We start from the raw sequence: 72089 nt of genomic DNA, 5'->3' as shown, positions 1-72089 counted from the left end.
TTTTAACTCTTAAAACATATCAACTAGAAATCTCTATTTCCATGATCAAGACAAATCATCTTAGTTGATATGTTATAGTCTTCGCAGATAAAATGCCCAATTTCATCACCAACTACGAACTAAAATTTTGAGTTTATAAAGAACTTGTGATTTATATCTTTTGTCACTTTTCACATAAATCACATACTATGCATCTCATGGACTATATGACATTGTTCCAATATTCATGTTACCATTATTTTAGATAATAGCAAAACAACTTTATTAAACACAACATTAAGTCATACATAATAACATTCATATAATCATACAATAGGATTTAAGGGTACTAATCCTAATACCTTTGTATCTAACTAATTATCTAATTGGGCTGGCCTTTTGAACATTTTCAATTGGGCTTAAGGGTGTGGTTTGGAGTGGGACCAATAGGACACTAGCTCCAATGGGCCTTGGGCTTTTCTATGAACTCTTGACAAGTTCAAAGTTACCATTAACTATATTTAATACCACTATATAAATATAGTTGCACTCTAGGCCTTATTAATAAATTATATCCCAAGGCTTTATTGTATATGCAACCCCTCCATCAAATATTCGTAGTAACACAAAGTCAAGAATGTAGACTGCCATTTTGTAAATTACTACATCTTATCCTTGAGTACCCGATTTAATACTTTAAGTTATTCATCATATATTTATGAAATCCAATAAATATATACTCTAGCAACAATTTACTAGAGTAGTTAGGCCTAACATTCTGAATAACAAACTCATTAAACTTATTTCAAGGGAATATTTTGCATCTCCGTTAAGAGACTATGAATTCCATCTTGAGAATATATGTTCCATTAACATTAAATGTGGTTGCTTAACATACTGAGGTTTTGACTGTAACTCTAGATCTCACTCCTGATATATCAAAGCAACCTACATCTCATAATCAAGTCCATTATTCTCTCAAGATTAAGAGTTCATGCAAATACAAGTCGTGATTTTATTATTCATTTGACAGTCATTAGGAGAATAATAAATCTCACACCGGTCCAGTTCAATATGTTTTAACTCTTAAAACTTATCAACATATCAACTAGAAATCTCAATTTTCATGATCAAGACAAATCATCTTAGTTGATATGTTATAGTCTTTGCAGATGAAATGCCCAATTTCATCACCGACTACGAACTAAAATTTTGAGATTACAAAGAACTTGTGATTTATATCTTCTGTGACTTTTCACATAAATCACATACTATGCATCTCATGGACTATATGACAATGTTTCAATATTCATGTTACCATTATTTTAGATAATAGTAAAACAACTTTATTAAACACAACATTAAGTCATACATAATAACATTCATAGAATCATACAATAGGATTTAAGGGCACTAATCCTAATACCTTTGTATCTAACTAATTATCTAATTGGAAAGGGCTGGCCTTTTGAACCTTTCCAATTGGGCTTAAGTGTGTGGCTTGGAGTGGGACCAAAAGGGACCAATAAGACACTAGCTCCAATAGGCCTTGGGCTTTTTTGTCAATTCTTGACAAGTCCAAAGTTATCATTAACTATATTTAATACCACTATATAAATATAGTTGCACTCTATGCCTTATTAATAAATTATATCCCAAGACTTTATTGTACATGCTGTTAGGATTAATGCCCTTAAATCCTATTGTATGATACTATGTATGATATTATTTATGACATTATGTATGACTTAATGTTGTGTTTAATAAAGTAGGTTTATTATTATTATCTAAAAATAATGGTAACATGAATATTGAGACATTATCATATAGTCCATGAGATGCATTGTATGTGATTTATATGATTTAGTCACAGAAGATGTAAATCACCAGTTCCTTGTAAACTCAAAATGTAGTTCGTAGTCGGTGATAAAAATTGGGCATTTCATCTGTGAAGACTATAACATATCAATTAAGATGATTTGTCTTGATCATGGAAATGGAGATTTCTAGTTAGTATGTTGATATGTTTTAATAGTTAATACATATTGAACTAGACCGTGTGAGATTTATTATACTTCCAACAACTGTCATATGAATAATAAACTTACGACTTATATTTGCATAAACTCTTAATCCTAAGAGAATAATGGACTTGATCATAAGGTGTAGGTTCCTTTGATATATCAAGAGTGAGATCTAGAGTAACGGTCAAAATCTCAATATGTTGGGCAACCACATTTAATGTTGATGGAACATATATTTTTAAGATGGAATTCATAGTCTCTTAACGAAGATACAAAATATTCCCTTGAGATAAGTTTAATGAGATTGTTATTCAGAGAGTTAGGCCTAACCACTTTAGTAAGGAATTACTAAAGTGTATATATATATATATATATATATATATATAATGAATAACTTTAAATGATTAAACCAGGTACTTAAGGAATTAAGATGTAGTAATCTACAAAGTAACAGTCTTCTTTCATGACTTTGTATTATTACGAATATTTTATGAAGGGGTTACATGTACAATATTTAATGGTAACTTTGGACTTGTCAAGAGTTGACAGAAAAGCTCAACGCCTATTGGAACTAGTGTCTTATTGGTCCCTTTTGGCTCCACTCTAAGCCACACACTTAAGCCCAATTGGAAAGGCCCAAAACGCCAGCCCAATTAGATAATCGGTTAGACACAAAAGGAGAAACATACAGAATTTTCTGTAGAGATTTTTGTAAGAACTATTGTGAAGTGTTGCACGTAAGTGTTAGACACTTTGACATTCTCCCTTTGGAATTGATTGAGAGACCACACATCTTGGGCGTTAGTGGAATTGGAGTGAAGATTGAAAGTGTTCCCAAGTGATTTTGATCTTCGGTTTTGAAATCCACTGCTCCTAGGTACACTCTCTTGTTCTCAAATTCTGAAACTTACATAATGCATGTTAACTTTTATGAATGAAGTAGATCCGTTATTTTTGTGCTGTGCACTTGTATGTTTCCTTCAAATGGTATCAGAGCGGTCTTCATTTCGTATCTGTTTAACCTGTTTATAGTTTTGGAATTATAGACAATAGTTTCATATTGTTAGAAATTTGTTTTCTGCATGGTTATTGAAATTATTGTTTGATAAAAATTGATTTTGATGTTATGATGTTGTTTAATTTTTAGATACACCACAAAATATTACTCATGAGATGTCTAGTACACAAGTGCCTCGTCATAGTGGGAGAATTGTTTGGCCTTCTGTGAGATTCATAGGTTTGGGAGAAACTTATGAAGCTATCTCTGAAGAGGCTAAATCGGATCCTTACACTTATGATGAAGCAATGAATGATATAGATGCACATCATTGGGTCCAAGCTATGAAATCTGAATTAGATTCAATGTATTCCAATCAAGTTTGGGATCTTGTAAAGGCGCTTAACGGCATTAAACCTGTTGGTTGCAAATGGGTTTACAAGTGGAAGAGGGGGATAGATGAAAAGGTTGAAACCTTTAAAGCAAGACTAGTGGTGAAAGGGTATACACAAAAAGAAAGTATTGATTATGATGCAACTTTTTCGCTAGTAGCCATGCTTAAGTCTATCAGAATTCTCTTATCGATTGCTGCTTATTATGATTTTGAGATTTGGCAAATGGATATCAAGATTGCATTTCTTAATGGCAATCTTGATGAAGAAATATACATGTTGCAACCGGAAGGTTTCATAGCAAAGACCCAAGAGCATATGGTATGCAAGTTGAAAAGGTCAATTTATGGACTTAAACAAGCATCTAGGTCATAGAACATCAGATTTGATCAGGCAATCAAATCATTTGGTTTTGAACAAAATCTTGATGAACTATATGTGTATAAAAGACATCAATTTAAAGTAGTAATGTTCCTAGTGCTTTATGTAGATGACATTCTACTCATTGGAAATGATATAGGGGTGATGTCATTAGTTAAAAATTGGTTATCAAGCCAATTTGATATGAAGGACTTGGGTGAAGCTAACTATATTCTAGGGATCGAGCTTTGGCGAGATCGAAAGAATAGAATGTTGGGTTTGTCACAAGCTGGATATATAGATAAGGTTCTAGAACGGTTTAGCATGCAAAACTCCAAGAAAGGATTACTTCCTTTTAGACATGGAGTTCCTCTGTTTGATGACCAAAGGCCTTAGACTCAAGACGAAGAAAACATGATGAGACAAGTTCCTTATGCTTCTGCTGTGGGAAGTCTCATGTATGCCATGCTTTGTACTAGACTAAATATTTGTTATTCAGTTGGCATGGTCAGCCAATATCAATCAAATCCAGAACCAAAATATTGGCAAGCCGTAAAGCATATTCTTAAGTATCTACGGAGAACGAGAGATTATATGTTTGTTTATCGTTGTGAGAATTTGATTCCCATTGGTTATATAGATTCGGATTTTTAGTCGGATCTAGATTTCAAAAAATCCATGTCGGGATGTGTTTTCACCTTGGGAGGTAGAACCATAAGTTGGAGGAGTGTTAAGCAATCTTGTATTGCGAACTCTATGATGGAAGCCGAATATGTTGCTGCTTGTGAAGTAGTAAAAGAGGTTGTTTGGCTCAAGAAATTCTTTTCTGATCTTGGTGTTGTGAGAATTGAGCAACTTCCCATTACATTGTTCTGTGACAATAGTGGAGTGATTGCACAATCCAAGGATCCAAGGAATCACAAGAAAGGAAAGCACATCGAGAGAAAGTATCACATCATTCGAGACACTGTTGCTCATGGAGATGTGGTTGTAGCAAAGATTGATGGTGCAAAGAATCTAGTGGATTCCTTTACCAAAGCCTTGCCCCAAAGGACTTTCGAGTCACATTTGGAGGAGATGGGAGTTAGATTAGTGCACAATAGTCTTTAGGGCAAGTAGGAGATTATTAGGATTAGTGCCCTTAAATCCTATTGTATGATGCTATGTATGTTATTATTTATGACATTATATATGACTTAATGTTGTGTTAAATAAAGTGGTTTTATTATTATTATCTAAAAATAATGGTAACATGAATATTGGGACATTATCATATAGTCCATGAGATGCATTGTATGTGATTTATGTGATTTAGTCACAGAAGATGTAAATCACAAGTTCCTTATAAACTCAAAATGTAGTTTGTAGTCAGTAATGAAAATTGGGCATTTCATCTGCGAAGACTATAACATATCAACTAAGATGATTTGTCTTGATCATGGAAATGGAGATTTCTAGTTCGTATGTTGATATGTTTTAAGAGTTAAAACATATTGAACTGGACCATGTGAGATTTATTATTCTTCCAACGACTGTCATATGAATAATAAACTCACGACTTATATTTGCATAAACTCTTAATCCTAAGAGAACAATGGACTTGATCATGAAGTGTAGATTGCTTTGATATATTAGGAGTGAGATCTAGAGTAACGGTCAAAATCTCAGTATGCTGGGCAACCACATTTAGTGTTGATGAAACATATATTTTCAAGATGAAATTCATAGTCTCTTAACGGAGATACAAAATATTTCCTTGAGATAAGTTTAATGGAATTGTTATTCAGAAAGTTAGGTCTAACCACTTTAGTAAGGAGTTATTAAAGTGTATATATATATATATATATATATATATATATATATATATATATATATATATATATTTATGGAATTGGATTTCATAAATATATATATAATGAATAATTTTAAATGATTAAACCGGGTACTCAAGGAATTAAGATGTAGTAATCTACAAAGTGACAGTCATCTTTCATGACTTTGTATTACTACGAATATTTTATGAATGGGTTGCATGTACAATAAAGTCTTGGGATATAATTTATAGATAAGGCCTAGAATGCAACTATATTTATATAGTGGTATTAAATATAGTTAATGGTAACTTTGGACTTGTCAAGAGTTAACAAAAAAGCCCAAAGCCCATTGGAGCTATTGTGTTATTAGTCCCACTCCAAGCCACACACTTTAGCCCAATTGGAAAGGTCCAAAACGCCAGCCCAATTAGATAATCGATTAGACACAAAAGGAGAAACATACCAAATTTTCTGTAGAGATTTTTGTAAGAACTATTGTGAAGTGTTGCATGTAAGTGTTAGACACTATGACATTCTCCCTTTGGAATTGATTGAGAGACCACACATCTTGGGCGTTAGTGGAATTGAAGTGAAGATTGAAAGTGTTCTAAAGTGATTTTAATCTTCGGTTTTGAAATCCACTGCTCCAAGGTACACTCTCTTGTTCTCAAATTCTGAAACTTACATAGTGCATGTTAACTTTTATGAATGAAGTAGATCCATTATTTTTCTGCTATGCACTTGCATATTTCCTTCACATGCAACCCCTTTATAAAATATTCGTAGTAACACAAAATCATGAAAGTAGACTGCCACTTTGTAGATTACTACATCTTAATTCCTTGACTACTCAGTTTAATCCTTTAAGTTATTCATCATATATTTATGAAATCCAATTCTATAAATATATACTTTAGCAACTACTTACTAAAGTAGTTAGGCCTAATTCTTTAAATAACCAAACTCATTAAACTTATCTCAAGGGAATATTTTGTATCTCACTTAAGAGACTATGAATTCCATCTTGAGAATATATGTTCCATCAACACTAAATGTGGTTACCCAACATACTGAGGTGTTGACCGTAACTATAAATCTCACTCCTGATATATCAAAGCAACCTACACTTCATGAGCAGGTCCATTATCCTCTCAGGATTAAGAGTTCATGTAAATATAAGTCGTGAGTTTATTATTCATTTGACAGTCGTTAGGAGAATAATAAATCTCACACCGGTCCAGTTCAATATGTTTTAACTCTTAAAACATATCAACATACCAACTAGAAATCTCCATTTTCATGATCAAGACAAATCATATTAGTTGACATGTTATAGTCTTCACAAATGAAATGCCCAATTTCATCACCGACTACGAACTAAAATTCAGAGTTTACAGAGAACTTGTAATTTATATCTTCTGTGACTAAATCACATAAATCATATACTATGCATCTCATGAACTATATAATAATGTCTCAATATTCATGTTACCATTATTTTAGATAATAATAATAAAACAACTTTATTATTCACAACATTAAGTCATACATAATAACATACATAGCATCATACAATAGGATTTAAGGGCACTAATCCTAACAATCTCCCACATGTCCTAAATACTATTGTGCATTAATCTAACTCCCATCTCTTCCAAATGTGACTCGAAAGTCCTTTGGGGCAAGGCTTTGGTAAAGGGATCCGCTAAATTCTTTGCACTATCAATCTTTGCTACTACCACATCTCCACGAGCAATAATGTCTCAAATGATGTGGTACTTTCTCTTAATATTCTTTCCTTTCTTGTGATTTCTTGGATCTTTGGATTGTGCAACCGCTCCACAATTGTCGCAAAACAATGTAATAGGAACTTGCTCAATTCTCACAACACCAAGATCAGAAAAGAATTTCTTGAGCCAAACGGCCTCCTTTGCTGCTTCATAAGCAGCAACATATTCAGCTTCCATGGTGGAGTCAGCAATACAAGATTGCTTAACACTACTCCAACTTATGGCTCCATCTCCCAAGGTGAATACACAACCCGAAGTAGATTTTCTGAAATCTAGATCCGATTGAAAATCTGAATCTTTATAGCCAACGAGAATCAAATCTTCACACCGGTGAACAAGCATATAATTTCTCGTTCTTTTAAGATACTTGAGAAAATGCTTTACAGCTTGCCAATGTTTTGGTCCTGGATTTGATTGATATCGGCTGACCATGCCAACAGAATAACAAATATCCGGTCTAGTATAAAGTATGGCATACATGAGACTTCCTACTGCAGAAGCATAAGGAACTTGTCTTATCAAGTTTTCTTCCTCTTGAGTCTTAGGCCTTTGGTCATCAGACAGAAGAACTCCATGTCTGAAAGGAAGTAATCCTTTTTTGGAGTTTTGCATGCTAAACCGTTCTAGAACCTTATCTATATATCCAGTTTGTGACAAATCAAACATCCTATTCTTTCGATCTCCCCAAAGCTTGATACCTAGAATATAGTTAGCTTCGCCCAAGTCCTTCATATCAAATTGGCTTGACAACCAAACTTTAACCGATAACATTACCCCTACATCATTTCCAATAAGTAGAATATCATCAACATAAAGCACTAGAAACATTATTACTTTATCTAGATGTCTTTTGCACACACATGGTTCATCAAGATTTTGTTCAAAACCAAATGACTTGATTGCTTGATCAAATCTGATGTTCCATGACCTAGATGCTTGCTTAAGTCCATAAATAGACCTTTTCAACTTGCATACCATATGCTCTTGGTTCTTTGCTATGAAACCTTCTGATTGCATCATGTAGATTTCCTCTTCAAGATTGCCATTGAGAAATGCAGTCTTGACATCCATTTGCCAAATCTCATAATCATAATGAGCAGCAATGGATAAGAGAATTCTGATAGATTTAAGCATGGATACTGGCGAAAAGGTTTCATCATAGTCAATGCCTTCTTTTTTTGTATACCCTTTCGCCACTAGTCTTGCTTTAAAGGTTTCAACATTTCCATCTATCCCTCTCTTCCTCTTGTAAACCCATTTGCAACCAATATGTTTAATGACGTTAGGCGCCTCTACAAGATCCCAAACTTGATTGGAATACATAGAATCTAATTCAGATTTCATAGCTTGGACCCAATGATGTGCATCTATATCATTTATTGCTTCATCATAAGTGTAAGGATCCGATTCAGCCTATTCTGAGATAGCTTCATAAGTTTCTCCTAAACCTATAAATCTCACAGGAGGCCGAACAATTCTCCCACTACGAGGCATCTGTGTACTAGACATCTCATGAGTAGTATCTTGTGGTATATCCAATACAGCCACATCATCCCTAGTTTAATCCAATGGTTGTTGATTTACAAATTCATTCACTTCAGCCAATACAACTCTACTTCTAGGAGTGAAATTATTCATATAGTCATTTTTCAAAAATTTAGCATTTGTACTAACAAAAACTTTGTTATCATTTCGATTATAGAATAAATAACCCCTAGTTTCTTTTGGATAACCCACTAGCAAATATACTTCTGATTTTGGTTCCAATTTATCAGGCTTCCCCTTTAGCACATGTGCTGGACAACCCCAAATGTGGAGATATCTCATACTAGGCTTACGCCCACTCCACAATTCCATGGGTGTTTTTGGGAATAGATTTTGATGGAATTAAATTCAAAAGATGTATTAATGTATCTAAGGCATACCCCCAAAAAGAAATTGGTAAAGTTGAGTAACTCATCATAGACCTAACCATTTCCAAAAGAGTCCTATTCCTTCTCTCCGCTACAGCATTTTGTTGAGGTGTTTCTGGTGCAGTCAATTGGGATACAATTCCATTCTAAATTAGGTAATCCTTGAAATCCCCAAGAAGGTATTCGCCACCTCGATCAGATCAAATGGCATTTATGCGTTTACCCAATTAATTCTTAACTTCAACCTTAAACTCTTTGAACTTTTCAAAAGCTTCGGACTTTCGTCTCATTAGGTACACATAACCATATCTTGAGTAATCATCAGTGAAAGTGATGAAGTACTCAACCTCCTTTTGCTTGGATTGACATAGGACTACATACATCTATATGAACTAATTCAAGCAACTCTTGGACTCTTCTACCTTTTGCATTAAAAGGTCATTAGATCATTTTACCTTCCAAACAAGATTCGTAAACAGGAAATTCATCAAATTCCATGGGCTGTAAAAGTCCATCTTTGACTAGTCTTTAAATCCTATTTGAATTAATATGATCCAGACGCAAGTGCCAAATATATGCATCATTAGAAGGAAACTTTCTCTTTAATGATTTTACATGAGAGTTACTATCTAATTTAGAATTATGTAATTCATGCTTATCAGGAGTTAAAATATAAAGACCATCCACAATATTGCCAGAACAGATAAACATTTTATCCTTTTTTATTACATCATTGTGTTTAAGGATAACACAATATCCATGTTTACCCAAATAAGTTATAGAAATTAAATTCCTACGAACATTAGGTACAAACAGACAGTCTTGCAATATTAAAACCCTAGACTCGAAACATAAATTAACAACACCAACAGCTACAACCAGAATCCTGCTCCCATCAGCCAAAGTAAGAAAAAATTCCCCTTCATTCAGCTTTCTGGTCTCCTGAAACCCCTGCAAAGAATCCATGGGATTCTATACCAAACATATTTCAAGAAGAAAAGAACTTTTCATACCCTTGTTCTTAGCAACTTTAAACTTTGGACAATTCCTCTTCCAATGTCCTTTCTCACCACAATAGAAACACTTTCCTTTGAGCTTCTTTCCTTTGTCGGCAACTCCCAAGGCAATTTGCTTACCATCCTGTTGGAAAATCACGTGTTTGTATCGCATACAAAACATACGCAGTGGAAATTTAACGGATCTACTTCATACACAATCGATAACATGCGCTATGTAAGTTTTAGAATTAGAGAACAAGAGAGCATACCTTGGAGCGGTGAAATTCAAAACCGAAGATCAAAAGCACTTGGGAACACTTTTAATCTTCACTCCAATTCCACTTAATGCCCAAGATGTGTGGTCTCTCAATCAGTTTCCAAGGAGAGAAGAAAAGAGTGTCCAACACCCACACACAAACCATTTCATTCCAAGTCTGATCTTAATGAAAACACTTATGAAAAAGACTTATATAATTCTATATGTTTCTCTTCTTATATAACTGATTATCTAATTGGGCTAGCCTTTTAGGCCAATCCAATTGGGCTCTAGTATGTGGCTCAGAGTGGGACCAAAAGGGACTAATAAGACACTAGCTCCAATGGGCCTTGGGCTTTTCTATCAACTCTTGACAAGTCCAAAGTTACCATTAACTATATTTAATACTACTATATAAATATAGTTGCACTCTAGGCCTTATCTATGAATTATATCTCAAGACTTTATTATACATGCAACCCCTTCATTAAAATATTCGTAGTAATACAAAGTCATGAATATAGATTGCCACTTTGAAGATTACTACATCTTAATCCTTGAGTAGTTGGTTTAATCCTTTATGTTATTCATCATATATTTATGAAATCCAATTTCATAAATATATACTTTAGTAACTCCTTACTAAAGTGGTTGGGTCCAACTCTCTAAATAACTAAACCCACTAAACTTATCTCAAGTGAATATTTTATATCTCCGTTCAGAGATTATGAATTCCATCTTGAGAATATATGTTCCATCAACACTAAATGCAGCTGCCCAACATACTGAGGTTTTGACTGTGATTTAAAAATCTCACTCCTGATATATCAAAGCAACCCACATCTCATGATTAGGTCCATTATTCTCTCAGGATTTAGAGTTGATGTAAATAGAAGTCGTGAGATTTATTATTTATTTGACAATCGTTAGGAGAATAATAAATATCACAGTGGTCCAGTTCAATATATCTTAACTCTTAAAACATATCAACATACCAACTAGATGTCTCAACTTTCATAATCAAGACAAATCATCTTAGTTGATATGTTATAGTTTTCGCAGATGAAACGCCCAATCTCATCACCGACTATGAACTACATTTTGAGTTTACAAGGAACTTGTGATTTACATCTTCTGTGACTAAATCACATACAATGCATCTCTTGGACTATGATAATTTCTCATTAGTTCATTTATAGATAGTTTCATATAATTAAACAATTTAATTATTTATGACATGCCAATAAATTGGATTTTAGGGCATAAACCCCAACACATTCTGCTTAGCGAAGTCCTTCTTCTTTTTCTTTTTACCCTTGCCTTTGGACTTAGGTTGAGAAGTAGAAGCTTCACCTACATTGGCTTCAACACTAGAGGTACCAAGGATGCCTTCCGCTGCTACCAATTCATTCATCAATTCAAACAAAGAATAAACCTTTTTTGTTCATATTATAATTCAGTCTGAATTCCTTGAATGATTCCAGTAGTGACTGGAATATCATATCCACTTGGAATTCTCCATCAATATTGGCACCTAAAACCTCCAATGTATTTAGATTAGAGATCATTGTGAGACAATGCTCCCTAACTGAAGTACCTTCAGCCATTTTGGTATTATAAATTTGATTCATGGTTTCTTGCCTTGCTGAACGGCCTTACTTACCAAACATCTCCTTCAGACTTTGCATAATGTCTGAAGCTAATTCTACATCATGGATTGATGCTGTAGAACATTTGAGATAGATGCTAGGATATAGCACTTGGCCATCTCATTAGATTTCTGCCAACGATCATATTGTTGTTTTTCCTCAAGAGGAGCATCTAATGAAGGAAAGCTAGGACATGGTTGATTAAGCACGTATTTGTTCTCTTCAACAGTTAAAACAATGTACAAATTTCTTTTCTAGTCAACATAATTGGATCCAATCAGTTTGTTTTGATTAAGAATAGCAACAAGTGGGCTAAATGATGCCATGATAGAATTTGAAAACAATAAACATGAATATAATAAGTAAACTGGACATTATCAATTTAGCATATAGCATATAATATGGAACCTTAATAAAACCATAAAATAATATATGCAACGGCAACCCAATCCCATGTTTAAAATTCCTTGGAAGCAAGTAAATTATAAACACTATGATTGATTGAGAACTATTCTCATTATTAGTGCTATCATGATAACTCTTATCAAACACTAATAATATGCCATTTTTCATTTAGCCTCTAAGTAATAATGACATAGCTCCGAAGAGAGGTTAACATTAAATTTAGTCTAGTGTACACCATTAACTGAATTCTATGTGAGTCATTAAGTAACTCCACGATAGTGGGATCGTTCTTAATGTAAAAAACACATATTATCCATCATTAAGAGGTTTAATCTGTAGTACCATGACTTAAACACCTTCCAAAGGGAGCAAGGCATATATGCCAAGACGAGGTGCTTAATCACACTACTATAAACCGACAATGGAGGTCATGAGATCCAACCATTGTATCTCTCTTCCACTAGATGTTTTAAAATAAAGGTTTTTAAATATAAAACATACTTAATCTAATTACACACAGCCTTGCTCTTTATATATGTAAAAAACACTTTAAGAAAATTCTAGATTCCCAGTCCTCGATCGATCGAGAATGTACCTCGATCGATCGAGAAAAGTTCTGGATGCTCGATTAATCCTCGACAGATCCTCGATCGATCGAGAAACATTCCATGAAGCTCGATCGATGCTCAACAGATCCTAGATCGATCGAGAAAACTTCTGTCAGCTCGATCGATGCTCGACAAATTCTTGATCGATCGAGCGTCGCGAAATTCGAATTTTCCAGAATTTTTTAAAGACAGTTTTTTTAACATTTTCATGAACAAAACAACCATCATATGATACTAATGGATAAAAATTGATATCAAAACTAAATTTCATTGATGGTATAACCTTAAAGTTCAGTTTAACATACTTAAACTCAAAATTAAACAACATCATAACATCAATATCAGTTTTTATCAAACAATAATTTCAACAACCATGCAAAAAACTAATTTCTAACAACATGAAACTATTGTCGCCAATTCCAAAACTCAAAAAATGTTAAACAAATATGAAAATGAAGACCACTCTGATACCATTTGATGGAAAATATCATGTTTGTATCGCATACAAAACATACGCAGCGGAAAAATAACGGATCTACTTCATTCATAAAAGTTAACATGTATTATGTAAGTTTCAGAATTTGAGAACAAGAGAGTGTACCTTGGAGTGGTGAATTTCAAAACCGAAGATCAGAAGCACTTGTGAACACTTTCAATCTTCACTCTAATTCCACTAACGCCTAAGATGTGTGGTCTCTCAATCAGTTTTCCAAAGGGAGAATGTTAAAGTGTCTAACACTTCTTACACCACTTCACAATAGTGTTCTTGTTGTTCACTATAGAAAATTCTGTATGTTGCTCCCTTTGTATCTAACTGATTATCTAATTGGGCTGGCCTTTTGGGCCTTTCCAATTGGGCTTAAGTGTGTGGCTTGGAGTGGGACCAATAAGACACTAGCTCCAATAGGCCTTGGGCTTTTCTGTCAACTCTTGACAAGTCCAAAGTTACCATTAACTATATTTAGTACCCCTATATAAATATAGTTGCACTCTACGCCTTATTAATAAATTATATCCCAAGACTTTATTGTACATGCAACCACTTCATAAAATATTCTTAGTAACACAAAGTCATGAAAGTAGATTGCCATTTTGTAGATTACTACATCTTAATTCCTTGAGTACCCGGTTTAATCCTTTAAGTTATTCATCATATATTTATGAAATCCAATTCCATAAATATATACTTTAGTAACTCCTTACTAAAGTGGTTAGGCCTAACTCTCTGAATAACCAAACCCATTAAACTTATCTCAAGAGAATATTTTGTATCTCAATTAAGAGACTATGAATTCCATCTTGAGAATATATGTTCCATCAATACTAAATGTGGTTGCCCAACATACTGAGGTTTTGGCCGTAACTAAAAATGTCACTCTTGATATATCAAAGCAACCTACACTTCATGATCAGGTCCATTATCCTCTTAGGATTACAAGTTCAAGTAAATATAAGTCGTGAGTTTATTATTCATTTGATAGTTGTTAGGAGAATAATAAATCTCACACCGGTCCAGTTCAATATGTTTTAACTCTTAAAACATATCAACATACCAACTAGAAATCTCCATTTCCATGATTAAGACAAATCATCTTAATTAATATGTTATAATCTTCGCAAATGAAATGCCCAATTTCATCACCGACTACGAACTAAAATTCTGAGTTTATGAAGAACTTGTAATTTATATCTGTGACTAAATCACATAAATCACATACTATGCATCTCATGTACTATATAATAATGTCCCAATATTCATATTACCATTATTTTAGATAATAATAAAACAACTTTATTAAACACAACATTAAGTCATACATAATGTCATACATAATAACATACATAGCATCATACAATAGGATTTAAGGGCAGTAATCATAACAATAAAAATATTCAAAGCCAGCAAATAAGCAGAATTAGAAATCATATTAAAAGGAAAAGAGTTCTCAACAAACTCAATAGACTTAACTAAATCAGACTCAACTAGAAATCTATCAAAAACAGACTTAACAAGAATAAAAATATTAGCAAAAATAGACTCAATAGGGATAGAAACAATGTTCTTGGCAAGGGCGATTGGCTCGGAGGTCTTGATCTTCTTGAAAAATGTGATTGACTTGACAGTCTTGATCTTCCTCACGGAGTCCTTCATGGGGTGGCTCCCTCCCATGCCCAGTTCTTCAACTCAGTCGTGGCTTCAACAATGGCAAGTGGTTCCTAGTAAGTTCCTTCTTCTCTCAGTATCAGTACTGTGGAATCTTCATCCGTATAATCTATAGCCTCTTCATCAACCTCCATGTCTGTAGGCTTATCGGTCATAAAAGCATCCAGGCGCTCTATGCTATCCATCCACTCATCAAACAGATCATGCTTGCCCCTGTTGCCCAAGTATGTGTATTGAGGGAGATGCTCTGACTCACCCCCTTCCATCCTCTCATTGCCATGTTGAACATTCTTAAGTGTCATGATTTTGAGGCTGTGGACCGTTAGTTTTGGTTCTAAAGCGACCAACCTAGCATCTATATCATCCTCCTCTTCAGTATGTGGGGTTGGTGAGCTTGGTTCTGAATCATAACCCCAATTTTGGAATCTCTCTTCCATGCTTATCATATTGAGGGCCAGACCTTGAATTGACATCAGTGATATCGCTCCAATCTAAAAGATTCCCATAGGGGTATTAGTCATAGTACATTTCATTGGCTTGTCTACTCTCCTCTTTTGCATTCTTTAACACATTTATCAGCCTGTATTTATCACTATCAGTGTCGCCCCACCGGTTAGCTTCGGCATCAACTTCAATGTCTTCATCATAATAGTCCACATCATCATCATATTCTTCATAGAACAGGTTCGTGTTAGGACATATGTGATTGGATGTTAGGAACATATGTCAACATTTTATGAATTGGCTAATCCTTTGACAAAACGCACTTTACTTGAAATGTGGTAGATCTAGAATGTGTTTAATGCTTCAAGAAACAAGACTTCAAGTTCAAGTGTTAAAGCCATGTAAGTCTGTCCAAGAAACAAATGAAGAAGTGATGTTCATTAAAAATCGATAACTAGCATCTATCAAGGTTTAAAAGAGCTGTTTAAGCCCGAGGCTTGACAGCTGCTCGACAGATAAGGTATCTGTCGAGGTTTATAAAAAACAGATTTTTAGTTCTGATTTTCATCTAATCAGTGAATATATGTTTGAGCTTTCTTTTCTCACAACCCTAAACATATATAAGGATTATTTTAAGGGTCGTATCAGGTTGCACAACCAAGAGCACAATTGCACAAGAGCATAATTCCTCAAGTGTGACTGGAAACCTAGTTTGCCCTAGTTTTTGAAGAAGCTGCTGTGTTTGTAAACCGTAGGGTTTTGTGATCAAAAAACTTCGTGATCTTCATCAATTGATGAACAAAAGAACTTTAAAGCCAACATCCTTCTTAAGTTGGTGAAAAAGTAGTGTACTAGGATCCGCGCATTTATTGGTTAGTCACGTACGGGAAGCCGTGCAATAAAAGGAGAGATTGTCACTACAAAAAAAGTCCAATTAGGTATTAGGGTAAGGGTTCAACTGTAGGTTGGTATAAGGTACTACAATTTCTTTACTTGTAACCGCTTGTTTTGATAATAGTGAATTCTCAAGAATGGTGACCTCAAAATCACCCAATAGAGTTTTTTGCCGTGTAGGTTTTCCCCATTCATAAATAAATCACTGTGTCATTTAATTTTCACTGCATATTTAGTTAATTGGTGATTTTTTTGTGTTGTCACGCTTGTTACATATAATTGAACCTAATTAATTCACTTGACTAATTAATTGGTTAATTTATCACAAGGGGTTAATACATTTTTGGCCTATCAAATGGTATCACAGCAGGCACACTCTAATTAGGGTTTAATCTTTACAGTGAGATCCATTGACCCCTGTTTGTCATGGATAGAGGACAGTCACTTATTGTACCTTCTTTATTTGATGGAACTAACCATGCATACTAGAAAGTACGTATGAGAGCTTTCTTACAATCCTTAGATGAGATGGTGTGGCAAGCTGTGGAGATAGGCTGGACCAAGCCGAAGGAAGCGCCGACTGATTGGGATGATGCAAAGATCAAGGCGGCTAACTTCAACAGTAGGGTATTAAATGCTTTATTCAGTGCGATCACAAATGAGTTCAAGAAGATCTCCTCCACTGAAACTACAAAGGTAGCGTGGACCATTCTCCAAACAACCTATAAAGGAACCAAGACTGTCAAGGATTCGAAGCTTCAGAGGCTCACTACTAGCTTCAAAGAAATCAAGATGGAGGAGGATAAGTCATTTGATGAGTTCTATGCCAAGCTCAAGGACCTAGTGAACTTAGCATTTAATCTTGGGGAAACCATTCTCGAACCCAAGATTGTGAGAAAAGTGCTCAGATCTTTGCCCGAAAGATTCCATGATAAGATCACTGCGATTGAGGAGTCAAAGGATATTGATAAAATTCCTTTGACAGAGCTTGTTGGAAATCTGTAAACCTATAAGTTGGGTTTGTCTAAGCTCGGGAAGTCAAGCAAGAGCATGGCACTGAAGGCCAAGAGCAGTGACACTAATGAGTCTTCCGATGATGAAGATTCTAAAATGAAGTCCTACATCACCTGGCAGTTTAAGAGGTCATGAAGAATGTCAATGCAAAGGGCTTAGATAGGGACCGTATGCAATCAAGTTCTTTACAGTCTAGGAGCTAAGACAAAGGGAAGAAGGATGCTAGGAATGGCGGTCAGTACACTATTCCTTCAGGGCCCAAGTGTTTCGAGTGTTAAGGATTCGGTAATATGAAACAAGAGTGCCCCACTTATCTCAAGTCTATTAGGAAAAGTAAGACACTTGCTGCTACCTTGAGTGACACTAAACTTGAGGATGATTCCGAAAATGAGGATGATTCCGAAAATGAGGATGATGGAATCCTGAAGGCCTTCACCGCTACTGTCAATCCCACTGAAGGGATTGTAGAAGACGTGGATGAGGAAGAAAACTTGGTAGAGTCAAAATTTGAGAAGATGGATGAGCAAGATGACATCCACACAGCCTATGCAAAGTTGTACAAGGTTTCGAAGAAATATGAGTAGCTGTATAGGTTGGCCACCAAGAAGCTCAGTAATGTGGAGCTTGAACGAGAACAAATCTCCACAAAGTTTAATGAAGCAAATCAGACTATTGGAGCACTGAGGTTTGAGAACAATTTCTTAGTTGAGAAGACCAAGAAGCTTGAGGTGAAACTGTTCCAAGTGAGAGCTCAATTGGAGAAGACCTCAAGTGCAAAGCTTGACGAGATGCTCAACATGCAAAAATCTGCCTCTGATCAAACCAGCTTAGGGTATGATTTTTCTTCTCCTAATATTGCTTCTTCTAGTACTACTGTTTTTGTTTCTCTTGCTAACAATATTGAGAATAATAATGCTAAAACTATGATAGATAGTGAGAACATAGACAAGGGTAATCGATCTTAGGAGCATCCCCTAAGCTTGCTAAGAAAGAAATAAAAAACCCTAGGGCTAAGAAGAGTAATACTCAAAAGTCCAAAGAGAAGAAGCAGCATCTCTAACATCACTATGGCACAGATGGACATACTTGACCCAATTGCTATAAGTGGTTAGCCACTCAACAGAGCAACATCATGATTTCGTCAGGAAGTTAGAATCAGCTTTCGTCCTCTCTTGCTCCTCTTGGAGATCTCCTCAATGCCCTTATGTTCCTTTCAAACTTGAATGGTTTCAATTCTTCCTCCTCACCGCTGGCTCAAGGGTTTGCTCAAAGGAAAGGTTCTTCCAGTGTGTGGAAGGAAAAAGGCTTTAAGTGATTTAGTCACTTTTTTTCTCTCTCTCTCTCTCTCCCTCTTTTTGTTATGTTTGCATTACTTGTGTGTGTGTTTTTTTTTTTTTGACAGTCTAGTTTTTATGCATTACTTTATTTGACATGTTTTTGTTTGGTTGCTTTTCAGTTTTGTTTTTATATTTCATTCATAAAAATAAAATAAAAAATTGAAAAATTAGAAAAATACAAAAAAAATGTGTGTTTGTGTACATTGGTACTTATGTACCTTGAATGGCCAATGAAACAAACTTTTCTAAATTTGTATCTTTTGTACCTTAGATGAGCATCTCTATGCACAACTAAGCAAGTGAGCTTTGTGCCTCGTGTTTGTGATGAGTACGGTTGAGTGATCTCTTGTACTTGACACTTGTATCACTCTTTTTGACGAGAAGGACTAAAAAATCCTAAGAGAAAGGCATAAATAACCATCTCACCACTGTTGCTCGACAATTATGAAATGACATCTGTATGCTTTGGCATAGCAAAAATGCAATGTCAAAAAGCTTAACATAATTGGGTATTTCTTTTCTCTCTCTTATATGCCCATTCATGTTTGCTTAAAAGAAAAATATGCAAAGAAAAATAAAAGCAAAAAGATTAAAATGCTTTATATATGATTGCAAGCGTGTATTCTAGGAGATGTGGGAGTTATAGGATGTACCTCGAAGGTGGTAGTCCCCATCAAACAGTTATGATCGTGTGTGAGTTAAATTGATTTACTTATATCTCAAATCGTTATAACATAGAGACACTTATGCAATCTTGTGATGTTTTCACACAACACGCAATATTCTTTGCTACTTTTGATACATGTGCAGGTACAATGTGATTTGGCCATCACAAAGTTTACATCCGCTAATGTATGCTCACTAAACTGTCTAAACTTATTTTTGAAATATAAAATTGGTTAGACTTGTTTAGTGTGTATGTGTGTGTGTTTTGGATCTAAATGCATGACATTTTTCTTGTTGAGAGATGTTTTTGAGAGGTTAAAATGTTATTTGGATCCTTGGTTGAGTTGCATGTTTAATTGCAATCATGTCTATGTTTTTCTCTTCTTGAAAAACTGTTTTTAAGCAATCTCGACACCTCTTGACAGCTAGGCTATCTATCGAGCTCTTCAGCTGTTTCTTATCATAATCTCGATAGCTTCTCGATAGCTCCTCGATCCATCAAGAAAGTTTCTGTCTTCTCGATAGATGCTCGACAGCTCCTCAATCCATCGAGCTCATTCTTGCCGTGGACACCTCTGGATAGCTGCTCAATAGCTGGATCCTTTCAAGCTTTTAAAGTTCGACACCTCTCAACACCTCTCGATCTGTCGAGAATAATGAGACTTCTATATATACGCGCTTCACGATTTCTATCTCATTTCTCTTTGATCTCTCTTAATAGACAGACTTCTCTCACACTCCCAAACTCTTCTCACTCAACCTTTTCATCGTCCCTACACTTTCTTTGGTCTTTTCATTGCATATTTCACAAGTATGATCACTTTTCTAGCCTTTAATCATACATATCATGCATTCTAACCTAGTTTTTGGGATTTGTTGAAAATTTTGGGGTTTTTCAAAATCAAAGAGGTTTTTGCAAAACTTTTGGGATGGGTTTTGTATATTTGATCTTAAAACATCATGCATTGCATCACATGTGCATTATAACACTGCTTTAGGCATTTTAGATGTGTTTTTCCATTGTGGAACTAATTATGTGCTGGTAGATTTGGATTGGGTTGAGCCCATGATGTTTTTACTATTGCATTTCACATGCTCATGCATTATCATGCATACGTACCTTACATTCTCTATATTCTTATATATTGATTGTAATTGGTGCTTTTCTGTGTGTTTCTCTTTCTTCCTCTCTCTCTTGTTTACGTTAGTGGCGTCATGGCACCTAAACATAAGTTTACTTCATCCCGAAACCCTCTTCGTTCTGGGGCATCCACTTCTTCTGATCCCACTCCGTTTCATGTCTGGTTTCGTGATGAGAAGGCTAAATCAGACTACTTTGAGAACTTTTCTAGATAAGGCATTCATTTGGAACGCCAAATCATTTTGTCAGACTTTTACGACACTGACCTACCCACTATCATTCACAGTAGGGGTTGGGAGTCACTATGTGACGTCCCAGCTACTTTTCCATTCGTGCTTATCCAGGAGTTCTACTCCAACAGGCATGGATTTGATTATTCAATACCTTAGTTTTCCACTCGCGTTTGAGGTACGCGTATCGTGGTCACTCCAGATATCGTATCCGACGTGCTCCATGTCCCTAGGGTAGCGGATCCTAACTACCCTGGTTTTGAGCGTCTTAAGACTGTGTCTAAAGACGAGCTTATGTCCTCTTTTTGTGAGTGTCCTATTAGGTTGTGTGCCCTTAAATCCTATTGTATGATGCTATGTATGACATTATGTATGACTTAATGTTATGATAAATAAAGTTGTTTATTTTTATCTAAAATAATGGTAACATGAATATTAGGACATTATCATATAGTCCATGAGATGCATAGTATGTGATTTATATGATTTAGTTACAGAAGATATAAGTCACAAGTTCTTTGTAAACTCATAATTTATAGTTCATAATCGGTGATGAAATTGGGCATTTCATCTGCGAAGACTATAACGTATCAACTAAGATGATTTGTCTTGATCATGGAAGTGGAGACTTCTAGTTGATATGTTGATATGTTTTAAGAGTTAAGACATATTGAACTGGACCGCTGTGAGATTTATTATTCTCCTAACGACTGTCAAATGAATAATAAATCTCACGACTTCTATTTGCATGAACTCTTAATCCTGGGAGAATAATGGACCTGATCATGACGTGTAGGTTACTTTGATATATCAAGAGTGAGATCTAAAGTAACGGTCAAAACCTCAGTATGTTAGGCAGCCACATTTAGTGTTGATGGAACATATATTCTCAAGATGAAATTCATAATCTTTTAACGAAGATATAAAATATTCCCTTGAGATAAGTTTAATGGGTTTAGTTATTCAGAGAGTTAGGCCTAACCACTTTGGTAAGAAATTACTAAAGTATATATTTATGAAATTGGATTTCATAAATATATAATAAATAACTTTAAAGGATTAAACCAGGTACTCAAGGATTAAGATGTAGTAATTTTCAAAGTGGTAGTCTATGTTTATGACTTTGTATTACTACTAATATTTTATGAAGGGGTTGCATGTATAATAAAGTCTTGGTATATAATTTATTAACAAGGCTTAGAGTGCAATTATATTTATATAATGGTATTAAATATAATTAATGGTAACTTTGGACTTGTCAAGAGTTGACGGAAAAGCCCAAGGCCCATTGGAGCTAGTGTCTTATTGGTCCCTTTTGGACCCACTCCAAGCCACACACTAAAACCCAATTAGAAAGGCCCAATAGGCCAGCCCAATTAGATAATCAGTTAGTTATAAATAGAGAAACATACAGAATTTTTATAAGTGATATAAGATGTTAAGGACATATTTTATGTAGTTGGCTAATCCTTTGGCAAAACACACTTTACTTGTATTTGGATTGATTTAGGATGTGTTTAATACTTCAAAGAACATATTTTTCAAGTCTAGTATTAAAACCATGAAGATTGGACCAAGAAACAAGTGAAGAAAAGGTGTTTACTATTACTGGACACCTTCTGGACACCTGCTCGACAGCTTCTCGACAGATAGCTATCTATCGAGGTTTAATGAGGCTCGACAAATGCTATCTATCGAGGTTACGAAAATCAAAATTTTCAGATCTGATTTTTGGGCCAGGCTTTTGTATTTGTGTAGGGTTTCTTTTCTCATAACCCTAGACATATATAAGACATATTTTAGAGGCCGTCACATAGGAGAATACAAGGAGAACATATGTAAAAGGTGACCGAAGCCTTATTCTCTCAGAAAGAAGCTACTGCGTCTTTGCGCCTTAAGGTTTTGTAACCAAGTGCTTCTTGATCTTCATTGTTGATGAAGTGAAGAACTTTGCAACCAACATCTTCTTCTCTAGTTGGTGATTGAAGTCGCGTACTGGGATCCGCGCAATTGGTTAATCAAGTATTGGGATTCGTGCATCAAAGGGTGGCATTCATATATTGAAGAGTTCAGAGGTTCTGAAGCGGTAGAAGGTTTCTGCTGTGAGTTCATCTACGGGGATTGTAGAGTCTAGGGACAAAGGTTTTGTATTAGATCTGAAACTTCTCTTTACTATAGTGGATTGCTTTTCGGGAAGGTTTCCCCCCAGGTTTTTTACTGTGACACTAGTTGGTTTCATTGGTTTTCCTGGGTCATCATATATTGTCTTATGTATTTTTCCGCTACACTTAGTTTTGACATGATATTGATGTTTGTTTGTTTTAACAAGTTTATGCATAATAAATATAATTAACAACTTGGATTTAAAACTTGTTAATTCTATCAACCGGGGTCTAAATTTCCCAACATAAGAAATGGTGTATATATGAGAATGAGACACACTTTCATTCCCCCTTTTGAAACTGATTGAGAGACCACACATCTTGGCCGTAAAGTGGAATTGGAGTGAAGATTAAAAGTATTCCCGAGTACTTCAATCTTTGGTTTTGAATTTCACCACACCAAGGTACGCTATCTTGTTCTTAAATTTTGAAATTTACATAGTGCATATTATCAATCATGAATGAAATAGATACTTATTTGTTGCTTCAGCTATGTGTTTTGTATGAGATACAAAACCAGTTTTTTCCTTCAATTGGTATCAGAGCTAGGTTTTCATCTCATGATTGTATAATATGTGATTGAATTTTAGAATTTAAGAAAACCGTTACCTTTGTGTTTCAATTTTCTGCATCATAAAGTAATGGTGTCGTGTCTTAATAGTTACCGCATCATTTGGATATAATGAAGAGAATTGCATCACTTGTGTATATGTGTGTATATATATATATATATATATATATATATCCGTGTCTTCATAAGGATATATATTATTATTGATCAAGTGCCGTGTTCTAAGTTTTGTCAATGGATATTTTAGTTATTAAATGGTTTCGGATTGAAAGGCATTGTTTCATGGTGCACGGTTGCATTTGTTATCTTTAATGATTCATTTGAATCTTTGTAATACATTGTAGACCGAATGAAACATGCACTATATATTGAAGTAACTGTTTTGTAATTGTAATATGCTTGCATCGCTTGGAATTCAATTGCATGGCTTGAATATTATGGCATGGCTTGGACTTCATTCAATGCATTGCTTCGATTCTTTTGCACCACTTGGCATCATATACACCAAGTAATTGTTATGTGGCTTGAAAAGTTGAATCTGTATTTTATAGATTAGGATTCTAACAATCTGGAAGTGATATATATAATATAATATAATAATCATATATTACATATATAATCCGCATATTATATTATATTATATTTTATTTTATTTTATATATAATATAATATAAGTTTTTTGAATGTAATATGAGTTTATATTATGTTATATATATTAATGCTAGGATTATGAAATTTATTCCTAATGAGATTAGGATTACGTTTTTCAAAGTGTCTAGTATTATTATGTTTTTTGATCTTAAAAACCTTTATTTAAAATTTCTAGTGGGAGAGAGATACAAGGGTTGCATCTCACGGCCTCCATTATCGGTTCATAGTAGTGTGGGTAAACACCTCGTCTTAGCGTCTATGCCTCGTGATCCTAAAGGAGGGTGTTTACTTCATAGTACTACAAGATTGAACTTAGCCATTTAAAGTAGTGTGGACAAACACCTCGTCTTGGTGTATATGCCTCGCGATCCCAAAAGATGGTGTTTTGTTTCATGGTATTACAAGTTTAAACACTATAAAAGGGAGATGAAATGTGGCTACACATGACTCTAGATAATGGTGTACACTAGACTAAGTGTAATGTTAACCTCACAAAGGAGCTATGCCATTATTACTTAGAGGCTAAAGGTAATACGGCATATTGTTAGTGTTTGATAAGAGTTATCATGATAACACTAATAATGAGAATAATTCTCAACCAATTAACGTGTTTATAATAAACTTGCTACCAAGGAATTATAGACATGGATTAGGTTTTCGTTGCATATATTATGTTATGGTTTTATTAAGGTTCCATATTATATGCTTATATGCTAAATTGATAATGTCCAGTTTACTTATTATATTCATGTTTATTATTTTCAGATTTAATCATGGCATCATTTAGCCCACTTGTTGCTATTCTTAACTAAAACAAACTGACTGGATCCAACTATGTTGACTGGAAAAGAAATTTGGACATTGTTCTTACAGCTAAAGAGCACAAATATGTGCTTACTCAACCATGTCCTAGCTTTCCTTCATTAGATGCTCCTCTTGAGGAAAAACAGCGATATGATCGTTGGCAGAAATCTAATGAGATGGCCAAGTGCTATATCCTAGCATCTATCTCAAATGTTCTACAGCATCAAATGCAGGATGTAGAACTAGCTTCGGACATAATGCTAAGTCTGAAGGAGATGTTTGGTGAGCAAGGCCGTTCTGCAAGGCAAGAAACCATGAGACAAATTTATAATACCAAAATGGCTGCAGGAGTTCAATGAGGGAGCATTGTCTTAGGATGATTGCTAATCTGAACACATTGGAAGTTTTAGGTGCCGACCTTGATGGAGAATCCCAAGTGGATATGATACTCCAGTCACTACCGGATTCATTCAAGGAATTCAGACTCAATTATAATATGAACAAAAATATTTATTCTTTGTCTGAATTAATGAATGAGTTAGTGGAGGCGGAAGGCATCCTTGGTACTTCTAGTGTTGAAGCCGATGTGGGCGAAGCTTCTACTTCTCAACCTAAGTCAAAAGGCAAGGGTAAGAAGAAGAAGAATGACTTCAATAAGAAAGATGGTAAACAAATTGCCTTAGGAGTTGCCAACAAAGAAAAGAAAACCAAAGGAAAGTGTTTCCATTGTGGTGAGAAATGACATTGGAAGAGGAATTGTCCAACATTCAAGGCTGCAAAGAATAAGGGTATGAAAAGTTCATTTCTTCTTGAAATATGTTTGGTATAGAATCCAACGGATTCCTGGTGTATGGATTCAGGTTGTACTAATCATATCTGCAATTCATTGCAGGGGTTCCAGAAGACCAGAAAGTTGAATGAGGGAGAACTATTTCTTACTTTGGCTGATGGGAGTAAGATTCCGGTTGTAGCTATTGGAGTGTTTAATTTATGTTTTAAGTCTAGAGTTTTAATATTAGAAGACTGTTTGTATGTACCTAATGTTTGTAGGAATTTAATTTCTGCAACTTACTTAGGTAAACATGGATATTGTGTTATCCTTAAAAACAATGTTGTAATAAAGAAGGATAAAATGTTTATCTATTCTGGCAATACTGTGGATGGTCTTTATATTTTAACTCCTGACAAGCATGAATTATATAATTCTGAATTAGATAGTAGCTCTCATGTAAAATCATTAAAGAGAAAGTTTCCTTCTACTAGTGATGTATATCTATGGCACTTGCGTTTGGGTCATATTAATTCAAATAGGATTCAAAGACTAATCAAAGATGGACTTTTACAGCCCATGGACTTTGATGGATTTCCAGTTTGCGAATCTTGTTTGGAAGGTAAAATGACCAAATGACCTTTTAATGCAAAAGGTAGAAGAGCCCAAGAGTTGCTTGAATTAGTTCATACAAATGTATGTGGTCCTATGTCAACCCAAGCAAAAGGAGGTTATGAGTATTTCATCACTTTTACAAATGATTACTCAAGATATGGTTATGTGTACCTAATGAGACGGAAGTCCGAAGCCTTTGAAAAGTTCAAAGAGTTTAGGGCTGAAGTTGAAAATCAATTGGGTAAACGCATAAAGGCCATTCAATCTGATCGAGGTGGCGAATACCTTCTTGGAGATTTCAAGGATTACCTAATTCAAAATGGGATTGTCTCCCAATTGACTGCACCTGGAACTCCCCAACAAAATGGTGTAGTGGAAAGAATGAATATAACTCTTTTGGAAGAAATGGTTAGGTCCATGATGAGTTACTCAACTTTACCAGTTTCTTTTTGGGGATATGCACTAAAAACTGCTATGCATCTTTTGAATTTGGTTCCATCAAAATCTGTTCCCAACACACCCAAGGAATTGTGGAGTGGGCACAAGCCTAGTATGAAATATCTACATTTGGGGATGTCCAGCACATGTATTGAGAGGGAAGTCTGATAAGTTGGAAACTAAAACGGAAGTATGCATGTTTTTAGGGTATTCAAAGGAAACCAAGGGTTATTTATTCTATAATCATAAGGATAACAAAGTGTTCGTTAGCACCCATGCCAAATTTTTGGAAGATGATTATGTGAATAATTTTAATCCTAGAAGTAAAGTTGTATTGGCTGAAATAGATGAACCTGTGGTTGAATAACCAATGGATGAAACTAACGATGATGTGACTGTATTAGATACACCACAAGGTACTACTCATGAGAGGTCTAGTACACAGGTGCCTCGTCGTAGTGGGAGAATTGTTCAACCTCCTATAAGATTTATAGGTTTGGGAGAAACTTATGAAGCTATCTCAGAAGAGGCTGAATCGGATCCTTACACTTATGATGAAGCAATAAATGATATAGATGCACATCATTGGGTCCAAGCTATGAAATCTAAATTAGATTCTATGTATTTCAATCATGTATAGGATCTTGTAAAGGAGGCTAACAGAATTAAACCTTTTGGTTGCAAATGGGTTTAAAAGAGGAAAAGAGGGATAGATGGAAAGGTTGAAACCTTTAAAGTAAGACTAGTGGCGAAAGGGTATACATAAAAAGAATGTATTGATTATGATGAAACTTTTTCGCCAGTAGCCATGCTTAAGTCTATCAGAATTCTCTTATCCATTGCTGCTCATTATGATTATAAGATTTGACAAATGGATGTCAAGACTGCATTTCTTAATGGCAATCTTGAAGAAGAAATATTCATGTTGCAATTAGAAGGTTTCATAGCAAAGAACCAAGAGCATATGGTATGCAAGTTGAAAAGGTCCATTTATGGACTTAAACAAGCATCTAGGTCATGGAACATCAGATTTGATCAAGCAATCAAGTCATTTGGTTTTGAACAAAATCTTGATGAACCATGTGTGTACAAAAGACATCGAGATAGAGTAGTAATGTTCCTAGTGCTTTATGTTGATGATATTCTACTCATTGGGAATGATGTAGGGTAATGTCATTAGTAAAGGTTTGGTTGTCAAGCCAATTTGATATGAAGGACTTGGGTGAGGCTAACTTTATTATAGGGATCAAGCTTTGGCGAGATCGCAAGAATAAGATGTTAGGCTTATCACAAACTGGATATATAGATAAGGTTCTAGAACGGTTTAGCATGCAAAACTCCAAGAAAGGATTGCTTCCTTTTAGACATGGAGTTCCTTTGTCTGATGACCAAAGGCCTTAGACTCAAGAGGAAGAAAATATGATGAGACAAGTTCCTTATGCTTCTGCAGTGGAAAGTCTCATGTATGCCATGCTTTGTACTAGACCAAATATCTGTTATTCAATTGGCGTGGTCAGCCGATATCAATCAAATCCATGGCCAAAACATTGGCAAACTGTAAAACATATTCTCAAGTATCTTAGGAGAATGAGAGATTATATGCTTGTTTACCGATGTGAGGATTTAATTCCCATTAGCTATACAGATTCAAATTTTCAATCGGATCTATATTTTAGAAAATCCACTTCAGAATGTGCTTTCACCTTGGGAGGTGGAGCCATAAGTTGGAGGAGTTTTAAGCAATCTTGTATTGCAGACTCCACCATGGAAGCTGAGTACGTTGCTACTTGTGAAGCAGCAAAGGAAGCTGTTTGGCTCAAGAAATTCCTTTCTGATCTTGGTATTATGAGAATGGAGCAAGTTCCCATCACATTGTTTTGCGACAGTAGTGAAGCGGTTGCGCAATCCAAAAATCCAAGGAATCACAAGAAAGGAAAGCACGTTGAGAGGAAGTACCACATCATTCGAAACATTGTTGCTCGTGGAGATGTTGTGGTAGCAAAGATTGAAAGTGCAAATAATCTAGCAGATCCTTTTACCAAAGCCTTGCCTCAAAGGACTTTCAAGTCACATTTGGACGGAATGGAAGTTAGATTAGTGCACAATAGTCTTTAGGGCAAGTGGGAGATTGTTAGGTTGTGTGCCCTTAAATCCTATAGTATGATGCTATGTATGACATTATGTATGACTTAATGTTATGATAAATAAAGTTGTTTTATTTTTACCTAAAATAATGATAACGTGAATATTGGGACATTATCATATAGTCCATGAGATGCATAGTATGTGATTTATATGATTTAGTTACAGAAGATATAAGTCACAAGTTCTTTGTAAACTCAGAATTTATAGTTCATAATCAGTGATGAAATTGGGCATTTCATCTGCGAAGACTATAACGTATCAACTAAGATGATTTGTCTTGATCATGGAAGTGGAGACTTCTAGTTGATATGTTATATGTTTTAAGAGTTAAGACATATTGAATTGGACCGCTGTGAGATTTATTATTCTCCTAACGACTGTCAAATGAATAATAAATCTCACGACTTCTATTTACATGAACTCTTAATCCTGAGAGAATAATGGACTTGATCATAACGTGTAGATTGCTTTGATATATCAAGAGTGAGATCTAAAGTAACAGTCAAAACCTCAGTACGTTGGGCAGCCACATTTAGTGTTGATGGAACATATATTCTCAAGATGAAATTCATAATCTTTTAACGAAGATATAAAATATTCCCTTGAGATAAGTTTAATGGGTTCAGTTATTCAGAGAGTTAGGCCTAACCACTTTGGTAAAAAATTACTAAAGTATATATTTATGAAATTGGATTTCATAAATATATAATGAATAATTTTAAAGGATTAAACCGGGTACTCAAGGATTAAGATGTAGTAATTTTCAAAGAGGCAGTCTATATTTATGACTTTGTATTACTACTAATATTTTATGAAGGGCTTGCATGTATAATAAAGTCTTGGGATATAATTTATTAATAAGGCCTAGAGTGCAATTATATTTATATAGTGGTAATAAATATAATTAATGGTAACTTTGGACTTGTCAAGAGTTGACGGAAAAGCCCAAGGCCCATTGGAGCTAGTGTCTTATTGGTCCATTTTGGTCCCACTCCAAGCCATACACTAAAGCCCAATTGGAAAGGCCCAATAGGCCAGCCCAATTAGATAATCAGTTAGTTATAAATGGAGAAACATACAGAATTTTTATAAGTGATATAAGAAATGGTGTGTATGTGAGAGTGAGACACACTTATATTCTCCCTTTGAAAACTGATTGAGAGACCACACATTTTGGGCGTAAAGTGGAATTGGAGTGAAGATTAAAAGTATTCCCGAGTACTTCAATCTTTGTTCTTAAATTCTGAAATTTACATAGTGCATGTTATCAATCATGAATGAAATAGATCCTTATTTGTTGCTTCAGCTATGTGTTTTGTATGAGATACAAAACCAGTTTTTTCCTTCACGTCCCTCTGATTGGGGTGATCGTCAGTTCACTCCTTGTTCGGCCTTTGCTAAAGGTCCTCACTTTCTTAACATGGTTATGACTTCTATCTTGCATCCTCTTTCTTACTATAACTCTATTACTGAGCCCCGTGCTCTATATTTGCTATCTCTTCTAGAGCATCTTACCATAGATTTTCCCTCTCATTTCATTCTTTCCCTCATAGATATGTATCAAGATACGGTGACCCGTGATAAGCTCATCTTCCCTTCGGCTATCATGAGGATTTTATGCCATTTTTCTATTCCCTTTCCTATTTTCGACCACTTCCATGTCATGTGTGTCATAGACGCCGCTATCGTTAAAAGGAGTGAGGTGCAGCTACGTTCAAGGCGGTCCGGTCGACAACTCCTCCCACTCCTTCAGCTCCATCCACCTCTACTCCCTCTTCTTCTGTGGGTGGTGTGACTCTTGATGCGATCATGGTGCAGCTTCAGCGCATGGATGCTCGCCTTGACACTCTCAGTGATGAGTTATGTCAAGTGAACACCCATGTCAGCCGTATTACTAGACGACAGGCTCGCCTTGGTGGCTTTGTAAAGTCTCCCTCTCCTCCTCCCGAGGCATCTGAGGATGATGATGACTCCAACAACTATGATGATGATGATGGGGATGGTGATGCTAGCTCTTCCGGTGATGAAAAGATGTCTACTTGATACTCTTACCCTTTGTCACTCGTTACAAAAAGGGGGAGTAGTTTTGGGATGAGAGTAGTCATACTCATAGAGGGAGGGTTAGTATAGGAGATTTTTATTAGGGGGAGTGTTCATGTTTTTGAGGGATGTAGTGAGGATTTTGATGTATCTTTTTCTTTTCTTTCTATTTTAGATACATTCTTCTTGTACATTGGTCTTGTGACCATCTAACATACATTGTACTTATATTTGGTTTGTATATATGTTGATGTATGTTATTTCACCTATCTCTCCATTTGTTGTTTCTTTTCTCTCTTTATACACATGTTTCTTATTATTTGTATGCAATCTTTTATTTCTGTTTCACACAAAGATGCCTTGATGAGTTTTGTTTAAGTGTTTCAGAAATATAGGTTGTCAAAGTCTTCCTTGCCATGAACTCTCTTCTTGCAAATTTTTTCAAGAGTTTGTGTTAAGATAGATTTTATTGTACTTAACAAGTGAGTATGAGTTGAGTGATTTATAACTCCTCTCATATGTTCATTTGTTTATTGTGGTTTTATCACAGATTTCCAAATGAGGAGATTTTTAGAACATATGTGATTGAATGTTAGAAACATATGTCAACATTTTATGTATTGGCTAATCCTTTGACAAAACGCACTTTACTTGTAATTGGGTAAATCTAGGATGTGTTTAATGCTTCAAGAAACAAGGTTTCAAGTTCAAGTGTTAAAGACATGCAAGTTTGTCCAAGAAACAAGTAAAGAAGTGCTATTTATTAAAGCTCGACAGCTAGCATCTATCGAGGTTTAAAAGAGCTGTTTAAGCCCGAGGCTCGACAACTGCTTGACAGATAGGGTATTTGTCGAGGTTTATGAAAAAAATATTTTCAGGTCTAGTTTTCATCCAATCCGTGAATATATGTTTGGGCTTTCTTTTCTCACAAACCTAAACATATGTAAGGATTATTTTAAGGGCCGTATCAGGTTGCACAGCCAAGAGCACAATTGCACAAGAGCATAATTCCTCAAGTGTGACTGGAAGCCTAGTTTGCCCTAGTTCTTGAAGAAGTTGCTGTGTTTGTACACCATAGGGTTTTATGACCAAGCAACTTCGTGAACTTCATCAATTGATGAACAGAAGAACTTTGCAGCCAACATCCTTCTCAAGTTGGTGATAAAGTCACGTACTAGGATCCGCGCATCTATTGGTTAGTCACGTACTGGAAGTCGTGCAATATAAGGAGAGATTTTTACTAAAGAACAAGTCCAATTGGGTATTGGGGTAAGGGTTCAACTGTAGGTTGGTATAAGGTACTGGGATTCCTTTACTTGTAACCGCTTGTTTTGATAATAGTGGATTCTCAAGAGTGGTGACCTTAAGATCACCCGGTGGGGTTTTTTACCATGTAGGTTTTCTCCATTTGTAAATAAATCATCGTTTCATTTAATTTCCATTGCATATTTAGTTAATTGGTAATTTTTTTGTGCTGCCACGCTTGTTGCATATAATTGAACCTACTTAATTTACTTGGCTAATTAATTGGTTAATTTATCACAAAGGGTCAATACATTTTTGGTCTATCAGTCTACGTCTTCATCTTCTCTATCACTAGGGGGTTCACCCCAATCATTGCCACTGTACGGGCTATTATAATCTCTACTACTGTTGCTCTCACTATTGGTGTTGCTGTCATCATCATCATGTCCACTATCATTGCTACTGCTGTCACTACTACTATCACTCTTGTCATCACTTCCATCCTCATCGTCACTAGGGGCTACTACCCCTTCCTCATCTTCGTCATTGGCTCTTAGCTCATATGGGCTTTTCAATGCATGCTGGCAAGCCTCCCTATATTCTTCTTCTTCTATATTGCAAATAGGATCTCCAAGGACTATAGTCATGGCATCAGGATCCATGTAATCATCCCAATCAGTAGGAACCCAAGTTGTATCTTCCTTCTTTGGCACTTGAACTTTGTTGTTGCAATCAAGTAGTATCTCAAACCCAAGCACCATTGTCTTTTTCACAGGATCAAATCTTGGTTCAGGGAATCCCCAATAACGTTGATTTTCTCTCGCTTTAACAAACTTCCCATTCAATGTAGGAGTGTAAGGCTTCAGAGGTTCTAGAGGACAAGGGAGTCCTTTTGCTTTGGCTTTGGCTCGAGCCATCTTTCTCACTTCCATCTCTAGCAAATCATCATCGGTAGGCTTATAGCCTCGCCCAAAAGGTGGTATGGCGGTAGGAATCATCGGGACTTGAACAGTAAGCTTCTTCATAGTTCTTCACAAGTTCATCCCTGGAAGGTAGTATATTCTTCTTATCATCACTACCACATTGTTGTTACCATAAGGAGCAAAGTCCATCAAGATTTTCTCCACTTCTTCTTCTCTTCTTTTCAAGCTAAGCCTCTTAATCTTAGAGCCATCCAAGGTCAATGGCTCTTTCTTAGAGTCTATACCGAAAATAGGCTTAGGCACAGTCAAAGTACCATCATATATGGTCACAATAGCTCCTTCATGCGGAAACCGAACCTTTTGGCATAGGGAAGAAGGCACGACTTCTGTGTCATGGATCCAGGGTCGCCCAAGGAGCATATTGAAGCATGAGGCTACGTTAAGGACTTGAAAATCCACCTTCTTGACCATCAATCCTATGGTGAGCTGTAATGTCACAATTCCCAAAACCCTTCTTCTACTGTTTTTCGTATGGATCAATAGGCATAAAGTCTTTAATGCTTAGACCCAAGCAACTTGCAATCTTCAAAGGACACACATTCAAAGCACTTCCATCATCTATCAAAACCATTGGTATCCTCTTCCTCATGGCATCCACGATGATATGCAAAGGGTCGTTGGGGTGCTTCCCCTTCTTGGTCAGATCCTTTTCAGAATAGGAAATAGTGAGTTCCCTATTTATGGACCCAATCATAACATTCAGATCTTGGGAAGTTGTGGTTGTAGGGACTTGGATTTGGTTTTAGTAGGTCTACTAGGTACTGACGATGTTTGTATAAGGCCATAAGTAAACCCCATAAGGATATGTTGGCTTATGTCTTCTATAGTTGCTTGAGGACTTCATCTTCCTTGGCAAGTGTTTGTTGGGTAGATTTATTCAGGGCTTCTACCAGGTTGTCGGTCTCCAAATGTGGGGGTTTGAAGTGTCCCTCCCCTCGTGATGTGGGGAATTTTTGTTGGGTCATTGGGATCGGTTTCTTGGGGTTTGAAGTGTCTCCCCCCATTTATGGATATCGGGTCGTTTGATTGGGGTTTGAAGTGTCTCCCCCCATTTGTGGGTATTTGGTTATTTACTTGGGGTTTAAAGTGCTCCCCCCCATTTGTGAATGTTGGATAACTTAATTAGGGTTTGAAGTGTCTTTCCCCATTTGTGGGCGTTTGGTAATTCTCGGGTTCTAGTACTTCTTCATTTCATATATTATATCATGTGGTGGTGGTAGATGTCCTATCCATTAATTCTTCTCATGTCATCATAAAATATTCGGGTTGGTCATAGATCAAGTCAGATGGGTCTTCTTTACTTTCCTCTTCGATCTTAATCCTTGGTCCTTTCCCAAAATTATGATTAGGCAAGGGATTGTCAGTGATGCTAGGCCTTGTAGGCGGCGCAATCACCTTGTTGTCTATTAGATCTTGAATTGCATGACGAAGGCCAAAACAACGGTCAGTATCATGGTCAGGGCCTTGGTGGTAAGCACATCTCTTATTCACATCAAAGTTTGAGGGCAAGGGGTTTGGAATTGGTCTTAGTGCTAAGGGTTTCAGTAACCCTTTTGCTTTTAGCTTGTCAAACACATGGCTTATAGGCATATACAACTCATGAAATTCCCTCCTAGGTCTAGGCCCTTGTGGTACTTGCATAGGTGTAATGGGTGCAATCAATTGATAAGGATCACTTTTATGGATAATAGAAATTTCTGCAGCCTTAGAATTAGATCCTACATTCTTTTTAAACATTTATGGGTCATCATTCTTTATAGTGCCATTTTTTATTGCATCCTCAATTTGGGTTCCAATAGCAATCAAAGCTTTAAAATTAGGAAAGTATTGTGCAAAAAAGTACTTATGGTATACAAGTAATAAATTCTTTACAACCATAGCCAACTATTCTTCCTTACTTGGCCTATTCATCATCTGTGCTGCCTTGGCTCTCCACTTGGTAATGAAAGAGAAGGATTCTTTCGGCTCTTGCTTGGTGGTCTTGAGATCTCTCATTGTGATGTCCACTTTTATATTGTACTTGCATTGCTTGTGAAACTCACGGTAGATGTCCTCCCAACTTCTTGCTCTTGCATTATCTAGGTTAAGGAACCACCTAAAAGCGGCTCTAGTCAATGTGTTGTGGAACATTTGAGCAAGTACTTCTTCAGTCGTGTCTAAGGGCTACATAACCTTCATATACATCTTCAGATGGGACTTTGGGCAACTGGTCCCATGAAACTTTTCCAAGGTTGGCATCTTGAACTTAGGAGGCAGTCTCACATTAGGGAAGAGTGAGAGGGAATCGTAGTCCATAAGGTCCTCCTTCTTGCAGGCTCTTCTAATCATCTCCTCCATTATATTCACTCTCTCATTAATCTTCTTCTCATTGTCTATGGCTGGTGGATCATGATCATCCTTGTTCTCCTCTTGATTACTCTTTAAATTTTGAAATTGTTGCACCATACGGTTCATATCTTCCCTCAGCTGGATTTGACTAGCTACCATGGTGTTGAGTAGTTCTTAAGTGTTCATGGGTTCTTCAATGTTTGGGTGTTCTCCCCCTTCCACCATACTGCTAAGAGCTTCAAACTTCTTGTGGCTTGAACTGTCTTGGAGGTCAAAGATGGGTTGTGGTGTTGCAACAGTAGAGTTTCTTCTATGCTTGAGGGCTTTAGTATTGTAATGGGAGTGACGAGCTTGGAACTGGAGCTACTAGCTTGAGTGTCGGACTTAGGTTCTCTTTGCAACCTTCCTTCAGATCTTGACCAAATTCTCCCCTAATGATAGGCTTGGTCGGGTTAATCAAAGCGAAGACCCCATCCACATCAATCAATCAACCAAACAAACACACACAACATGCAATGCAATTTTAACCGAGACCAACCTAAAGGTAGGTTCTAAGTCATTACGTTGTAGGGTGGGTTTATTGTTTTATTGTTTCCCATAGGACATTACACCTTCCAACTTGTAATGTAATGATCAATGTGTTGGTTCGAATGGCATGGTTTGTCCTTTACAGTCAACAAGAAATGATCTAGTGACATTAGGCTATGAGTTGGTGAGTTCACCACTGGGTACCCAAATCTAATGAAGACCGGTAACCCATGGTTACTACCACCACAAGTTTGTTGAAAGGTGCATACATATTGTTTAGATGGCACACACTATGACAATTAGGGAAAGATTTCAACAAATAATGCAAACAACAAATATACAACAAAGTATCATACAAAATTTCATAAATATAAATAAACAAACAAACAACAATATCATGCAAGACCATGCAAAACAAGAGTACATATTTGGTCACTTAAGTCTAATACAAAGCTTAGCCTTTGCCACTATGAGAGACCGCCAAAATTGGGTGCCTCTCAAAAAAGAGAGAGGATTTTTGTGCTTTTTAGGGCACCTCTCTTTTTGGATAAGTGGGGTGGAATAGCCACTTATTTTTTATACAAAAAAAAAAAAGAATAACTAAATACCAAATGCATGATTGAATTGTTCCATTCTCATTGATTGAATAAAGAAATACATGTTTGACAAAAAATTGGAAAATTACATGGCTTTGGGTCCTAGTTACAATCTACCAAAAATACATGGCCTTGAGTCCCAATTACATTCTACCCCAAATAAAAATAAAGACAAGGCTTAGATCTACTTATCCAAAGACCTAAATTCGGAGGCTAGATTATGGAATGGGAAGGTGTTAGGCACCCATTTTGCCCAGACAGAATCTAGTCTTCTAGACTCTTGTGACTTATGTACCCCTTTTATGCATGCTATGAATGATATGTTGCACAAGTAAAGTAAATTAAATCACACAAATTTATTTATGAATGTATCCTCTTCTTTGTTAAAAAAAATGTAGATCTATTGTTTTGAATAAAAAAATTGATTTCGGTTTGTAAAAAAAATAAGATCTGTTTGTGTATGTGTAAAAAAATAGTTTTTGAAGAGAAAATTCAGATATGTTCTTATATAATAAAACAAAGCCTTTTGGTTTGTTAAAAAATTCAGATCTATTTTTTAGAATTTAGAAAAAATGGTTTTTTGCTAACAGAAAAATAAGATCTGTTTTTATACATTCAAAAATATGAAAAATATTTTTTATGAAGAGAATTTCATTCATAATGTTATGACATATGTGAATCATGTTATGAACATATGTCATTTATAAATGGCCAATTCTTTGATAAAACACACTTTACTTGTAATTGGGTAAATCTAGGATGTGTTTAATACTTTAAGGAACAAGAGTTCAAGTCAAAGTATTAAAGCCATGAAGATTGGACCAGGAATCAAGTGAAGAAGTGTTGTGTTTTAAAGCTCTACAGATGTATCTATCGAGATTTAAAATGTGAAGCTTGACAGCTTTATCTATTGAGAATTACAAAATTTATATTTTCAGATCTAATTTTCGACCCATGCTGACGTGTATGTGTTTAGGTTTTCTTTTCTCACAACCCTAGACATATATAAGGCTTATTTTAAAGGCCGTCACATAAGAGAATACATGGAGAACACATGCAAAAAGTGACCAAGTGCCTTATTCTCTCTGAAAGAAGCTACTGCGTCTTTACGCCTTAGGGTTTTGTAACCAAGTGCTTCTTAATCTTCATTGTTGATGAAGTGAAGAACTTTGCAGCCAACAATCTTCTTCAAGTTGGTGTGTTAGTCACGTACTGAGAGTCGTGCATCATTGGTTAGTCACGTACTGAGATCTGAACAAAAGGGTGGCATTCATATATTGGATAGTTTGGAGGTTTTGAAGCGGTAGAAGGTTTCTACTGCAAGTTCATCTACGGGGATTGTAGAGTCTAGGGACAAAGGTTTTGTACTAGATCTAAAATTTCTCTTTATTATAGTGGATTGCTTTTCGGGAAGGTTTCCCCCAAGGTTTTTTACTGTGAAACTAGTTTGTTTCATTGGTTTTCCTGGGTTATCATATCTTGTCTTATTTAATTTTTCGTTGTGCATGATATTGATATTTGTTTGTTTTAATGAGGTTTATTCATAATAAATCTAATTAACAACTTGGGTTTAAAACTTGTTAATTATATCAACTGGGGGTCTAAATTTCCCAACACATAAAATAATTTCATGCTACATGGACCAAAAAAAACAAACAACAATAAACACAATCATGTATGATCTTTTTCTTTGTTTCAAAATCCACATATGTTAAAAAAAATCAGATCTGTATCTAAGGAAGATACAAATCAGCTTTTGTAGTAAAAAATTCAGATTCACATCTAATGTTATGCAAATCCATTTTATTTTAAGAAAAATTCAAATCTACATCTAAGGAAGATGCAGATCCATTTTATTTGTAGAAAAATTCAGATCTACATCTAAGGAAGATGCATATATCCGTTTTATTTTGAAGAAAAATTCAGATCTACATCTAAGGAAGATGTAGATCCATTATATATTAAGAAAAATTAAGATCTACATCTAAGAAAGATGCAGATCTATTTTATTTGTAGAAAAATTCAGATCTACATCTAATGAAGATGTAGATCCATTTTATTTCAAGAGAAAGAATTTTTTACATGCAGACTTTTGAAAATAAGCAAGAAATCATAGCAACAATAAAAAATCAAGAACATGTTTTCACAAACTAAATTAACAAGTCATGATATGAATATTCTAAACTGAAAGAAATATACAAACATGCATCATCATGATAAGAGAAATATAGGAAAAAAGGTTAAGAAACAACCTCTTGCATGGAACACTCTTCTACTTGAGAGAATATTTTAGGATTCAAAGAAATTTATACAATTATCTTTGAAACCTAAAGACCCTAGCCTCAACAGAAAATATTAGAGAGGAGATCAGAAATATGAGCAATTTGAGAGTGTGAGTAGTGCCTTTTGAGAGCGTAAAAGAATGTGCTAAATTGGCAGATCCAATCTCTATTTATAGAGGCTAGGAGACTCTAAAAATAGGCTCAGACGATTAGAATACGAATCGGGATGCATCCTTCCTCGAAAAGGTCAAAAAGGGTGTGGCTTATCGGCACCCATAGTAGATTGGGCCAAAGCCCAAAAGAAGGCAATTCGGCACTATTAAAGTGCCATTCGGCACTCCAAAAATGCCGAATGGTACTCTCGGGCACCGAACATACTTTCGTGTTCGGGTGTGTTTTGGACTCCCTTTTTAGGTTTTCTTGAGCCAGTCCTTGCACCTAGACGTGTTTTCAATCCGTATTCTAAGATTTTTATCCCTTTTCTGGATAATTCAAGCTTTTTCAGGAAGAATTATCTTATAGATAAATACCCTAAAATAAAGTCTGAAAAAGTTCAGATTATCCACAATTTTATTATTATCCAATCATCCATTTTATTCCTATGCAAGCAATCCTATTTTAAACACTAATTATCAATCAATCACAAAATTATTTAATTAATTTTAATTGTTTAACCATTCAAAATTTATTTAAATTATTCACGCATGGTCGACTCTACTTAGACACAATGCATGCTGACCGGGAAAACTTGATCATGGATATATTTCGATCTGATGGTCCAATTTGGAAACCGGACACACCGTTATGACCGTTAGAATCCCAAGATCATTTTTATGATACGCAATGAATGAATTAATGCATGTAGTGAAATCATGATTTTTAGGGTACATCGATGGTCATTCCAGTCATCTTCCTTGATTAAATCATGAGTACAAAATTGACTGTCTACAGTCGCGCATGCACTGTGTGACCGAATGCAAAAAGTGACCTAGTTCATCATTCTCTCTAAAGAAGGTATTGCATCTTTACGCCAAGGGTTTTGTCACCAAGGAGCTTCCTGATCTTCATTGTTGATGAAATGAAGAACTTTGCAGCCAACAATCTTCCTCAAGTTGGTGAGTTAGTCACATACTAGGATCCATGCATCATTGGTTAGTCACATACTAGGATTCATGCATTGAATGGAGAGATTGCCACTACAATACAAGTCCAATTAGGTATTGGGGTAAGGGTTCAACTATAGGTTGGTATTTTGGGATAGGCCAAAGGGTTTGGTAAGATTCCTTATTCTTGTAACTTCTTGTGATTGATAATAGTGGATTCTCGGGAGTGATGACCTTAAATTCACCTGGTGGAGTTTTGCCTCGGTGGTTTTCGCAATTCATAAACAAATTACCTGTGTCAAATTTAATTTCCACTACATTTAATTATTTGGTGATTTGTTTGTGCTACCACGCTATTGCATGTAATTTGACTAATTAATTAACTTAGGTAATTAATTAATTTGTAAGGGATCAATTCATTTTAATCCAACAGAAATAATTTTGACAAAGTAAACCATACATTTTGGTTTTTGCTAATGAAGAGAAATTGAGATATTTAAATCGATTGTCAAACTTATCTTCTCATTGGATTGTTAATAGAAATGAGTTTTATGACTATGATGAAATAATTTTTAAAATATTTAGACTTGAACTAAAATGGACTTATAATTGTAATGAAAGGAACGCAACTTGCTTAGTTACTTTTAGTTAGCTTGGGTTAATTTAGTTTATTAGGAGAGTTAGCTACCTTTTTCGTTGCTTGCTAGACATCTGTTGTCACACACACATGCACTCATGCATAGGCACACACGCACACTGTGTAATATTATATACACACACTACCTTATAATAGTGATAGGCCAAAAACATATTGACCCCTTGTAATGGATTAATTTGATTAATTAGTCAAGTTTAATTAATTAATCAATTTAACATGCAAACGCATGGTAGCACAAACAAATCACCAATAAACTAAAGTGCAGAGGAAAATAAATTTGACACGGTGATTTGTTTACGAATGGGGAAAACCTCCAAGGCAAAAACCCCACCGGGTGATTTTAAGGCCACCACTCCCGAGAATCCACTATTATCAAAACAAGCAGCTACAAGTAAAGGAATCCTAGTACTTTCTACCAACCTACAGTTGAACCCATGCCCCAATACCCAATTGGACTTGTTCAATAGTGACAATCTCTCCTTTTGATGCACGGCTCCCAATACGTGACTAGCCAATTGCGCGGATCGCAGTATGCGACTTCAATCACCAACTTGAGAAAGATGTTGGCTACAAATTTCTTCAGTTCATCCACACGATGAAGAACAAGAAGATGCTCGGTTACAAAACCTTATGGTGCACAAACACAACAGCTTCTTCACAATAGAGATGAATTAGGGAAAACTTTGTCTCTGGTCACAAATTGCTTGAACAGACTTCGCTCAATGCTTTTGCAACCTGTGTTCAGTTTGACGGCCCATAAAATAATCATTTTATATGTCTAGGGTTAAGAGAAAAGAAGGCCCAAAGACATATCCACGAATTGGAATCAAAACAGATCTGAAATTCTATTTTTCTTAAACCTCGACAAATAGCATCTATCGAGATGCTGTCGAGCAGCTGTCAAGCCACAGGGCTGAAACAGCTTCTTAAACTCAATAGAGACTAGCTGTCAAGCTAGCTATCGAGTTTTAATGACAGGCACTTCTTCAGCTTATTTCTTGGACAAACTTGCATAGCCTTAACACTTGATCTTGAAACCTTGTATCTTGAAGTATTAAAAACATCCTAGATCTACCCAAATACAAGTAAAGTGCGTTTTGTCAAAGGATTAACCAATTACATAAAATAATAACATATGTTCCTAACAAGTGAAACACATATATCCTAACAATCTCCCCCTTTGGCAATCTATGACAAAACCACAACAAACAAATGAACATATGAGAGAAGTCATAAAACACTCAACTCATGCTCACTTGTTGAATACAATAAAATCTATCCTAACATAAACTCTTGAAAAACTTTGCAAGAAGAGAGTTCATGACAAGTAGACTTTGATAACCTGTATTTCTGAAACACTTTAAACAAAACACATCAAGGCATCTTTGTGTGAAGCAGAAATAATAGATTGCATACAAATAATAAGAAGCATGTGCATAGAGAGAGAAAAGAAACAACACATGTAAGGGTAGGTGAAGAAAACATACATCATCACATATATATCAAAAAGATAAGCACAATGTATGTAAAAAAAAATGGTCACAAGACCTAAGGTACAAGAACAATGTATCTCTAAAAGAAAGAAAAGAAAAAGATACAAGTAATCTTCACTACATCCCTCAAGATATCAACACTCCCCCTAACAAAAAGGTCCTATACTAACACTCCCCCTAAGAATGACTACTCTCATATCCAAAACTACTCCCCATTTTTGTCACGAGTAACAAAGGGTAAAAGTGTCAAGTAGACATCTCGTCAGAGTTGGAAGAGCTAGCATTTCCATCCTCACCATCATCATCGTCACCGGAACCATCATTGTTGGATGCCTTGGGAGGAGGAGAGTGAGTCTCCACAAAGCCACCAAGGCGAGCCTACCGTCTAGCAATACGGCTGACACGGGTGTTCACCTGACACAACTCGGTAGAAAGTGTATCGAGGCGAGCATCCAGGCACTGAAGTTACGCCATGATCACATCCAAAGTCACACCTCCTGCTGAAGTAGAGGCACCGGAGATGGATGGAGCTGAAGGAGTGGGAGGAGCTACTGAACCGAACTGCCACGAACAAAACTGTGCCTCGCTTCGTTTAACGGTAGCATAGTCAATGGCACACATGACGGAGAAGTGTTCGGATGAGGGAAAAGGAAAAAAAAAATGGCATAAAATCCGCGTGATAGCTGAAGGAAAGATGAGCTTATCACGGGTCGTCATAGCCCTATACACATCTATGATAGAAATAATGAAATGTGAAGGAGAATCTATAGTGAGATCCTCAAGAAGGGACAATAGAAATCAAGCACGGGGCTCTGTGATAGAGTTATAGTGAGAGAAAGAGAGGGTACAAAACAAAAGTCATCACCATGTTCATGAATCTAGGACCTTTAGCAAAGGTCGAACATGGTGTAAACTAACGATCACCCCAAACAGATAGGCGCTCGCAAAAAACAGAGATCATCTCATCTTTGGACATAATTCACAAACGCTCACAACTAGGGTAGTTAGGATGAGCAACCTTCGGGACATGGAGCACATCGGATACCAACTCCGGTGTGACCACTATGCATGTGACCACTATGCGTGTACCTCGAACGCGAGTATGAAAGAGAGGTACTGAAGAATCAATTCCAAGCAAGTTGGAGTAGGACTCCTAGATTAGCATGAAATGACATGTGACTAGGACGCCACACAGTGACTCCCATTCCCGACTGTGAAAGACATTGGGAAGGTCAATGTCGAGGAAATACGACAAAATAACTCGGCGTTCCAAATGAACACCTCATTTAGAGAAGTTCTTCGAGAAGTCCTTTTGGGCTTTCTCATCACAAAATCGAACAGAAAAGGGGGTAGGATCATAAAACGAGGAGGCCCTAGAACAAAGAGGATTTTGGGATAGAGCAGATTTACGTTTCGGTGCCATTAACGCACTAACATAAACAAGAGAGAGAGGGGGAAGAAAGAAACACTCAGAAAAGTCCCAAGCAGTTCAAATATACAGAAATATATATTGAATGTAAATGACGTATGCATGATAATGCATGAACATGTGACGTGCAATAGTAATATCATCATGGGCTCAGCCCAATCCAAACCTACCAGCACACAAACAGATTAACTAATATACCACACATCTAAATGCACGAAAATATAGTTATAATGCACATGAGATGCAATGAATGAAGTTTGTAGGATCAAATCTACAAAACTCATCCCAAAAGTTTTACAAAAACTCAACATTTTGAAAAATCCCCAAAAATTTTCAAAAACTCAAAACCTAGTTATGAATGCATGAAAAGATCATGAAGAATGAGAGAAAGAGAGACCATACCAAGTGATTTGAAGCAAGAAAAGGCCGAAAATCACGTGGGTTGAAGGTTTTGAGAGAGAAGAGAGTGATTGGGAGGTAAACAGATGCGGACAGATCGAGAGAGATCGAGAGAATGAGGATTAGATCGCGCTGAAACCTATATATAGGTGTTCAGTAAATCTCAATAGATAGAGGTGTCGAGAGGCGTTGAGAGAGGTGTCGAGAGGTGTTGAGAGAGGTGTTGAGATAAAAAGGCTTAGACAGATGCAACTATCGAGAGGTGTCTAGAGATGTCCACAACAAAAGCTCAATGAATCGAGGAGCTATCGAGGGGACAGGAGATTTCTCGATCGATCCACCTAGCTATTGAGAGGTATCAAGATTACGATAAGAATCAACTGAAGAGCTCAATAGATAGCCAGGTGTCGAGGAGCTGTCGAGATTGCCAAAAAAAACAGTTTCCAAGAAGAGAAAAACACAGACATGAATGCATTCAAGCATGCAACTCAACCAAGGATCCAAGAAACATTTTAAAAACTCAAAAACATCTCTCAACAACAATTTTAAGCACATTGATCCCAAAAAAACACACACACACACACACACAAAACAAGTCTAACCAATTTTATGTTTCAAAAACAAGTCAAGACAGTTTTGTGAACATACATTAACATATGTAAACCTTGTGATGGCCAAATCACATTGTACCTGCACATGTATCAAAAATAGAAAAGAATTTTGCGTGTCGTGTGTGAAAACATCGCAAGAATGCATAAGTGTCTCTATGTTATGACGATTTGAAATATGAGAAAATCACTTTAACTCACACACAATCATAATTGTTTGATGGGGACTATCATCTTCGAGGTACATCCTATAACTCCCACATCTCCTAGAAAACATGCTTGCAATCATGTTTTAAAGCATTTTGTTCTTTTTGCTTTTATTTTCTTTGCATATATTTTTTTTTATTAAGAAAATCATGCATGGGTATACAAAAGAGAGAAAAGAACTACCCAATTATGTAAAGCTTTTTGACATTGCACTTTTGCTATGCCGAAGCATACAGATGTCATTGACATTGCACTTTTGCTATGCCGAAGCATACAAATGTCATGTCATGATTAGCAGGTAACAGTGGTGAGATGGTTATTTATGCCTTTCTCTTAAGATTTTCTAGTCCTTTCCATCAAAAAGAGTGATACGAGTGTTAAGTACAAGAGATTATTTAATCTTACTCATCACAAACAAAGAGCCACAAAGCTCGCTTGCTTAGTTGTGCATAAGGATGCTCATCTAAGCTACAAATGATACAAAGTTTGGAGAACTCTGTTTCAATGGCCATTTTAAGGTTCACAAGAACCAATGTACACATACACACACTGTTTTTATATTTTTCTGAATTTTTTAATTTTTTTTTATCAAAAAAAAATAAATAAAATTGAAAACTAACAAAAAAAAAACATGTAAAACTAAACAAAGCAATGCATAAAACTAGATGCAAATGCATGAGGAAGATGGAGAAGAGAAGAAGATCAATCCATTGAGATAACACCAATGTTTTGACGAAAGAATTCAAAACGTTTGCAGTCAAGAGGTTTGGTAAACAGGTCAGCCTTCTGATCATCGGTATGAATAAACTCAAGAGTAAGTGTACCATCTTCAACAAGCTCCCTAATGAAGTGATGTCGAATTTCTATGTGTTTGGTTCGAGAATGTTGAATCGGATTCTTAGAGATGTTGATGGCACTGGTATTGTCACAATAGATGGTGAGATGTTCTTGACAAATACAATAATCATGGAGGAGTTTTTGCATCCATAAGAGTTGGGTGCAACAACTACCGGCAGCAATGTACTCAGCTTCTGCAATGGATAAAGGGATGGAGTTCTGCTTTTTGCTCATCCAGGAGACAAGATTATTACCCTCATAAAAACAACCCCCTGATGTACTCTTTCTATCATCAGCATTCCCAGTCTAATCGGTGTTAAAGTACCCAGCTAAGACATCATTAGTGTCCTTGTTGTACCACACACCAAAATCAGTAGTGGTTCTGACATACTTTATGATTCTTTTTGAAGCAATCATATGAGACTCTTTGGGATTAGCCTGATATCTAGCACACACTCCAACATTGTAATTAATGTCAGGTCTACTAGCAGTAAGGTAAAGAAGACTACCTATCATGCTTCTATATAGGGATAAGTCAACACTTTTACCTAACAAGTCAACAGTGAGTTTAACATTTGGGCTCATAGGGGTTCTAACAGAACTAGCAGATTCTAAACAAAACTTTTTCACAAGATTCTTAGCATATTTAGATTGAGATAGAAATAAACCTGAATCTTGTTGACGAATCTACAATCCAAGGAAGTGAGTCAACTCTCCAATCATGCTCATCTCGACCTCGGCTTGCATGAGTTTTGAGAAGCCATGAGCAAGTTTATCCTTAGTCAATCCAAAGATGATATCATCAACATATACTTGAGCAACTATCAGCTCACCATCTTCCCTCTTGATGAATAGAGTCTGATCAGCTTTTCCTTTTGTGAACCTATGTGACACCAAATATTGTGTGAGCCGATCATACTAGGCTCTAGGTGCTTGCTTCAACCCATAAAGTGCCTTCTTGAGATACAACACATGATCTAGAAAGTGTGGATCAATGAAACCTTTTGGTTGAGCCACATAGACATCTTCTTTAAGTAACCCATTCAAGAAAGCAGTATTTATGCCCATCTGGTAAAGCTTGAACTTTAACTGGCAGGCTAAGGCAAGGAGAATTCTGATGGACTCCATACGGGCAACTGGGGCAAATGTTTCATCATAGTTTACTCCTTCCATTTGTAAGTATCCTTAAGCTACAAGCCGAGCCTTGTTAGGAATCACATTGCCCTCCTCATCAATCTTATTGCGGAATATCCACTTTGTGCCAATGATGTGCTCACCATCCGGTCTAGGTACTAAAGTCCAAACATCATTCCTCTAAAACTGAAGCAATTCATCATGCATTGCTTCAACCCAACTTTCATCCTGAAGAGCTTCCTCAACTTTAGTGGGTTCAACCTATGGCAAATAACAAGAATAAGACACAAAGTTGGCAACACATTTATCAACCGTTCATTTCCTTAATATGAGTTAATTCATGTTTCCCACAATAACTTCTGGAGGATGGTTTAGCTTAATCCTGGAGGAAGGTCCTTTCTCTTTATGGGGTTCAGAATCTGGTGAAGTGGGTATAATCGCAGAATCTTCCATGACACTGGGAGTACATGGAGTACTTGGAGATGTTGGGTCTTGTTCAATAATTTCTTGAACTTCCTTTGACTCAAAAGGAAGAATTTCTTTGGGAAGTTCCTCAATGCTTTTCTCAGAACTGCAATCTACAAACACATCAATAACAACATTCACTGTTTCCATTACCTTCATGGTCCTTTTGTTGTATACCCGATAAGCCTTACTTGTAGAGGAGTAGCCCAAAAATATTCCTTCATCACTTCTAGAGTCAAACTTTCCCACATTCTCTCTATCCTTAAGGATGAAGCAAGTACTTCCAAATATTCTGAAATACTTCACATTTGGCTTCCTTCCTTTCCATAACTCATATGGAATCTTCTTGGTACCAGGTCTACACCCTATTAACCGTATGACATGCAATGTTAACGGCTTCTCCCCACAAGTTTCTGGCCATCTCCTGAATAACCCTATTCTTTCTTTCTACTACACCATTCTGCTGAGGAGTAATAGGAGCAGAGAATTCCTGAGATATACTTGATCTTGTACAAAAGGACTCTATATATGAGTTCTCGAATTCTTTACCATGGTCACTTCGAATTCGATTAATTTTCAGGTTCTTTTCATTCTGCAGTCTTGTGCACAAAGCTTCAATGTGCTCAGGAGCATCAGACTTGGATCGTAGGAGAATGACCAAATACCTAGTGAAGTCATCTACCACAACCATGATGTATCTCTTACCACCAAGAGACTCGGTTCTAGTTGGACCCATAAGATCCAGATGTAGAAGCTCCAATGGTCTAGATGTGGATGATGCTTGAGTGCCCGGATGCTTAGTTTTCGTCTATTTCCCAAACTGACATGGTCCACACACCACATTGCTCATTTTACTAAGCTTCGGTATCCCTAAAATTGATTCATGCTTAGATACAATAGAGAGATGTTTGTAACTAGCATGTCCCATCCGTTGATGTCATAGATCTTCATTTGGCAAACGAATGCTGTTGCACACAATATCAGCATCAGGAACCAATCTATAACAGTTGTCTAGAGTGCGAACACCACTTATGAGTTTCTTTCCATACTCATCCAAGACAAGACACTTTCCCTTGGAGAATAGCACCATGAAGTCTTAATCATATATCTGACTTATACTCAAAAAGTTCACCCTTAAACCTTATACATATAGAACATTTGCAATGTCTGGCAGTCCAAGTAGAGAGATAATTCCCTTCCCTTTAATCTGTGATTTGCTCCCATCACCAAAAGTGACATTGCCACCTTTCTTAGACTCGAAAACCTTGAAGAAGGATCGGTCTCCAGTCATGTGTCTTGAGCAACCGCTGTCAAGGTACCACAAACACGTGTCCATAACTTTAAATGCAAACTTCATCATAAAACACACTTCGTGCTTAGATGATAGATCAGTGGGAATGGTGCTTTCTCTCATCTGGCTTTTACAAGCTAAGCCTTTGATTTTTACTCTTCTCAGATGAACTCCTGTGCACATTTTCATTCTGAGACAGTCTAATTTCTTCTTAGTCACGCTGAGATCTTTTCCAATGATCATCATAAGAGAATTCAAATAACTTTTAGACTTGTATTTTCTGAAATGCTCAAACAAATAGAGATTAGAAAAACAAGATATATTTGAAAACAGAGATCTCTTCAAGTCGGTTACAGCCATGACAACAGGGGTCAATGGATCACACACAAAGATTAAACCCTAATCAGAGTGTGCCTGCTCTGATACCACTTGATAGGCCAAAAACGTATTGACCCCTTGTGATTGATTAATTTGATTAATTAGTCAAGTTTAATTAATTAATCAATTTAACATGCAAACGCGTGGTAGCACAAACAAATCACCAATAAACTAAAGTGCAACGGAATATAAATTTGACACGGTGATTTGTTTACGAATGAGCAAAACCTCCAAGGCAAAAACCCCACCGGGTGATTTTAAGGTCACCACTTCTGAAAATCCACTATTATCAAAACAAGCGGTTACAAGTAAAGAAATTCCAGTACCTTCTACCAACCTATAGTTGAACCCTTACCCCAATACCCAATTGGACTTGTTCTATAGTGGCAATCTCTCCTTTTGATGCACGGCTCCCAGTACGTGACTAACCAATTGCGCGGATCCCAAAACGCGACTTCAATCACCAACTTATGAAAGATGTTGGCTGCAAAGTTCTTCAGTTCATCCACACGATGAAGAACAAGAAGATGCTCGGTTACAAAACCTTATGGTGCACAAACACAGCAGCTTCTTCATAATAGAGATGAACTAGGGCAAACTTTGTCTCTGGTCACAAATTGCTTGAATAGACTTCTCTCAATGCTTTTGCAACTTGTGTTCTATTTGACAGCCCTTAAAATAATCCTTTTATATGTCTAAGGTTATGAGAAAAGAAGGCCCAAAGACATATCCACGGATTGGAATCAAAACAAATCTGAAATTCTGTTTTTCTTAAACCTCGACAAATAGCATCTGTCGAGCAGCTGTTAAGCGACGAGGCTAAAACAGCTTCTTAAGCTCGATAGATACTAGCTGTCGAGCTTTAATGATAGGCACTTCTTCAGCTTGTTTCTTGGACAGACTTGCATGGCTTTAACACTTGATCTTGAAACCTTGTTTCTTGAAGTGTTAAATACATCCTAGATCTACCCAAATAAAAAGTAAAGTGCATTTTGTCAAAGGATTAGCCAATTACATAAAATAATGACATATGTTTCTAACAAGTGAAACACATATGTCCTAACAAACAGAAATAAAAAAAATAAAAATGAAAAAAGTAATCCTGCTTAAAGGACCCTTAGCCTCTCATTTCCTGGCTTGCCTTTAATTTTATAGGACTAAGGAAAAAAATTCCCTTAATAAAGGTTTTAGCAACATAAAATGCCATAAATGTAATAAATAAACAAAAAAATTCTTTAAAAAAATTATGTTAAAATGTGTTTTAAGAGGAGGATCACAAGCTATAGCCTAACTAACCATTTCAACCAAAAAAAAATAATTTTTAGACACATTTAGACTAATTGAATTTTTGAGGGACCAAATTTAAAATATTCATTTAAATATAATGATTATAAAAAAATAATAATTTTGGGAGAGAAAAGAGGGGTGGAGTTAGGGCCAGAGATTATCTCCCTTTTGGTCTCAACGTGAGTTCGTCTCTAACCTCAAACAGGTATGCATTGTCAACTTTATCCAATCTTTTTTGGTTTATGCAGAAAATCATTTCTTGTCATTGTGGTTTCCTTCTCTTGTTTATGTTGTGGATGGATGCGTATTTGGGTTTAATTTTCTTATTGGTAATCTACACATGCACTCGATTGAACCCAAAACCTTACCTCCATCCCATTATTATGGGAGAAGGAAGTGTTAATAGATTAACCTCATGCATATGCATGTACATACTTAAAAGGTATACATTAAGATGCATAGTATAATTCTCACATATATAATTTAAATCTTATTGATAGTCATTCTTTTTTTTTTTAACTCTTTAAAAAGTCTTGTAAAAATCTTATTAGGTAGAAAATGTAAATTGTCCATTTTTTAAATTTTTTTAATGTTCATTAATTCTAGACTCTCTGGTTTTTGTACGCAATAATTTACTTGAATAGATATTTATGATGTGGTTCCCCATTTGACTCCAAAATTAAAAAATAAAACTCTCTCTAAAAAATAAATAATTTAGGACACATGCAGGTCCTATCCATTAATTGGGTAAAGTGAGGTGGAAACGTGGTTGCTCATGCATTAGCAAAACATGCTAGGAATTTAATTGATGATTTGTATTGGATTGAAGATACTCCATAGCCTGCGGCGGATGCCTTGTATTATGATTCTTTACATATCAATGAATGATTAATTGTTTCGCCTTCAAAAAAAAAAGTCGAATTTCATTAAAGGCAAACTAAAAGGTTCAACATAAACTTACAATTGAACAATGGAAACTACAATTGGTGGTTTGAAATTACATACAATTTCCAAAGGAGGAAAGCCTTAGATGAACTCGAAGAAAGTTCAAGCCGCATTTAACTTTGAGCTGCCTACCAATCACGATATACCTTATAAGAAAACAGAGAGCTAAGAAGAGAGAAATTGATCACAAGCTAGAGAGAATATCAGGATTGAAGAAAAACTTTCTATTGCATTAATTAACCAAAACTGAATGTGCATCAGAATTTATATTCCATATCTAGCACAAAGGAAATAAATAACTCCACACTATACGAATCCAACACCAATAGCCAATTAGTACATTGCACGTGTTTATACATAACTTCTAATTATACTAATAAGCCTAAACTATAGGTCGTATCTGTTGTAACAGTTGTTTAACAAGCTTATGCATAAGTCTTCCAATGCTCTGTTCTAATGCTCTGCATCTCTGCCTGAGCATGTCTTCAAAAACTCTTCAACTCAATCAGCTTGGACTGCTTGAATCTGATCTCTCCTTCTGTTTCTTATCTGTATAGTCAACTAAACTTTGACCTTCCCCCTCAAGATGAGAAGCTGAACTGTGGATGTTCACAATATTCATCCTGCCTAATAAGTGCTTCAATTCTTAACTGTTAAGAGCTTTAGTAAGCAAGTCTGCTAATTGTGAATGAGTTGGAGTAAAGAACAGTCTAATTACATTGTCTTGCAACTTATCTCTTACTAAATAACAATCTACTTCTATGTGTTTGGTTCTTTCGTGAAACACTAGATTTTCTCCAATGTAAATAGCCACTTGATTGTCACAAAATAGTAATGCAGGTTGTGGATGATAGATCTCCAAATCCTTCAATAAGGCCGTTAACCAAATCATTTCACAAACTGTGACAGCCATAGCTTTAATTTGCTTCAGCAGAAGATCTAGATACTATGGACTGCTTCTTGGACTTCCAAGAGACTAGAGAATCACCCAAAAATATGCAATACCCTATGGTTGACCTTCTGGTATCAATGCAAGATGCCCAATCTGCATATGTATAAGCCTTCAAATGAAAATCTAATGAAGGAGAGAAAAATTCCTTGACCAAGACAGCCCTTTAGGTACCGCAACACCTTATAAGCAGAATCTAGAAGAGGCTTCCTAGGTTTGGACATGAACTTACTTAGTTTATGAATAGGATATGCTATATCTGGTCTAGTGATAGTCAAATACAACAACCTGCCCACAACCTTCTATAAACTCCAAGATCAAATAGCAATTTACCTCGAAACTTACTTAACTTCAAATTCTGCTCCATTGGCACTTTGCTAGGCTTGCAAGCTAACATTCCTACATCTTTCAAGATCTCTAAAGCATACTTTCGTTGACACAAAGTAATCCTTTTATCTGATCTAGCTATCTCAAGACCAAGAAAATACTTTAGACCTCCAAGATCTTAAACTTTAAAGTGCTAATCTAAGGAAATCTTAAGTGCTTCAAATGCTTGAACATTGTTGCTAGCTATGAGAATATAATCAACATAAACCACCACAGCTATGAAAAAATCATTGAACTTCTTTGTAAATAATGAGTAATCAGCTTTGGATTGCTTAAAACCATGTTACTTGATGACAAAACAAAACTTTGCATTCCACTGCCTTGATGCATGTTTAAGCCCATACAAAGACTTATTTAATTTGCAAACAAGATTCCCCCCTTTGCTGTTAAAGCCCTGAAGGAGTTCCATATACACTTCCTCATGAAGATCTCCAATTAAGAAGGCATTGTTGACATCCAATTGGACCAAATGCCATCCTTTCACAGCAAAAATGGCTAGAAGAGTCTTGACAGTGGTTAACTTTGCAACTGGTGAGAATGTGTCAATAAAATCCAAGCCCTCCTGCTAAGTAAACCCCTTAGCAACTAATTGTGCTTTATATCTTTCCACAAAACCATTTACCTTGTATTTCACCCTATAAACCCATTTACACCCAATTGCCTTTTTGTTTGAAGGCAAAGGAGTAAGAGTCCAAGTATGATTAGAAACCAAGGCTTCAATCTCAACATTCATGGCCTCTTGCCATTTAGGATCCTTAACAGCCTCATGATAGAATCTTGGTTCAGGTATGGAGGTAATAAGAGAACAGAAATTTGCATATGAAGGAGAGAGATGTAAGGAATCAAGATAGTAGAAAGAGGATATTTGGTACCTTGATTGCTTGAGGAAGAACCTGACTTGCTGTTAATAGGATTAAACTGTGGAAGCTCATTGGAAATGATAGTACTACACTTATAGTCCTGCAAGTATGAAGGGGGTTTGGAAGGTCTGGAGGATCTTCTTAAAGAAGGAAGAAAAGCATGGGGAACAACATTATGCCCTTGATCAAGGGGCAAAGAAACAGGTTCTACAAAACCAAAAAGGAAAGGAGCTGGTATACCAGAATCTGGTATGGCAGAATCTGTGAGAACAGGAAGAGGAGAGTCTAAAATCTGACCAAAATCTTGTATATGACTAGAATCAGAAGATTAAACACCAAGGAAAGGAATAATAGGATCTAAAAACATGGAATTAGGTGGAGTAGCCACATTAGGACAAATGTGAGGAAGGGAAATAGAAGACTGTGGTGAAATGGAAGAAGAAATAAATGGGAAAACAGTCTCATGAAAAGTGACATCTCTTGAAATGAAAATCTGCTTTGTGACCAAGTTTAACAACTTGTAACCCTTAACACCAAAAGGGTAACCAAGAAAAACACAAGGAATGGACCTAGGAGCAAACTTAGATCTATTTTGAGCTAAGGTAGATGCAAAGCAAAGACAGCCAAACACTTTTAAGTGATGATAAGAAGGTATCTTGCTATAAAGCTTCTCAAAAGGGGGTTTATGGTCTAAAACAGTACTAGGCAGTCTATTTATGATATAAACAACTATCAAAACACAATCTCCCCAATAGCAAAGTGGTATGTTAGACTGAAATTTCAATTCCCTTGCAATGTTTAGAATATGTTGATGTTTTCTCTCCGCAACAGAATTCTGTTGTGGAGTAGCAACACAGGAGTGTTGATTGATAATCCCATGTTGAGCATAAAATTCTTTAAGGAAAAACTATTTAGCATTGTCAATTCTAATCACTTTGATACTGGTTTGAAACTATGTGAATATCATTTTGCAATATGAAATCAGTAAAGGTCTAGTATCTGTTTTAGATTTCATAAGGTAAACCCATGTGGATCTTGTAGCATCATCCACAATTGTAAAAAAATATCTAAAACCATCATGAGTTGATTTAGCAAAGGGTCCCCATACATCACAATGGATCAAATCAAAGGCATTATTAGACAAGTGATTAGAATTAGGAAAAGGCAATCTCTTATGTTTTGCAATAGGACAAACAACACACTCTTTATTTGAATGAAAGGAAGATACATCTAAGATACAATGCTTAAGTTTGTCATCAGAGATATGTCCTAATCTAAGATGCTACAAGTAAGGCTTAGTGACACTAGGAACATGAGAAACAGAATGAACAAAGGATTGTAAAACTGACTCTAGGACAGTAATGGCTTCTAAAATGGACTTGCAGTTCTCTAAAGTTTGCAGCAAGTACAAATTATTATGAAGCTTACCCAATCCAATCAATTTCCAACAAGTAAGGTCCTGTATGAAACAATAATTGGAGATAAATACCAAACAACATGACAAGGACTTGGTTAATTTGCTCACTAAAATCAGATTGAAAGTAAAGGCTAGGACACAAATCACATCCTCAATAATTAAGGTTGAATTTATCTGAATTGTGCCTATGTGTGTGACAAGAACTTTTTCACCATTAGGAAAATGCACAAGAGAAGAGATTGAACTAGTTATCTTAGTAAAAAATGAAGTGGAATGAATAATGTGATCAGTAGCTCCTATATTAAGAACCCAAGTTTCTTCATTGTAAGCTGTTTTGTTTGAGGGATTTTCAGTAAAAACTGAATTTTTCAAGGAAAGGCAAACAGAATCATGGAAAGTGTCACAAGCAATACTTGAGAAAGTTGAATTTGCTGAATGAATAGCATCATAGGTGCCAAAAGAAGATGCATGTGAGCTAAACATGGACAACAGCTCCTGGCATTGTTCAGATGTGAAAGGAAAAGTGCCTAACTGTGATGCAGCCTCAGATTGACCAAGTTCACCATCAAGAATTACTTGATTAGCCATAGACACCTTGCCCTTTTGCTTGTACCCTAGTGGAAAACCAACTAGTTTGTAGCATTTCTCCATGAAATGACCAACTTTGCCACAATGATTGCATATAGGTTTGCCTTTTCCTTTTGTGGTCTTCCCACCTTGATTGAAGCCTTGAGTCTTGACTGCAAGAGTAGTTGAATCAGCTAAAGTTCCTCCATTGAAGCCTAAAATCCACTACCTTTCCTCTTGTATCACCAAAGAGAAAGCCTTGTCAATTGAGGGACTTGGCTCCATCATCAGAATCTAAGTTCTGACTTGGGAATAAGCTTCATTCAAGCCATTAAGGAACTGCATCAAGGAATCTTGATGATGAAAGGATGTGATCTTGCCATTCACTCCACAGACACACTTACCATAAGAACAACATGGTAAAGGCCTTAGAGTGAGCAATTGATCCCAAGAAGCTTGAAGATTAGTGAAGAAAGTAGTCACTGTTGCATCTCTTTGCATAATTGTTGAAATCAATTTTTGAAGCTGTGAAATCCGTGGACCATTGGCTTGTGAGAAACAATTCCTGAGTGAATTCCAAACCTCCATTGCAGTGTTTCTGTAAATCACACTTCTAGTGATGTGAGGAGAAACTAAATTCAAGATCCATGAAGAAATCATGGAACTGTTCTTGGACCAGGCAATCTTTTCCAGAGGAGTAATTACCATAGAAGTTGTTACTGTACCATCCACAAAGCCTAGCTTGCTCTTCGCATCTAATGCCATACGCATAGCAATAGCCCAATTAGGGTAATTGTCTTCTGTTTAGAGCTGAGCGACAAGAATTGCACCTGGTGACTCTCCATGATGCAAGAAAAATGGACTCCTCGGATCCTCCATTAGAGAAAGCTCACGATGAGCAGTGGATTGAGAAGAAGAAGAAGACTACGAAGCTTGATCTTGATTCGCCATTGACAGAAACACAAAGTTCTGATACCATATAAGAAAACTGAGAGCTAGGAAGAGAGAAATTGATCACAAGCTAGAGAGAACATCAAAATTGAAGAAAAAATTTCTTTTGCATTAATTAACCAAAACTAAATGTACATTAGAATTTATATTCCATAACTAGCACAAAGGAAATAACTAACTCCACACTATAAGGATCCAACACCAATAGCCAATCAGTACATTACATGTGTTTATACATAACTTTTAATTAAACCAAGCCTAAACTACAGGTCATATTTGCTGTAACAGTCGTTTAACAAGCTTATGCATAAGTCTTCCAATGCTCTATTCTAATGCTCTACCTCTCTGCCTGAGCATGTCTTCAAACACTCTTCAACTCAATTAGCTTGGACTGCTTGCAGCTGATCTCTCCTTTTGTTTCTTATCTGTATAGTCAACTAAACTTTGACATACCTTGGCTTGGCTGTTGGTGCATTTGATCTAGAAAAAAACAAAAACAAAAACAAAACAAAAAAAAACAAAAAACCCCTTCACTCTGGTAGTGCGATATCAGCCAGATCCTCTCTGTGAGGAATGTGGTCCAACTCGCCCACCTCACAAGAATTGCCTAGCCCGTGTTCCATGTTGTTTTGGGCTAAAGGGTAGTCATGCTTTAAAGGCTCAACAAATGTTACAACAATGTCTTTTCGGAAGGTAAGATAGATGACTGCTAAGATATAGATGAGCATTAAGGGAAACACTAAGAGGCCAACAAACACATTTGCAACCTTTGGTAAATTGTTGTGAATTAGCCAACCAACAAAGCCTGTGCTCAGGTAGTAGATGTTAATGCCAATGATTCCCATCCCTAGGATCCACGAGATCACAATAACCTACAGGCATAATTGTTCAATGCTTAGTTAATAAAAGGATGTTTGCCTTACTCTTTCTTTCATTCTTCTTTTGTGTAAGAGAAGCAAAAATGTAGTTGTTTTCTTTAATGCCTTGCTTGCTTTGGCCATCTAATTTCATACTTTTAAACTTAGATAGGGTTACCTAGATGATATAAATTATGTTTTTCAATTAAATTCAATCATGTCACTGTATTGATTAATAAACCATCTAGTTTAATTTAATCGTCATTAAAAGAAGTTAATTTTGTTTATACTATATTGAGCAATGTAGTCATATAATTGAATTTAATTCACGAATCTAAAATATAACACCTAAATTTTATACATATGAATTGCACTTACAGGCTTTATAAATTCAGCCTATCACCTACCTCAATTAGTCATCTAAAAGCAAAATTTGAAAAAGAAACAAAGGTACGTAAACAACTTACATATATTGAATTCTTGTGTGGTCCCATCTTGGTGGCACTGCTACTGAATTTTAGGAGGGGGATTAGAGCAAATGGAAGCTCAAATGAAAGTATCATCTGCAAAGCAAAACCCATTAAATTTTTATCCTATGTTTGAATATAGGTAAAAAATATATAAATAAATAAAAATAAAAACCCAGAGATCACAAGTTACAAACCGATGCGATGATGATAAGTCGGGCTGCACCATTAGATCCTCCAATAATGGAAACAATAAGACTAGGTGTAATGGCAATGCACCTTGTCATCAGATTTCTAATCCATTTTTTCATCTTAAGATCCAAGAAACCCTATAAAAGTCACACCATCCTTAAATTAATTAAAATTTAATCCCAATTAATTAGGGTAGCTTCACATGATATAAACATATATGTTTGTGTGTGCATGTTCTATGTTTAATTTTCAAGACCTGCATGATGAATTGCCCTGCATAAGTGCCTGTGATGGTGGAGCTTTGCCCTGAGGCTAGTAATGCAATGGCATAAATGGTTGAGCTTGACTGACCCAATACATTCTACACACATAAATCAATAAAATTATAAATAAATAAATAAAAAATTATGTTAGACCTTGTGCATCAACATTCTAATTGCATTCAAATTGATAGACTATTATTTGTCCCAAAAGTTTAAAATAAAATAAAAAATTGTTGAATTAATTATTTAACCATTATTCTAATGTAAAATAATTTCATATATATAAATTTGAACCTTAAGAAGGAAAGAGGCTGAGTTGAGGTTAAGATCATTGCATTGATTTGCAGTCTCATTTGAGATGTTATTGGCTGAGCAAACAGTGCCCGATACAGAGACAATTGCAACATTGATTAGAAATGCAACAAACAATGCGAATCCGCTCTCTATTAAGAAATATCGACATGCATCCTGTGATATGGCACGACAAGGCAAAACACAAGCATTTTGACACATTAGCAAAAAGCAATTATTTTGGAAAATAAAGAAAGCATTTATCTCTCCTCTACAATTTAATAAATTAAGCTAGTTTTACCATCTGTGATTATGATAATTACTAGAGTCTGGAGCTCACTTGAATATAATTTGTTTTTTTATTAAATTACAAATTGCATCTTCTAATTTGTCTAAAATTCAATTCAATCTTGTAACTTCTGAAATATTCATACTAGTAAAAAAATTTATACTTTGATTCAACGTAGTCTTTCCGTCTAATTCCGTCAGACAGTGCCGTTAGGTGTCTTAAAAACGATGTCGATCATTTTAGAAATTTAAAAAAAAAAAACCAAAATTACATTGTTTTGGGACATGTAACTGGCTACCATTCTAACGAAAGGACTACATTGAAAACGAATGGATGTTATTGGAGTGAATTGAATAAATCAGAAGTCATATACTAAATTGAATTTTGAATAAAATTAAAAGGGGCAATTTGTAAGCACTAGGTTCTTACATTGATACCATGGACAGAATTTGGTATTTTCCTGGATAGCACAAGAGCCGAGTGGAGAAAGAGATTGTGCCTATTGATCAAAAGAAGTGGAATAAATAATAAGGTATAACACAAATTAATTATTAGAAGGAAGAAAATAAATAGTTATGAAATAATGAAGGACATATATTTAATGAAGTAGTAAATAACGTACGGCATGACAAGGGCACCCAAAAGTGCTATGGCTTCCCCGGTGGCTCCTTGGCCACTGAGCTTGGGTATAAACATTCCCTTTAGCACAGGAGCTGCTGGAGGCTTTACATAACCCATTTCTCCAAAGAAACATGCAGCCATTACGAAGACCAATATTGTTATCAGCAATTCCAGCTTCCTAACCTACCCAACCAGAAATGTTTTAACAAGAATTAAAACTATAGTGAAAAACGGGAAGTAACATGAAATACAACATTTTGAACTCCAAGGAGTAGCATGCATAACGCTTGAGACTTAGGCCTAAAGCTCCCAATTTTGTAATGGTTTTATTCCTTTAAGATAAATTATCCCAATATCGAGTCGACCTTGATTTTTGGTGTTTCACTTTATATTTCACCAATTATATATATAATTTGTTTGATTGTTTTTTTTTAGGTAGAGTATAAAATAAAGTGGAATACAAAGAAAATTTTTATCTACCTCTCCTACAAAGTAAGAGTAGGTATCTCATGCAAAATTCACTGGCTCACAGTGTGAGAGTTCCACATATCTCAATGACTCATGTTGTGTAAGAGATTATGCATCTGCTTGAAGTCAGGGTGATCTAAGAGCATTCACATTATAGTTCTCAAAAGCTAAAAATACTATTTTTTTTGCATCTCATTCCAAAAAAGAACACTACATTAAACATGCTATAAGCTATAAATTTTGACACCATGCTATAGTGAGCTTTTATCTCTAGCAGCTCACTATAGCGGAATGTCATTATAAAATAATACAATTTTATTTGCCCCTCGCGCGTGCCACTTTTTCTCTGTCTATTGCAATTTGCTTCTCTCTCTTGTTTTCATCTTCTCCCTCTGGTTCTCATCTAATTCCTCATCCGTTGTTCCTCAATCTTAATCTCAATTGCACAAAATGAATAGACAACTCTGATCTCTATGCCAAATTCGCCGCTCTTAAAGCTAAGGACTCTTCGTCTTCTTCTGTATCTGTTGGTGTTGAAGCGGAAGAAAGCAAATCGGGCTCCATAGTGAAACAGGTCCAATCCAATTGGGTATCAAAATCGATGAATTGGCAGGACCCGAAGGAGATTGCAGAGAAGACGAAGGGATCGAGGAATTATCCAGAGGAAAACGACACCAAATTGGAGAAATATCCAGAGTCGGATTCAAGGGATCGGAGATGCAAGACAAGCGAGGGAATGAGGACGTGGCTTATTGAGGTGGACGACGACGTTTTTCCATTGTTGATGGTGAGTGGGTACGATTTGTAGTGGGTATCCGTTTGATGGGTTTTTCTAGATTTTGCAATGGTTGATGGTTGTTGCTAGTGGTTTTGGTTGATTTTGGGTCACGGTGGTAATGGTGGTAGTTGAAGTTTTATGGGGTTTATTTTTGAGGTGGTGGTGGTCTTGGTGGATTGTTTAGGGTTTTTCTAGGTTGTTGATGACGGTGGTTGTTGTTGTGTTTGTGGCGTAGTTTTGTTTTGAGTTTTTTTTTTTTTTTTTGGTGGTGGATTGTGGCTGCCACGGTGGTGCTAGTGGTGGTGAACAGGGTTGGTGGCCAGTTGCTATCGCTATGAATTTTTGTGGAAATTTTTTATTTTATGTTGTTTATATTATTTTAATAAAATGAATGTAAAAGTAGAATCTTTGATATTGGGTGAATTGTCAAGTGAGACGTTAAAATAGATAAAGTAATCTTTTGAGATGTTAAATGCTAAATTTTTCCAGAGCTTTGATGTGAATGCTTTAAACATCTATTTGTTTCTCATAATTATAAAAATTCGGTTTCAAATTTCAAGTGAAGTTGCCAAAAACAAAGAAAAGAATATGCTAAGATTTATATTCTAACGTGTCACAAAATAAGAAATCGTTTTCAACAGATCAATTAGTGTACTAATTTACTTGTTTGACTTAAGGAGTGTTTGAATACTACTTATTTTGTTGAAACTAAAAAATTATTGCTGAAAGTACTGTATATAAAGATAAAAATTAGTTGAAATAGTACAGTGAGCTCATAAATAGTACCAAAAATGCAGTAGAGCCCATAAATACTATTAAAAATAAGCTGAATAGAAAAATAATTTTAATCTTTAATCCTAATCCAAACGCACACTTAGACCGCAAGAATCAAGGAGCAGCAAATTCTAAAGACAAAAGGCATTATACACGCAATATAAATTAAAAAAACAAACAAAATACTTAAAGTCAAAAGAATGATGCAATCCTCCACACAAAGTGGGAAAAAAAAATAAAGTAAAAACTAAAGTCAAACAAATAGTTAAAATGCATACATTATTAATTACTAATTCACAACTTGGTAGATAAATTATAAATATGCTTCATTCGAATCAAATAACGCGAAAAATCTTTTGACTAGTAGTATTTTATTAATTATTATTAATAAAATAATAATTAACGGCTAGCCAAAAACGTACCTAGATAATTGATAGTTGGCTTAAAAAGATCACACAAAGTAAGTGGATAATAGTTGAGCATAAAAATTAAACACCCAATGAAAATTCTTAATAAATAATTAATGGAGCAGAAAATTTTAAATAGGTAATAAAATAAATTACCCCGTATCTCTGTAGGCCAAGAAGTAAGAGAGTACTTAAACCAGTGATGAGAACTCCAGTCCAAATTGGAATGTGAAACAGTATATTTAGTGCAAAGGCTGTTCCAATCACTGCCACAAATTGAAAAATTTTATTCTTCCTTAATTTGAATATGATCAAGGAGACATGGATGAGAGGATAATTCAAGAATGATGAGGCTGGTGCATGCATCAACATAATATGGTAACGTATCATTTGTCTTTGTAAGTCAATTCTATTGTTTTACCTTCGGGTATGTCAGCAGCTATGACTGCAACCTCTGCTAGCAACCATAGGCAATACTTCACATATTTTGGGTACTCAACCTTACATAATTCTGCAAGGTGTTTGCCTGTGTCGATACGTAAACAAAAACTTATCTTGATTAGTTACTAGAAGAAGAAGAAAATTGAGGCAGAAACTATAGTAACTTCTATATTATTTTGTTCTAGAATTTCTTTGCTGTGCATCTTACCAGTGCTTACACCAAGATTTGCAGCCAGAGATTGAATTATGAGCGCAAAGATCAATCCAATAAGTATCACCCACAGTTGCTGAAAATAGCAAATAGCACGACCATTCTTAATATTTTTCTTTTAAACTAATTTCTAATTATCTGGGCCATTTATGTTTGATTTAGTTTCTCAGAAAAAAAAAAAAAAAAAAAAAAAGAAGAAGAAGATTCAATATATTTTAGGTCCTTAAGTTTTGGGTTATTTTCATTTTGATCATTTATGTTTCAAAATTTTTATTTTAATCCTTCATGTTTGATTCAGTTTTCTATTTGGCCTTTTACTTTTTAAAATTTTCAACAACAACAACAACAAAAACCTAAAGAGGCCAATATAAAGATTGGCCCCAAAAAAGTCAAAATGTAATATTTAAAACTAAAATGGCCAAAATGAAAATAATTAAAAACTTTAAGAGTCAAAAGTGTACTTTTTGATACAAGATAGAATTTCTACTCTAGCTTAATCTAAGTGTATATGTGTGTGAAGCTCCCTCTTGGAGACTTGAACCCCGGCCTTTGCCCTCCACACTCCACAAGCATTCATACCTGTGAAGTGACCATCGCACTAAGGGTATGCGTTGGGGAGTCAAAAGTGTACTTTATTCTAAAAGAAATTGAATACTCTTCATTAACTTTTCCTTGCAACAAAACTTTGCATATATGTCAAACTATTAATTTGTTTTCATGTATTAATGGGATAAATACATTTATTTTCATATATTAATCTATAAACGGTTAACTAATTATTCATGTAAGATGAATTTATATTCATTCAGAATTTGACATTATTGTTCAAATTTTGACAGCAACTGAAAATAAAAATAACAAAATGCAATAAAAAAAAATTCATATGCGTGAGTTCACTCAAGAAATAAATTAATATTTCAAATTATATTAATCTAAAATTTTAATTTTTCCTCTCTTTTTAAAGAGAAGTAATATAATTAAAACTTCTATAAGGAGTAAAAGTAATATTTCTTAGGAAATGTTTCAAAATAAACCTATAATGTATCTAAACTTTTGTTAAAGGCCGACTTTCTCTCTTCATAATTTTTTGTGTAATAGCTAGCTCCATCTTTTTTCTATTTGATTTACCTCAAATCTGTAGCTTGCTCCAGCCTGCAGATCAGTTTCCACTGCAACATATGGTAAAAATGATATTACTTTGTCAAATACACACACATGCACACAAACACATAGAGACAGAGCAAGAGGCAAAAAGAGACTCACAATTGCCTGGGTCAAGATAAGCTAAAGAGACAAGGAATCCAGGGCCTACATATGATAGGAACTTTCTCCACCCAGGTTTCTGGAACATCAATCATATATACTCATATGTTGATTCCAACAAGATAATCTAACCAAACATATAGAACCAAGAAATTTAAAGATAGAAAAATGCACAGCTAAGAAAGCACGAAAAGAGGTGAGAAAAACCTGAGAGTCCTCATCATCATGATCAAACTGTTTATGGTCAGGACTATCAGTGATATTGGGGGGTGGGGTTCCCTCTAGATTAAGTTCAGCTATACGGTTGCTCCCATCACCCAATGATGATGATGATGATGATGGTACAACATCACTTACTTGCTGCGGTTGTTCTTGGCTTCTCATTCTTTTTATCTTTCTCTCTCTCTGTTTCTCTCTTTCGACTTGATTAACTACTGCTGTGAAAGTTTCAAATGGAGCTCCTTTATTTATAGTGCAATGTGGCATGAATCAAGCAATATGTTTGGTAATTGAGGACAGCTTAGCAATCACTCTACACTAATTCCAACTTGTCTCCATCCTCATCGCCAAATATGGGCATGTCACTTTCTTCTATTCTTTTCTTAAAAAAGAAAAAAAAAAAAATCTGTGTAGACAATTAAAATTCACTTCCTTTCGTCTTGAAGAGGTCTACTATTTAAGAATAAACAAAACCTAAAGATATTCTAAGAATGATGTTTCCACTCCTTGGCTAATATGTTCCTCTTTTGCATTCTATATTTGGAAGAACTCTCCCTGCCTTTTCTTTTCTTTTTGGCAAAGAAATTCCTAACCCTGTATCATCCATTTCATCAAGACAAATGAACACGTTGATTAGCCCTTGTTTTTTCGTAACATGACTTGCTTTTGCTCATGTCTGTTTATAAATTGTCTCAATGTAATTTGGTTGAGATCGGGTGGGCTTCTCATCACAATTTCTGCCCATTGAATTTCAAAACAAGGGTGTGAAAGAAAACCCATGAAAAATAGGTTCTCCAAAGTTTAACCTTTAATTTTTTTTTTTTTTTTTTTTTTGTCAAGTGGTAAAAACATTGCATGTTTATATATATATATATTATAAAATTTGCATGCTATTGGCGGTGGTGGTTTGTAGTGATGACAATGATAGCATGAATGATCAACGGTGGTAGTGAAGATCAGATGGATGGTAATAGTGGCAATAGTGGTGGCAACATCTGTGTTAATAGTGTAAAATAAATAGTAATGATATTAGTTAATTTTGCACACTGAAAAATCCCTCTTACCAAACCAATAAACAGGAAAAAAAATATCATAATTTTCTAATTATAATTTTCATATACCCACTGAATAGTGCATAATCCCACTTGTGGCGCTCTTCAAAAAAAAAAAAAAAAAAAAAAAAAAAGCCAAAAACCAGACGCTTCAGTTTTCATTAGTATCCAAACGGGTACTAAGACAATGGTTTCAAGTACCAAATTTCTCAATTAACTTTCACCTTGCATTCCAATTACATTTGGACCTAGGTTTTGAATTTTGTTTAGGAGACCGTTCCAGATTGACTATTAGAACGGAATATTTTAGTATCGGTGCACCGTTTCGAGAATACGCACTGGATATATATATATATATATATATATATATATTACTTGTTTCTATTATAAGCTAGATGATTATATGAATTGATCTAATTTAATGTTTTTAAATAATTCTTCATAAAGAGTGATGAGATTAGTTATTTAAAAAATTAGGCTAAAATGCAAATTGCTCCCACTAATTTTAACTAAAACTCATTTAAATCCTCTAAGTTTACTTTCTTTCAATTGAATCTTCTAAGTTTTAAATTTATTCAAGTCAGTCTTTTTGTCTAATTTTGTTAAAATATGTCATTAAAAAATATTTTTCTCACATGAAAGAATTCTATGAAATTAATAAAAATATTTTATAGATTTTTTATGTGAATTTTTTTTCAGACAATTTTTTTTTTCTATTAGTTAATTACATTCTAAATGACGAATTTTTAATAGAATTGGATGGAAAATGCTTGAATTTAGTAAATTTGAAACTTAGATAACTCAATTAAACAAAAGTAAAGTTAAAGGACTTAAATAAATTTTAGTCAAACTTAAAAGATCCAATTTGCATTTCAGCCTAAAAATATATATATTCAAATATGGTATTTTTGGAAATAAAAAGTATACAGGGACGTTACGAAAGTGTACAAAGCTTCCAAGAAGTTTCATCTTTACATTTAAAAGCACTCTCACGTAGGAGTGTCAATGTTTGACCCAACCAGCAAAATCCCGTGTCTGGCTCGTGTTGTGTTTGCAGGTTAGGTTGGCCCTTGGTGGGTTTGGGTCATAAACGGGTTGACCCGAAAGCAACAAGATAAGAAACGGGTAATAAGATGGTCAATCCGCATGACCCACAATAGACACATTTGACACACCAATTTATTTGTATCAACCTAAAATGACCCATTTGACACAACCTGTTTAACTTGTATAACGAACAAATATTCATTTTATTTTAGATTTGTCAAATACGTTTTATATCCAACCTATATTTTAAACTTAAAATGATAAGTGAGTAATTACAAAAAAAATTACAAGTATAATTAGGAATTGAAACTTTACAAATTTTACGTACCCTAATATAATTGGAAATTAACTGTATTATTTTGAATGTGGGTTAAAGATTTGAAGTGTTTGCACTACTTTTGGGATGTAAAACATATTTATTTCTAGATGAATATTATATTTAATATTAAACAGGTTGAAATGGGTTGTTGTGTCACATTCTTGTGAACCTAAGACGACCTGTTTATTAAGCATGTCAAGTGGGTTGGGTCGGGTTAATCCACCTCATTAACAAGTAGGGTTAGGGTTGAAGGATCATGACACAATTATTAAATGGATTGGATTAGGGTTGAGCCATTTACTTGAATACCCCTAACTCAACACAACACAAACCCGACACGCTAACCCAAATTGACACTCTTACTCTCACGTGAGCTTGACTTCACTTTCCACTATCTCACTCTCACCTTTTTCAGCTTTCCCATTTTTCAACTGTTTTATGTCTCATCTTGATTCTAAATAATATTATTATTAATGAAAATAAATAAGTATAATAATTTTTATTAATAATCTTGTTTAAGATTCCAATTGAAGCAAGAAAAAAAAAAGGGAGGGGGGCAAGAATCCACCTCATGAAATGCTTATTATTGATGAATCACCGTCCATTATCGGAATAAAATTCTTCTCTTATTAGTTTAACCTTTGGATAACATCAACTTCAAGAGTTTAGGCTATGATATTTAGCATGAAAGGGAGACAGCCATGTTATTATACTTCGTGCCCATTTGGGAGGTACTTAAACGCTACATTGTTATTTAATTTTTTTTACTATTTGCAAGTCCTAAATAAGTTACCTACTTTTTTTTAACTTTTACTCTCTTTTTTTACTATTTGCGGATCCAACATAAATCATCGATTTAATTTATTTAACTTTTACCTTCTGTTTTTTTTTAGAATTTGCAACCTGTTAGGACATATGTGATTCATATTAGAAACATTCAACATTTTATGTAATTGGCTAATCTTTTGATAAATCGCACTTTACTTGTAATTGGGTAGATCTAGGATAGGTTTAGTACTTTAAGAAACATATTGTGCAAGTCTAGTATTAAAGCCATGAATATTGGACCAAAAAACAAGTGAAGAGAAGCTGTTCATTAAAGCTGAACAGATAGCTCGACAGCTACAGACAAATAGCTATCTATCAAGGTTTAATGAGTCTCAACAGCTGCCGACAGGTAGCTATCTATCGAGGTCTCAACAGCTATAGACAGATAGTTATCTATTGAGAATTACGAAGTCAAAATTTTCAGATCTAATTTTCGGCCCATGCTAACATGTATGCGTAAGGTTTCTTTTCTCACAACCCTAGACATATATAAGGTTTATTTTAAAGGCCATCACATAAGATAATACAAGGAGAACACATGAAAAAGGTGACTAGTGCCTTAGTCTCTCTGTAGAAACTACTGTGTTTTTGCCCCTTAGAGTATTGTAACCAAGTGTTTCTTGATCTTCATTGTTAATAAAATGAAGAACTTTGCAGCCAACATTCTTCTTCCTCAAGTTGGTGAGTGAGTCACGTACTGGAATTCGTACAAAGGAATTAGTCACGTACTGAGATTCGTGCATCAAAGGGTGGCATTCATATATTGAAGAGTTCAGAGGTTCTAAAGCGGTAGAAGGTTTCTGCTATAAATTCATCTACAAGGATTGTAGAGTCTAGGGACAAAGGTTTTGTACTAAATCTAAAACTTCTCTTTACTATAGTGAATTGCTTTTCGGGAAGGTTTCTCCCCAAGTTTTTTACTGTAAAACTAGTTTGTTTCATTGGTTTTCCTAGGTCATCATATCTTGTCTTATTTACTTTTCCGCAGCACTTATTTTTTACATGATATTGATATTTGTTTGTTTTAACAAGTTTTATTCATAATAAATCTAATTAACAACTTGAGTTTAAAACTTGTTAATTTTATCAACTAAGGTCTAAATTTTCCAACAAGTGGTATCAGAGCGGGTACACTCTAATTGGATTAATTTTCTGAGTGTGATCCTTGACCCCTATTGTCATGGATTGTGGACAATCTCTTTTGATTCCTCCTTTATTTGATGGTATTAATTATGCATACTGGAAAGTTCGTATGAAAGTTTTTTTGCAGGCTCTAGGTGAACAGGTATAGCAAGCTGTTGAAGTTGGCTGGATTACGCCAAAGGAATCGCCAGTGGAATAGGATGATACAACAATCATAGCGGCAAATTTCAACAGTAGGGCTTTGAATGCTTTGTTTTGTGGGGTGACCAATGAGGAATTCAAGAAAATATCATCCATAGAAGTTACCAAGGAAGTATGGACCATTCTTGAGACCACCTATGAAGGTACCAAGACAGTAAAGACTGTGAAGCTTCAACGACTCACTAGTAGTTTTGAAGAAATAAGAACGGAGGAGGATGAGACATTTGATGAGTTCTATGCTAAACGCAAGGATATTGTGAATTCTGCCTTCAACCTTAGAGAATCTATAGCAAAATCCAAAATTGTTAGGAAAATCCTTAGGTCCTTACCTAATAGATTCCATGCCAAGATCACTGTTATTGAAGAAGCGAAGGACATTGATCAACTTCCTTTAACTGGGCTTGTAGGGAATGTTTAAACCTATGAGATGAGATTAGGCCCAATGGAAAAAGGTGGAAAGAGTAAAAACTTGGCTCTTAAGTAGAGGAAGAGATTGAGGATTCTAAAGATGAAGATGAAGATGATGATGAGGATCTAACCTTCATAACTGATGAGATTATCAAGCTTCTTCAATTTAGGAAAAGGTTAAGGGCAAACCTCCTAGGAAATCTAAATCCTCTAGGAAGGATAAGAATGAGAAACCCCTCATCCAATGCCATGAGTGCAAAGGTTTTGGTCATATGAGGATAGAATGCCCAAACTACCTTATGAAGGAAAATACCAAGAAGTCAAAAGATAAAGGGTTGGTTGCTAGTTGGAGTGACACTGAGAATAACTCTTCTTATGAGTATACGGATGAATATGATCACGTTGTGGCCTTTACTGCCTAAACCGATAAGGTGATTGTGGAGAGTACTAATAACAGTGAGGATTCTTCTGATGAGGAAATACCCAAGAAGTTGACCCTTTAGGAAGCCTATGATAAGCTATGCACTGAATTCATAAAATCTTAAAAGACTTCTCATCTTTGTAGAAAAGAGCTTAATGAGGTAAAAACTGAAAAAGCTGATCTATTTGTCAAACTAGATGAGACTACAAGGTTAGTTGAAACTCTTGTTGTGGAGAACACCTCATTAGAAGAGAAGGTCAAGAATCTCGAGGTTGAACTTAGTCAAGCTAGAACTCAAATAGAGTGGATGTCTAGTGCAAAACTTGATGAGGTATTGACTGCTCAAAAGCCTAATTCTAATAAGATTGGCTTAGGATATGTTGTTTCCTCCAACCATTCCTCTTCCATGGCTTCTGAATCAAGGACTGTCTTTGTGCCGCAATCTGAGTATGAAATCCAAAACTAATTTGGCTAATTCTAAATCCTTTATTAGACCTCATGTTTGTCATCATTGTGGTGTTTCTAGACACATTCGTCCTAATTGCTTTAAGTTGTATCCTCAAAAGCAAGTGTCCAAATGGTCACAGGTTTCCTCTCAAGGACCTACACCCTTGTTTGGAGAGTTATTAAAAGTCTTGAGCTTTTTAACTCAATTTTAGGAGAATTATAATTCTTCTATGTCCTTTAGTAGACATACTAGGACACGTATCTTTTCATCTTCATGGGCAAAGACTCGTGCTGTGTGGGTGAAAAAGGAACCTAAGACTTAATTGTCTTTTCTATTGTACTCTGCTTTAATTCTTTCTATCTAAAGTAGGACTCTCTTTGCTTGATTTCTTATCTGCTTTTGGAATCATGCTTTCATCCATCTGCATTTTTCTATCATGCTTTCATGCATTTGCATTTTTTTTTCATGCTTTCATATTATTTGTCTATTTTTGTTTGGTTGTTTAGTTTTTATTTTGTTTCGTTTTCAAAATAAATTAAAAAATCAGAAAAATACAAAAACAATGTGTGTTTGTATACATTAGTACTTGTGTACCTTGAATGGCCAATGAAACAAAGTTTTCTAAACTTTGTATCTCTTGTAACTTAGATAATCATCTCTATACACAACTAAGCAAGTGAGCTTTGTGGCTCTTATTTGTGATAAGTAAGATTAAGTAATCTCTTGTACTAAACACTCGTATTACTCTTTTTGACGGGAAGGACTAAAAAAATCCTAAGAGAAAGGCATAAATAACCATCTCACCACTGTTGCCTGCCAATCATGATGTGACATATGTATGCTTTGGCATGGCAAAAGTGCAATATCATAAAGCTTAACATAATTGGGTATTTCTTTTCTCTCTCTTATATGCCCATGCATGTTATGTTTAATACAAGAAAAACATGCAAAGACAAAATAAAAGCAAAAGAGACAGAATGCTTTAAAATATGATTGCAAGCATGTATTCTAGGAGATGTGAGAGTTATAGGATGCACCTCGAAGGTGATAGTCCGCATCAAGCAATTATAATCGTATGTGAGTTAAATTGATTTACTCATATCTCAAATCGTCATAACATAGAGACACTTATGCAATCTTGTGATGTTTTCACACACAACTCACAATATTCTTTGCTACTTTTTATACATGTGCAGGTACAATGTGATTTGGCCATCACAAGGTTTACATGTGTTAATATATGCTCACTAAATTGTCTTAACTTGTTTTTAAAATATAAAATTGGTTAGACTGCTTAGTGTGTGTGTGTGTGTGTGTGTGTGTGTGTGTGTGTGTGTGTGTGTGTTGGATCTAAATGCATGACATTTTTCTTGATTGAGAGATTTTTTTGAGGGATTAAAATTTTGGTTGGATCTTTGGTTGAGTTGCATGTTTGATTGCATTCATGTTTGTATTTTTCTCTTCTTGAAAAACTGTTTTCAAAGCAATCTCGACAGCTCCTCAACACCTCTCGACAGCTAGGCTATCTATCGAGCTCTTTAGCTTTTTCTTATCGCAATCTCAATAGCTCCTTGACACCTTCTAGATCCATCGAGGTTGGCTCGATAGCTGCTCGACACTGCTCGATAGCTGCTCGACACTTCTCGATCGCTGCTCGACACTTCTCGATCCATTGAGATCCTCTTGCATGCATTGTTTTTCACATGTTTTGCATCTTTCTATTATCTTGTTATCCATAGTATCTTGTTTCATTACATTCATACATTTATATAGATTCTTTGTGCCCCCTTGATCATCTTTGATCATCTTTTTGTTTTTCGAGTGAAGCTTTCTAGCTTCTTGTACCATTTGTCAATCATGACAAAAAGGGGGAGAAATTGTTGAGAATATGTAGTTTCTCTTTAAGATTCTACATGTTAGGGGGAGAAATACATGCCCTTGTAAGGGGGAGTGATTACCTCCTTATTGTTGTAGGAGCTTCTTTTAGCTTCGTCTTCTTGTACACCGGTCTTGTGACCATGTTTACATACATTGTGCTCATTTTTCATATATATATGTGTGTGTGTGTGTGTGTGTGTGTGTGT

General features: G+C 35.4%; 2 protein-coding genes across 2 annotated transcripts; both read right to left on the bottom strand.

Annotated features, from left to right (window-relative positions):
- Positions 1-48502: 48502 nt before the first annotated feature.
- LOC142620484 (uncharacterized) lies at positions 48503-56411 on the bottom strand. Its single transcript, XM_075793848.1, has 8 exons — positions 56051-56411; positions 55227-55819; positions 55012-55121; positions 53701-53976; positions 53425-53578; positions 53216-53364; positions 48722-49136; positions 48503-48637 (listed from the first exon to the last, which is right to left on the bottom strand). Exons 1-8 carry the CDS (start codon positions 56409-56411, stop codon positions 48503-48505), a joined length of 2193 nt encoding a protein of 730 aa, XP_075649963.1.
- A 339-nt stretch (positions 56412-56750) lies between these two features.
- LOC142620868 (metal transporter Nramp7.2-like) lies at positions 56751-64303 on the bottom strand. Its single transcript, XM_075794169.1, has 13 exons — positions 64127-64303; positions 63920-63998; positions 63785-63825; positions 62654-62732; positions 62426-62530; positions 62161-62270; positions 59579-59760; positions 59386-59455; positions 58671-58844; positions 58370-58474; positions 58119-58250; positions 57922-58017; positions 56751-57469 (listed from the first exon to the last, which is right to left on the bottom strand). Exons 1-13 carry the CDS (start codon positions 64301-64303, stop codon positions 57128-57130), a joined length of 1692 nt encoding a protein of 563 aa, XP_075650284.1. The 3' UTR covers positions 56751-57127.
- Between the last annotated feature and the right edge of the window lie 7786 nt (positions 64304-72089).

This window comes from Castanea sativa, chromosome 12, assembly GCF_040712315.1.
Source record: "Castanea sativa cultivar Marrone di Chiusa Pesio chromosome 12, ASM4071231v1".
Classification (NCBI taxonomy): Eukaryota; Viridiplantae; Streptophyta; class Magnoliopsida; order Fagales; family Fagaceae; genus Castanea; species Castanea sativa.
The sequence above is the reverse complement of the archived record's forward strand: the minus strand, read 5'-3'. Positions and strand labels throughout refer to the sequence as shown.

Bases quoted from the DNA above. Each gene is read 5' to 3' on its own strand.
- LOC142620868 (XM_075794169.1), bottom strand. From the start codon at position 64,303: ATGAGAAGCCAAGAACAACCGCAGCAAGTAAGTGATGTTGTACCATCA. The intron at 58,845-59,385 runs GTAAGAACCTAG...GCCATATCACAG, and splicing joins ATTCTGTCCATGGTATCAAT to GATGCATGTCGATATTTCTT. The intron at 58,251-58,369 runs GTCTTGAAAATT...TGACTTTTATAG, and splicing joins CAGGGCAATTCATCATGCAG to GGTTTCTTGGATCTTAAGAT.
- LOC142620484 (XM_075793848.1), bottom strand. From the start codon at position 56,411: ATGGCATTAGATGCGAAGAGCAAGCTAGGCTTTGTGGATGGTACAGTA. The intron at 53,977-55,011 runs GTCAGTTTTACA...TTCTGATTCTAG, and splicing joins GAAGCCATTACTGTCCTAGA to TCATATACAAGATTTTGGTC. The intron at 53,579-53,700 runs GTCAGGTTCTTC...ACCTGAACCAAG, and splicing joins TTTAATCCTATTAACAGCAA to ATTCTATCATGAGGCTGTTA.